This window comes from Eretmochelys imbricata, chromosome 1 (assembly GCF_965152235.1).
Source record: "Eretmochelys imbricata isolate rEreImb1 chromosome 1, rEreImb1.hap1, whole genome shotgun sequence".
In the NCBI taxonomy this organism is placed as follows: Eukaryota; Metazoa; Chordata; order Testudines; family Cheloniidae; genus Eretmochelys; species Eretmochelys imbricata.
The window spans coordinates 259,073,898-259,143,685 of record NC_135572.1 but is presented as its reverse complement, the minus strand read 5'-3'; the positions used below and the strand labels follow the sequence as shown (position 1 = coordinate 259,143,685).

General features: G+C 42.8%; 1 protein-coding gene across 1 annotated transcript; it reads left to right on the top strand.

The window, feature by feature from the left end:
* Nucleotides 1–9,398: 9,398 nt before the first annotated feature.
* Nucleotides 9,399–54,459, top strand: LOC144273964 (tyrosine 3-monooxygenase-like). Its single transcript, XM_077832719.1, has 12 exons — nt 9,399–9,656; nt 10,158–10,332; nt 11,328–11,416; nt 14,287–14,354; nt 15,541–15,591; nt 23,188–23,333; nt 27,831–27,966; nt 30,681–30,750; nt 35,836–35,892; nt 40,789–40,884; nt 50,524–50,657; nt 54,297–54,459. Exons 1-12 carry the CDS (start codon nt 9,399–9,401, stop codon nt 54,457–54,459), a joined length of 1,443 nt encoding a protein of 480 aa, XP_077688845.1.
* The last annotated feature ends 15,329 nt before the right edge of the window (nt 54,460–69,788 follow it).

Below are 69,788 nucleotides of genomic sequence, written 5' to 3'. Positions count from 1 at the left end.
TATCCCTCCTACACTCCCATCTGCCCCAGCCTGAAGCCATGCCAGGTTCCCCTGGAGAGCTAAGCTCTGTATCCCTAGCTAGTACAGAGGCTCTACATGTCCTCACAAACCCTGTCCCCTACATAGCAAATCTGCACCTCTTCCACTACACGCTGGGCACGCTGCACGGAGAAGAGGCCACAGTTTGCCACCTTAACATGGGGCTTAAGTAGTACCTTGTGTGGGTCCTCTGCACTGGGGTGAATTTTGCTGTAAATGTTTTTGTTCTGCAAAAGTGACTTCAAATTTAGTCAAAGAGTAGATGCTCTGATGTTACTAGTGGAGACTGTGTTTTCAGTACGTTTCTGACTCATTAGTGAAGATTTCTCCTTCAGTGTTAAAATATTGTGTTCACACCATGTGCAATGTGTTCCCACAGCTAATAGTCCAGGGACTAAATTTGCTAGGTCACAGATTGGACATTTGAACCACCCGGAGCTAAGCAGAGCAAATCGGTGTTTCTCATTAACAACTTTCCCAAACACAAGTTTCAACATGTGATGAGAGGTTCTAAAGCTACTGTGGGCTTTACATTTTATGGACTTTTAAATCAGTTTTGTGATATCTAGTCTTGAACCACTTTTATATTTACTTCTCAAAAAGCAATGGATCTTTCATTCAAACATTGCCCTTTAAGGACATCCAAACTACAACTGCCTCTATTATATTTATAGAGTATAATAACATTAATCTAATCTAAGGATACCAGCTGGGACCTTTTTGAACAGAAGTATTTTTATACAAAATGGCATCATTTTGGTGCTTTGAAGTATGCCTTTTTTATTAATGGGTCTTTTATTGTGTGGTAATGTCTGTGCAAACCTTTAATCCCTGGCACTTATTTCAAAAGTGAAAGTAGCCCATGTTCCTTCTCTTCTAGTATAGTGATACCGCTAAGGTGATTGTGTTCACAAAAGGATGATTCCACCACAAGTTTGAAGTCTTTCAAAATAATCTCCTGCTGGCTTTCAAATCTTCTTGTGACTGCTGCTATGAATAACAGTAGAGCAGCATCCATGGTGCTGTTGGGAACACAGGATACATGGTTTCCTTTATACTTAAGTGGAATTATTAAACAACTTTCACATTTAGGGTCTGATTCTGTCTCATTTACACAGGTGTAGTCTGGAATGACTCCAGTTAAGTCAATGGAATTACATTGGTGTCAAACTACTGTTAAGTGAAGTGAGAGCACTAGCCCCCTTGGGATTTTAGAAGTGGATGAAACAAAAAGCAACTAGATTTTCTTACTAAAAAAATAAGCTTATGCATTTATTTTTAAATATTTTAAGTTAGTTGCATTTAGAATACTATTTTTAGTGGATAGCTCAAGAAAGAAATTAAAATTTGTAAAAAATCTTTTAATTTCTCTTCTGTCTGGTAAACATATCATTCTGCTATGTAAACTAAATAAATGTAAATGTTTAGTAAGCCAGTATTAAAACAGATAGTTACATATATATATAGTACTTTTAAGTGGTGTGTTGGAAAGACTAAATTAAACAAAAATACTCAATATTATTTTACACTTCTGCAGCATCATTCATGCAAGAACATCAAAAAACAACAAGCTTTAAAAACATTAACTAAGAAGTCTCAAATCCATGAAGTAGTACCTGTATTTTACAATCAGGGAAACAGAGGCATAGAAGGTTACTTGGCATGTCCAGGATCTGCTATCGAGCCTGAGATAAACATTCCGGGCTCTGTCAATTTAGGCTTTTATAGTGTTCCCATCATAGTGCTATCCAAGTACTTAGGATGCTCAACTATGACTGGTTTCAGAGTAGCAGCCGTGTTAGTCTGTATTCGCAAAAAGAAAAGGAGGACTTGTGGCACCTTAGAGACTAACCAGTTTATTTGAACATAAGCTTTCGTGAGCTACAGCATCCGATGAAGTGAGCTGTAGCTCACGAAAGCTCATGCTCAAATAAATTGGTTAGTCTCTAAGGTGCCACAAGTACTCCTTTTCTTCTTTCAACTATGACTAAACTTCTGACCCCCAGTCCCATGCTATAACCTCTTCCTCCATGCTTCTTCCTTCAGTGCTTCTTGTAGAATAAGCTAAAATATCCATGGTGCCTTCATTCCTGACTAAGGTGATCAAAAAGTTGCGGTGAAACAGTTCTTGCAGTATCTAGTCGCCTCAGATCTCTTTGACCTTTTTCAGCTTGGGTACCAACCTGGTTACGAAACAGAGTCCACCTTAGTTGCATTGACAGAAGGTCAGCTGCCCATGCTGATACTATTAGTCTTGGTAGCTGCCTTTAATAGAGTTGATCATGAGGGTGTTTATTATTGTAAAAATGCAGAAATAGAGTGAGAGGGAGACTTGAGATTTTACCTTGCTTTCTGCTGATGGTTTAATCTTAAAGTATACTGCTGCACTTAGCATATACTGTATTTTTAAGTTATGTCAAAGGTGTATAGGTAGAAGACCTGGTTAGCATTTAAATGAATCTAAATGAATAATAGTAACACCATATAAATCCATTATTAACAAAGCCTCAACAATAAATACAATGTAAAAGCCACTGTATGAAAAGGATTTCTGCTGAAATTAGTTAGTTGGTTTAGGTTGATTTGTTTGTTTTCCCTAAAAGTGCCAATAGCTAATACAATTGGTGTGGCTTTTCATTCTTCCGCAAACCCAGATTCTTCTAAGCACATAGGCCATTATGGCTCCATAAAGTAACACTAATAATGAGTTACATGGGCACATCAAGTAGTGACAAGATGCCATATATAGTGCATTGTGATATTCTATATTTTGAAGCATTTACTTTTCATCTTCAGTATGGGGGGATGTAATTATACATCTTCGTTGAGTAGCATCTCTTTAGCAGGTTTTGCTGTCTGCACAAATGCACAGCTGAGCTAACACTTACTTTGGTGCCTCACTGCATGCAAACCATTTAACTTCCTTACCATTTACTTTCATTACATTGCATATATTCACTGTTACTATTTATGTCAACAGATTATCATGTTCTTGCAGAGCTAAATAAATATAGTGTGTAGTACATATTAAGTGTGTATTTCAGCAGTATTGGGCAATGTAGTGATTGAGACACTGATCCTTGTATATGTCTTAAAAGCAATAGGTAACAGTTTTGTTTTGTTGTATGCAAATAAAATTGCTAACAATAAAACCCATTAACCAGATGGGATTTGTGTAACCTGGTTTACTACTATGGAGACATGCTAGCCATTCCATAGCCAAGGCTATGCCACAACTTTCCATTAAACCAACAGGACCTTCCTGTTGGTTTAATATGTGCCCTTTAAAATATAAAGCATGGGCATAGCTCTTTTGTGACCTGACTTTCTTTTACTATGGAAACTAATTTAGGGCTCAGTCTTATAGTCTTTTATGCAGGCCAACTTTCGCTGACTTCCAAGGGAATTTTCCTGCAAAAGGACTATGGCCCAGGTCCTCAAAGGGATTTGAGTCGGAGTTAGGCACCTATCTGCCTTAGAGGATCTGAGCCTATATGTCTGAGACCTAAGTTTCCTTGTAAGTTGAAACTGAGGTATTCAAAGAAGGGGCTTATTAAAGACTCTGTCAGCACCACTAAAAGCTGAGTCCAATGGAAACCTTGACCTGTGTTTGAGTTAAAGCTGCCAAGCCTGGTTGACACAGAAACATAAGTCTTACTTATCATAGATTCTTCAGCAAGGGGCCCTCACAATGCTGTATAACTGCTGCTTCAGGAAATAAAGAAAATAACTAGCTTAGACCAAAAATTCATCTCCTCCAGCAAGAGCAATCCAGAGATTTGCTTGAACGCATACTGAGAATTAGTTAAAGAAAAGAAATTTGCAATCTGATATACTGGAGGGAGAGGGAAATGGGAGTGTCTACAATATCTCTGGCCAGCACTATAATGAAAGTAAACCAAATTGCTTTTGCAAGTAAAGTGAGATGATGGCGATTCAAAGTAGGAATCATATACTCCTACGCTGTTAGTTGGAGCAGGAAGAGGGGGGGATCCTCCTTAATTAATCCTCCTTATTAAATGTGGACACACACACACACACAGAGAGAGAGAGAGAGAGAGACGAGGGCCAATTCAGTCCTGTTGTAAGCAGACGCAGCTCCATTGATGTCAATGGAATTGCCTCCAGGGCTGAAATAGGTTCACATAGTTTGGCCCAGTTCTTGTTGCATTCAGTAGGGACCTAACCAATTAAATATACCCATTTAAAGGGAGAGTAATTGGAGGGCAGGGGAAATAGGTTTTCCAAAAATAACCTATGATTGACAAATTCTATATTCGGGGAAATATGAAACTTAATTCTTGGCACAGGATACTCGATCTTGGTCTCCTTGGCACCTAATTTCTACTTTCTGACTCTGGATATTGACCTTTATCTATGGCACCTGATGCATTACTACTGCTTCTTGACTCCTGATAGAGTGTCTGCGAGTGCCCTAAAATGGAGATAGCCAGACAGATTTCCTAGATGCACATAAACCGTTCATGTTCAAATGAGCAGTTGGATGCAGGTACAATCACATGTAATCACAAGCAGCCAACTGGTGACTGCATACACAAAATATGTATTCAAATGTGCAAGCTGGACCTGAGTCAAAGCCCAGCTTTGGTCAAGGGAACGGCGCCCATTGACTTCAGTGAGCAATGGATCACTCTACTATGTGCAGGTATGTGAGTGCCTAAGCATGTGAGACTCAGGGGGAGTCTAGGCGAGGGCTGCAGGACCAGACCTTTTAGAAAATGTAGCTTATTTGGGGAGTTATAGCTTCAAATATTGACCACTGAGGTTAGAAGTTATTTCCCTCTTAGCTGTAAGCGGCTGCAAGTCTGTCTGTATAATAATTTATTAAGATCTGGTACATTTTGTCCCGGTAAGGAGACCTGGAACTAGAATGTTTGTCACATGACTAGTCCAGTTGTGGTAGGCAGCTATAAATACAGTGTAAGACATACATCCTGCCATTAAGAGCTTACTGTCTAACCACCTGGAATTAATGTTACATACGACAGCATGGAATCAAGTCCATGGAATTATTTCTTGCCCAGTTCTTACACTGGTGCACCCCTAAAACACAGACATGTGTTACAAAAGTTCAGCCATTCTTCTCTGAAATGTCACAAACGTCACTTTTAATGCAGTGGCGCTTTCTTTTAATAATCCGCAGAGTGATTTTTGGGGAAGCTGGGTTCAGAGCATGGATGGCAATGTTCGCACTAGCCTTATAATCAGTAACTCTGTGCCCTTAAAATTATTTGATCAAATACTTAACTATATCTGTAGCTATATAGATAAAATGTATAAGGTCTGTATTTATGGTATAGAGACAATGTGGGTGAGGTAATGTCTTTTAATATCTGAAGAAGAGCTCTGGGAAGCTAGAAAGCTCGCCTTGCTCACCAACAGAAATTGGTCCAATAAAAGCTATTACCTCACCCACCTTGTCTCTCTAATATCCTGGGACCAACACATACAAAACCACTGCAGGCAATATTCATAGTATAGGCAGACTTAAATAATGTAATTCATCTTGGCACTGATTTCACGCCTAGCCTAGTCCAAAGCCCACTGAAATCAGTGTAAAGACTCTCACATAAGTCAGTGGGCTTTAGAACAGGACCGTAATGGTTACAATTAAACATATGGGCCATATTTTAAATATTCATTTACAGAGGGCAAATAATAGAAGTTTATGGTATAAAAAGAAGCATTTACCTGACCACATTTTTCATCAGCTATGTTTTAATGCTGGTGGTTTACGGCATTACAATTGCACCTGATGTACTTTTTGCAGTTATAACATTTGTATCAGACTTCCTTGCATAACTTTGCATTTAATAAGGCATTATAGGGTATTATTCCTGTGCTTAACGCGCTTCAAAATTGATGAGGCTGTCAGCCAGAAACCCACGGAAGCGGTGTGAATCTGTTCTTTTGCCCCTCAAGCAAATCAGAGGTGTCTTCACTCCAGTAAACACTTGGCTGGTTTTTCCTCTATGTGTCACTAACCCTTCTGTTGGTAGTTTCTATTGCTAGCTTTTAGCCTCGCCTGCTGGATCTCAAAAAGGGGAATGAGCTGGTGAACCGCGGCCTACAGGCTTTCTCATTCAGCTCAACAAAATGGCAGCAGAACGAACAAAAGGAGAAGTGGTTTGTCCCTGTTAGGGTGACTGATGCTGTTACTACTTTATAACTCTGAAGCTGGCTTTGAACACAACGCGCGAAGGAGATTGGCCTTGCTAATTTCAACCCTGCATTACCTGAGTCTGAAGCTGGAGGTCAAGTATCCATTCGCTTGCAACTTTGTATTTCTTAGCATGGTTTTATTTTATTTTATTTTGCAGAAGGAAAAAAAACATCAAGAAAATGGATGTTGCCGGACATTTTGATCCAATGATTTTGACTGGGAGTACAGGTGGTTGTATGGAAACTATTAATATTTACACCTTTTACTGTCCAGATTTAAAAGTAGCATATGAGGAGGTCGTTATCTTCAGAGAGAATCAAGCCCCAGGCTGTCTTGACTGGCTTTTCACTCTGGGAAGATTTTTATTGGGTTTACCCCTATAAACTTGTATTCTTTGGTATCTCATTGTGAACTTCTGCACTGTGTCACAGCAGATTTGGGTGTGATAGGTTCGTGTCTGAGGCGCTTTGCTGATTAGATTATATAGGTATAGCTATAGAGAGCTAGATAATAGATTACAGAGCGAAATAATACAGGTTTATACCGATGGCATTCTAGTTTATATTACCATCTAATCACACTTTCAGTTACCGGTTACAAAAGCTCACCAAGGAATGTCAGTTCCAGAAAATGTGGATTCTGGGAATCTTGTTCTTTATTAAATACCTGGTCTTAATTTCACTGTGGGTGTAAATAATGCCGAAGGAATGCGGATTCCTACTGTACTCCCACTGAAAGCAAATCAGCTGACAACCTCGGATCTCCTTCGCTAACACTTCGAACTGCAGAGAACTCGCTTTTCCCTCGTGGCTAGCTCAGAAACAATCCAAGCTCAGAAGACTCGTGTTAATTACAAATAGGTATCTCGGCGCTAAATTTCTGTCCTAGTTATTGCTTTTGCTGGAAGGCGTTTCACTCTGGATCCTTATTCCCAAGCGACCAGCCAAAATCAGAACCAAACTAACCGAGCCAGCCAACAAACTGGATTATCCTAGAAATCCAGGCACTAAGAGGATAGGACGTTACAAGGGATCCAGGAGCAGGGAAAGCAGCTGGGGTTGCTGCTTCTGGTCAAGGAGAGTTTCAGCACCTGGGACAGCGCCCATCCCTGCCCTCCTCTGACCCACAGGGAAGAAGGGGAATTCAGGGGGCTCACAGTAGATCATGTGTCGTTGTAGCGTTCTCCCTGGAATCAGGGGAGGATGATTTTATAAAGCTGTGGAGCATTTGGTGGTACATTTGTATGGAATAATTTCTATACAACCATGTTGAATTATTTACTCTTGTTATTAAGTGACAGTTTGGCCCAAAGGTTTGTCCAGTAAAATTGTATCGCTGAGACGTTAGCCTAGACTGCTAAAGAAAATGATAGTCCAGCTGGTCATGGGTGTGTCTGATTATGTTACATTTCTCTGTGCTAACACGTAGCAGCTTCACGTAACTCGGGCAATCGAAATACAGCTTTAAAAGCTGGGAAATGAACGGACAGCAACACAAAGGTCCCACACCGTGTCCCACACTGCAGAGTGCTGGGAGGAAGAAGACAAAACAAAAACAAAAAACCCAAAAAACCCACAACAACAACAACAACAACCCAAAGCATGAAAACAAAACATTAAACGCCACGGACTTGAAATTGGTTTAAAAATCACGAACTGTATTAGTGGAAATGCTGGCAGGATTTAATTCAGGATCCATAAACACAGACACACCAGGGGCAATGTTTTTCTAGAAACCCTAGCACTGTATATAAAATGCGCATACAGATTGTTGATAATCGTTCACCGAAATCAATAAAATGGAACAAGTGTCCTGCTCCTCTGAAGTTGCATGCGCTTTAGAGCCATTGGTCATCTAGTAAATGTCCATCATTAATCCGGAGCCATGTGTTCCCAAGAGATGGGGCTTGAATTATCTACCAGAGCTGAATTCGTTTGCTAGGTAGCATTAATCTGAGTGAAGTTCAAAATACTGTTACAACATACAACATTGCAACAGAAATCAGCCCCTTGGAACAACAGGATTTATCCCCAGAGGGAAGTATGCAAAGAGCCCCTGAGTGGCAGGTTGGGAGAAAAGGCTATTGAAAGTAAAATATGAATCTGAAGCAAAGTTTAAAGGGGACTGCGAGATTCCGGACACCTTGCAAAAATCACAGGGTGTTCTTGACTGGTATCTCCTCTACTTTATTGCTTTAAAAAAATCAGTCACCGGTTTATAACCTTCTTAAACTAACCGGTTAGAAATAATCATATTGCACGACATAGGTTTAGTCATAGCTAATAAAAATCTCTACGTGACAGTATTTAAAATAGCGCTTAACACTCACAGCTGGCTTTGCAGCGGGGTTTAAGCAGGGCTGGAAACCCATCGAGAGTTACCAGATTGAAGAGTTGTCCCTTTCCAGGTCATTCTAATTTTCTCCCATCTCCTCCCTGCTGCTGGCCGGAACTGTGGCTCCGGGAAATAAAATGTAGAGGTTTCTTTATGATCACCTGTTCCCCAGATCGAAGACTTCGAGAAGAGAAATTCTACTTCCACCTTCTGAATTACCTGTGTAATTGACCGCATTAGATAGAATACGGACCAGTCCAATAGAGGGAATTCAGCTATGGAAATAAGATCTGTCCAGTTAGACAATAAAAGCAAAGAAAGACATACACACACACACAGAGGGTGGGGGGAGGCTTTTTTTCACACACGAAGCACAGAAGCTCAGATTCAGAGATGTAAACTGAATCCAGATTTCAACGGGCCTCTTAACAAAAGACCCCTATTTCTAAAACGGTAAAAGATGCAACGCGGCGGAAAATAAAGACACTTTGAAATAGAGCAGGAGGGTCCTGCTTTGAAATTACCATGAGAAGGGGGGTTATTTTAGTCTCCTGCGCATATTGTAGGCAGCGCCCTTCCATTGATCTCCCTGAGGCGGGCACCATAAAGGGTCCCCACTCACTGCTGGTCTCCCGCACTGTCAGACCCACAGGGAAGCCTACATCCGCCCCAAGCCCATCTCGCACTGTAAGGACGCCGGGGAGGGTTTTGCCCCACAGCCCTGCATAGACCCCTTTCGCTGCCTATGACAGATCTCCGCCGGGGCTGGCTCTAAGCAAGGCGAGGACGAGGGCTGGCTCTCGGAAACTCGGCGCCTGCGGGCGGGGTGAGCTGCGCCCCCATGGGCACAGGTGTCGCCCCTGGCGGGGATCTGGATTTCCTGAGCCGGTTTGCGATGAAGACCGACGCTGCGGGCGCCCCAGGCAGGAGAGCAAGCCTCAGAGAAGATGCGGAGAAGGAAACTCCGGCCCCAGAGCCCGTGGACAAGGGAGAGGGCCTGGTCTGGGAGGAAGAGGAAGGAAGAGCCACCCTGAGCCTGACCTTCACCCTCCGGAATGCTGGAAAGGTCGGGCTGTCCAAGACAGCCAAAGTCTTCGAGGTACAAACCTCCCCATCCCAGCCTCTCGCCTAATCCTCGCCCTCCACAGCAGCCTCCTGCCCTACCTCTGGCCTCATCCCCTTCCGTGCTCCATTGCAGCCCCCTGCCTCTGTCCCCTAATCTTCCCCTCCCTTCTCGGACCCTGCTGGGCCTGACCCCCTCTAGCCTCTGCACCTGTCCCCACCTTATGGCCCAGCTGCTCCCCTCTATGTTAGCACCACCTCGCTGCTCAGGGGGGTTAGCTGGGGCTCTCCTGGCTGAAGGGGGATGCCAGGGGCACTTTGAAATGAGGATGGACGGTTACAGGGATGGGAACAGCTGTTCAGAGGAACCATCTTGCTGTATGGATAGTTCATTTTAGGCCTAAGAAAAATCGGGGTTGGCATTTCTTGTAAAGCTTTATCCAGTTATCTTTTAAAAGACATATAACAGCTGCAGTCAAAGCCAGCCGTCTTTCAGTGATTTTAGATTTTTCACCAGGTGGACATTTGTCTTTTGCAGGCTTCTGAAGCTGGAATCCAACACCTTGAAACCAGGAAAGCCAAAATATCCAAGAACACTACCGATGACCTCGAATTTTTTGTCAAATGTGAAGTTCATAATTCTGATGTCAGTGTCCTTATAAACTCCTTAAAGAAAGTGGCAGAAGATTTGAAAACTATCAGAGAAGAGAGAGGTATGCAATGTGTGGAACATGTATCCTAATGGCTAAGTCCCCTCCTCCCACAAATGAGCACTAGCTTGTGTCTAATTGTATTTAAATTATTCATCAGGTCCAGAGTTTCCATTTTGTGTATGCGACGTTAGGCCCCCTATCCTGCAATGTGATGTTCCTGAGCAGACCCCACATTCAAGCATAGCTCCAGTGACCTCACAGAGGTCAGCCTTCCTAAAGCACATTGCGGCATTGCGTTCCACATGTTTTTCATACATCTTCTGTTTCTAGATGATTCTGAAAATAATGCACATAAAATATGCAATTGATTTTATCAATATTTCATATTTTCCATAGTACTTCCATGCATTTTGTCTCTGTGTGTCAATATGTAGTAATTATATTTTCTATGCAATAGAAAATATTCTGGAAAACTGATGTTCTATAAATAAGAAGTGCTATTATTATTATTATTTATTAGAATACAGAGTGTTCTCTTCTTTTTAAATTTCTAAAGGACAGGATATTCCTCCTGTAATATTACTTGTTCCCTTAGAAGAAAAACAGCCTTCTCACCAGCCAGTCTGAAATTAACAGTGGTCTGAGATCTAAATATCCTTTGCCAGAGAACAGGGGCTCAGCCTATTCTGGTAATTCTTACGTTCATTGGCTGGTGAAGAGTGAATGATTTGTGATCAAAACTTGAGGAAATGATAGAGCATAATGGTATATGGGCTTCATGCATGTGCGTAACACTCATTTATGCTAATGCAAGCTACATTTTTTAGTTCAAGTATGAATAGGAATAGACTTAAACACATGTATAAGTGCATTACTGGATCAGTGACAGTAAGTTTGTCATTTTTCAGCTCATTTTTAATTCACCATTTGTAATGCGGAGGTGTAAAATATTCCTCCTATAAAGCAGAGGTTGTTATTCTCAGTGGCTTGTTTTTTTTCTGTCCCTTCCCAAGCCTATATCATTTAAATGTACCATTTTTTGCTATCTCCAACAGTCCCATGGTTTCCAAAGAAAATACGAGACCTTGACAAGTGCCACCATCTGATCTCCAAGTATGAACCTGATTTGGACCACGATCATCCTGTAAGTTTGAGGTCATCATTAGTTTACCTTTGAAACTATTTAAATACGTTGGCTATTTCTGCTGTCCAGATGAATTCTCTGTAAAACTAGCCTCCAAAACAATTCTGTGCCCAACGTTTGTCTTTTAAAGAGGAGATTTACAATGGACATCAGTGAACTAGGAATGAATGAAGGAACCTAATAATAAAAAATCATAGAGACCTGTTGTATTAATTTATATGGAATAAATGGGCCCAAAGAGCTAAGTGTTAACATGATCCTGTCGCTGTCCAACATTAAACAGTGTCAAACAAGGTCTGGTGTTTAGCATACAGAGATCCCACTCTGCTTACTACCATGGCAAACACACCATTAAAATCATTTTAACCCTTTAGTAAAGATCCAGAAAAAGAAGGAAAAACAGTTAAAACATTTGAAAGGTAAAGCATTAAGTAAGCCTTTCCTTTTAACAACATCCCTTGTTCCCTTTCCCTTTAGCTGTTGAGTGTCTTTAGAAGGAAAAGCCCCCTTGTCTGACAGTGTCTTAGATGGTAATAATTGTCCTTCTGCGGGGAAAGGGAAAAGGTTAGCTGAGCTGGGCTGGAGCTGTTGTTATTGCCATTGTTGTTGAACTCTGATGCTGTTTCCTAGAAGACACAAGAAGACAAGCACGCACAAAAGGGGCAAGTAGAGATTAGCAAAGCTAGAAAATGCAACGTTTGTCCCTGGTGTTGACTCTCACTTGCAGCACATGGTCTTATTGGGCCCTCTGAGGTGTGGCAAACCTGTACAGCATCAGGCTATTTAAGGCATTGCTTTTAGCTGCCTTTTTGATCACAGGCTTACAGTAGAGTGCACAATATACAGTACTGGCCAGCTATGTCAGACTCTTCTTAGACAGAAGGAAAAAGGAGAGGGAAAGGCAAGAGAAGACATAAAGTGGGGAAGGAAAAAGACAAAAGAAGAGGTAAGGGGGAGAACAGTCTCACATCCCAGGTGGGGTTTGGGATTCAGCCACTGTCAGTGGAGGTGGTGTTGTCATCTGGGTCCCTCTCTCTGGCCCAGTCTGGTAAGAACCATCTCTCAGGATCAGTACAAGGAAGGCCCAAAGATATTACAGGAGATCCAGGGTCCCAAGAGACAGTGGGGACGGCAGCCCTGATGATAAAGCTCACTCTTACGTGCATCCCTATTCAGAAAAGCCCTTTAGCACATGATCAGATCTCACTTTCTAGACAAGAAACCTCTTGTTCATTTGCCACCCCCAAATTACAACATATTAATCATGTGCTTGGCTGGTCTGACATAACAATGTGTTCCTGTTCCCCAACCTTCTGTATCTTGCCTTATCTTAGGTCTTGATCCTATGGTCTTTAAGCCTCTGGGTGACTTTACACATGTGAGCAGTCCCATTGAAGGAGATAATAATACTTCCCTGGCTCACAGAGATTATAACATACTCTCAGAGTCAAATTCTTCCCTCCGCTAAATGTGCACCACTCTCATGGACTACAGTAGTATTCATGATCATAACCCTAAAGGAAAAGTTTGACCCTTAACATGAAAAATGGTTCCAATAAATGTTGAATATTTTACAATAATAAATATTTGCACAGTGATACCGATCAGCTATGCTTTATTAGTTGTGTTAATATGGAGCCGGAATTCAGATATTATTCTTATTATATCAAAAGTGATGTAAACCTTAAAGGGATTTGATTCCACATGTTTTAATGTTTATTGAAGAATTGGAAAGACCTGACTGGAAGAGCTGAATTTCTAGTAAAACATAAGAAAAAAGAAACTCAAAATTTCAATTTGCTCCCTTTTGAGCAAAATATCATATGTCTAGCTCTAAATGTCTCATATTTTAAAATGGCTGTCATGACCTTTCCCTTCCTAGGTGCACACTTTGTTCAGCACTGGTGTTTGTGTGTTGTTACTACAGCCTTCCCCCCACCCGCATCCCTCAGCTTCCTGTCACGACCCTTGCCAGTGAAAAGCAGAAGATCCTGTCTGCTTTTTCCTAACTCTCACGACCCTTGCCAGTGAAAAGCAGAAGATCCTGTCTGCTTTTTCCTAACTCTCTTTTGTGGGCCTTGTAGATCTCTTCAAAACCCACCGACTAACGACACTGCTGACTTTTACGTGTGAAAAACTACTCAACTTTTATTTAACCAAATTAAAGATAACAGTAGTTTTCAGTAACCCTTCTACTAACTCCAGAGGGAAAGCCTGAGCTTATAAGATCCTGGTGGTGCTTCCCTTCCTGACCACAGTCCCGTTCCCCACCCCCCTCTGTGATCCTGCTCCTTCTCCCCATAGCAGCGAACCCCCCAAAGTTCCAAATGAGCAGGCTAACGACACTTCCATCCAGGAATCCTGTGTTTCAGGTCACCCAGTAGCATATGTTCTTTTGGTCTTTGTCCAGAGACACATCTCATCTTACAATTTCACTTAACAACTCTTATCCTATAGCAACGTCTCCTAGCATACAATTCCATATTAATATAGTCCCTTTTCACAATGGCTAAGCAGAAAATCAATGGAGTGAGCTTAGTTTCTAACTCTCCCACTTAAATTGTGACTTTCATTCTGTATAATGCTCACTACTCAAGCCTACTCTATCTTCATGCTTAGCTGTGACCTAAGTACAATTTACATTTCTTTGTAGGAACAGGTCCAAAGTCAGTGAGATTTCATGGGTGTAACTAAGTGCAGAATTTGGCTTACTCTGTAATATTCCCATGATGCCTTGCCACAGAGAGACTGCAATAGAAGAAACAACCAAATTCAGGCCTGTTAGTTTTGAATGTTTCTGTCAGCAAATCCATCCAAGCCCATCAATATGTCCTGATGTAAGAGTGATGCTAAATTATTTCCCAATTTAGGGCTACACTGACCCAGAGTACAGGAAACGGAGAGCCTTCTTTACAGACTTGGCCTTCAGCTACAGAGAGTAAGTGCATCACCACTGGAAAACTACTTGTTCTAAGTCAGGTTCACATTTTGTGTGCTCTCACAGTAAGTAGTCTGATTTTGTTCACCTGTAAGCAGCTTTATGGTTGATGTAACTTAATCCTAGGCCAATGGTCTGTGGTGCCATCTGTTGGAAAACTGAGTTAATCACAGAAACACACATCCCAGGCAAATCAGGAACATTTCAGAATACAATGAAAATTAATTTAATATTTAACTTTAGGGCTGCCTCACTGAGCTCTGCATAATTTCATGTAACTTTAGGGGGGAAATGGTCTCTATATGACTCTTTCGTTTAAATTATAGGATGAGGCTATCTTCCTTCTAGGATTTGGCATGTACCTCAATAAACCTGTCAGGTAGACAAGGACTTGTGCATGTCCTACAGAAAATGGAGAAAATAATAATAATAAAAAAAAGATGGACTTATCCTCAAATGAACAATTTACACTTTCTTGCCTTTCTGTGTAAAAACACATGGGAGTGGAAGAGAAGTCTGGGGGGTTGTCCTTGTGGACACTGAAATTCATTCTACCCACTTGTAGGTGGCATTAGCAAGATGCATAATGACCTTGAGCTGTGAGCCACATGGTGCCCAAGAACTCAGGAGAAACCCTGAACCTTGGGAGATTTCTGCTTAATGACAGCCTCCATACATGGTGGCTAGTCAGCCTGCTCCCTCACTAGTAGTGTGAAGGATCGCCTTCTCGGATGGTAGATACAACTACAGAGGGGAAGTTAATGCTGAAATATGCACAATATACCTATGCACCCACTTGCTGTATAATTTAGGGCTCTTTCCCCTGTGACTATGTCACGTGGAGCAGTTGTTCCTAGCTCCATCCCACCTTCTGGCTAGCCAGCTATGTTGTTGATGGTCTGCCAGCAGCTAAGCAATGGGAACGGGAGACAATACAGCACTGCTTCCTCTACATTCCATCAAGTGGTCCTTCCTTTACAGTATTTCACTGTTTGTACCACCCCTGGGGATTCGGTAGAGCCTAGGACACCTGGGTCATAAAACCCTTTAGAATCCTTCGGGATGATTATTTCTTATTTGTATTTATTTTAGTACGCCAAATAATCCTGACGCATATAAAGAAAATTATATTTGAAACTAGAACTCAAATCAGCTACATAATTTTTCTCTCTCTCTCTCCTTAAAGAGGAGACCCTTTGCCTAGAGTTGAGTACACTGCCCAGGAGACCTCTACTTGGTGAGTATATTTTTCATATCCTGCCCCATGACAGGTCATGGGGCAATTCTACTGAAACCCAGGGAAATTTTGGAGGCGCAAGAAGTGCACAATGGTGCCCTACATTTTCAAATAATATTGGACATCTCTAATTTTAATTGATGTCTTAATGATCCCTTCTTGTTGTTCATTTTGCAGAATTCTATTCTCCCCACGCAAGTGTAACTCCTGGTGTTGCTAAGAGGAGTTACATACCTGCACTGAGGGGTGAATAGACTTCTGAGTCTACTTCCAGGTTACATTAAGTGGTGAGAATACATCAGAAGGCTCAGGGTTGGTGCATCTAAGTGAGGGGAGGCTTTCTGCTACATTTGTGGCCCCTCTTTCTGCCCCCACCCAGTTTCCAAGATAGCAGAGGCAAATTTGATCCCTGGCAGGTTGGAACAACCTCGGGGCTGCTCTAAATTGCACTCGCTAAGGGGCTGTCACATGCCCTGTGATGTTGGTAGGAGGTGTGGAGCTTAGGACCAAAGCAGCATGAAGTAGACTTAGTAGGGCTGTGGATCTAGCCCTCAGAGTTCTGGTTCAGTTAAAAGACACTAAGAAGTCTGGCTACTTAACCATACTATCCAGAACTCTTGAAAATCTGCTAAATTTGTCTTGAAAACTCATAAGAACAAGTGCTTTATTAAGATTTCTTTTGCTTCTGTTTGGGCTGGAAATAAAATGAAACAGTTTCTTGCAAGATATTTTGGCAGCTCCTGGCTTGGCCAGAACCTGGAAGTGTGTAAGACTGAAAAATGATCAAATAAATATTAACTGAGCATTTCAGAATCTTTAAAAGAGATTGGTCCCACGCCAGAAAATTCAGATCTCTATCCAGATCTGGATTTGAGTCTGTGGTTTTTGTTTGGTCCTTATAAACACAGGGGCCTGGAATCATCTGTTACTGGTCTCTACCAGAGAAAGGATGCTGGACTATTTGAACCACTGGTCAGGCCAGCATGGCAATTCCTATGTTCTTAACTTGAAATTGAACATTATCTGGTTCATGTTCTACTTAGGGGATAGTGTGAAAAAGAAGCGAGAAGGGGAGAAAGAATAATCCAGTGGAAAAAAAGGGTGAAAATGGAGCAAAAAGAATGAAAAACTATGTGAAAGTGGGAGGGAAGAGAAAAAGCAGTGTAGTCAAATGTATATACACACACACAGAGTGTATTTTTCCATTTGAATTTTTCTCTTCTCCTCTTTCCTCCCCTTTATATGCTAGAACTGATGCAAAGGTGTGCTCTTAATATATACATGCTGAGACAGATAGTAGGTGCAAGGGAATGCATCTATCTAGCAATTTATGGGGTGCGGGATGTTTCTAACCCCAGTGCACAGCACAGGTTTCCCGTTACGTTAAAAATGTTCCTTTTTAAGTTGACTCACTCTCTGAATAAACATGGTCTCAACTTACAGTATAAAAGCTTCATGATCTCAGCTGAACCCAGGGCAAGCCACACTAGAGAAAGTCACTTTTCACAATGGTGCAGCACATTTTCCCCGGTGTTTTCCCCATTGTAGCTATCCCTGTGCAAAAACCCCAGTGGGGTTTGCAACAAAAAAATGATGCAAGAAATTCATTAAACCTAGAAGACATTTGCCAACTTCAGAAATGGGTGAAGGTTTTGGAGGAAAGGGGAATTCTTATTTCCTTGTCCACCTCCTTCCATCATCCCTAGCTGCCTTTCAAAAATCACAGTATATAGCAATAATTATTGCTATGGGTTACTTGTTTTACAAGAATGTAAAATTTTAAAGCATGTCCTACTTGAGATCAGGGCCCCACTGTGCTAAGTACTGCATGTACACATAGTTGAAGAGTGTACAGTCTAAATTGACAAGACGGACAAAAGGTGGGAGAAAGGAAAAATGATTATCCCCATTTTACAGATGGGAAAGTGAGAGATTAGATGATTAGCCCAAGGTCTTAAGGGGCACAGCCAGGAATTGAACCTAGATCTCCCAAGTCCCCACCCAGCACCTCAGCAACGAGGTCATCCTTCCTCTCTGAAGAAATGTTTTATTTTAAATAAAATCCATCAGGCCTTAGAATTTGCAAAATGAGCACCAGGTAATCACCAAGGAACATCATATCCCACTTATCCAGCTTCTATTATTTTCAGAAGCTCAAATGCTAGATTTTCAAATAACCTTTGAAAAGTAGTAACATGCCTGTTAAGTCCTTAGCGTCATGTTCATGACAGCTCCCACCAGCCAACAATATTGGCATGTTCTGGTGTGTGGGAATGTTGTATTTAAGAAAATTAAATTTTGTGTTCTTTCCTGTTTTTCCCCTTTTTCTGCCAACCTCCGTCACGGAAGCCATTCTCCACCTAGAACTATTCCCATAGTGGTAAATGGAACAGGCCTTTTGGGAGTATCTATTTGTCTCCTCAACACAGTTAGCCCCAGCAACCCAAGTCCCTGGTTGTGAACATCAAATTCCAAATTTAGATCTCACAGTTGTTACCGTAGCTCCCTCGGGCTGTGTGCTGAGGTCAGCTGCATTACAGCACAACTTCATATGGATACAGGGAAACCAAAGGGGAAATTTTTTAACATGCTGTAAATTCCCTTGATGTTAGCTCTGAAGAGCTGTTGGATTCCATTAGTTTGTAGCAACATGTGTATAAAAATGAAAACAAGAACAGAAATCTCAGCTTCCAAAAACAGGGCTTGGACAATCTGAGTCTACTTTGTCAGGCATAGTTATTGCAGAGCCATAAACTGAATAGTCCTGGAAAAGGGAGAACAGAGGACAAAGATATTGAGACATACGTCATGTGACAATACTAAAGGCTGACAGTCACCTTCTTCTAACAAAGAACAAGGAACTTGATTAGAATAAGGAAATAGTATTAGCCCTAAAGCTGTCCCAGCTCTTTCCCTCTGCTTCACTGTCAAGAGTCTGCCTAGAATCTTTCACAGCCCTCACCTGTCATTTTAAAGAAACAGCACACATATGCTCTCAGCATGTGTGCATTTTACAATGCGCTTAATTTACCACACTATTCAGATCAAGGTTCAGTTTTAGAAATCCAGATTTTTACTAGCTTTTAGTATTTACAATGAATATTCCCTTTTAAAATATTTATTACCTTCCTCCTTCCACACCAAATAGGGGTCTGATCCTACTCCTTGGAAGTCAATAAGAATAATTGCACTGCGTGTAATGGGAGTTGGATCAGATCCTAAATTTCTCAGGTGTATTATCCTCAGTGTTCTGAATAAATTTTATCTAGGGGCTATATGGGGGGAGGGATAGCTCAGTGGTTTGAGCATTGGCCTGCTAAACCCAGGGTTGTGAGCTCAATCCTTGAGGGGGGCCATTTAGGGATCTGGGGCAAAAATTAGGGATTAGTCCTGCTTTGAGCAGAGGGTTGGACTAGATGACCTCCTGAGGTCCCTTCCAACCCTGATATTCTATGATACTAGAGATGGTCAGGAAATAATTTTCTTCTCACAAAATGTTTTTGATGAAAATCAAATTTTCATTGATTTTTTAAAAAAATTAAGGTCAAAAGAATGGCCACATGAGGTCAGGCCACTGGTCTGTTTAGCCCAATATCCTGTCTTCTGATAGTGGCCAGTGCCAGATGCTTCAGAGGGAATGAACAGAACAGGGCAATTATCAAGTGATCCATCCCCTGTCACCCAGTTCCAGCTTCTGGCAGTCAGAGGTTTAGGGACACACAGAGCACGGGGTTCTGTCCCTGACCATCTCGGCTAATAGCCATTGAAGGACCTATCCTCCATGAACTTATCAAATTCTTTTTTGAATGCAGCTAGCATGAGAACATAAGAATGGCCATACTGGGTCAGACAAATGGTACATTTTTTAGGATTTTGTCTGTACTGAGTGTGTATAGATATATATTTCTCTTTCTCAGCAATTGAATTGTTCATCTTATAATTTAAAAAAGTAGGGTTTTTTTGTTTTATAAAAAATTGTTTTTCAGGTTTTTTAACAAAATCCCTTCAAATTTTGAGAAAAACAGATTTTTTTCAAACATTTTCATTGATTCAAAAAGCCATTTTCTGTGGAAAAAATGTTTTGAAGGAACATTTTCTACTTTCTCTAGCAACTACATCACTCTTCTGTGTCCCAGGTAATTTTAAAAACCAATCCCAGTCATCTAAGGATGGTGCATCTTTCCACAAACCATTGATCACACAGGGAAGTGACTGCAGCCTTGCTCAGGATGGACTGCCTCTGCTTTCCCCCTCATGGCCTGAGTACTTTGAAGGCAATCCAAAGAATGAGAAGAGGTTCAGTGCAGAAGGAAGGAGAGGAGCACATGTTCCTGAGCTCACCATCTGCTCCTCCTGAGAAGCTCTAAAACTCTCTGTGGAGAAGTTTGGCGTAAGGAGGTTCTGCCTTCAAAGCAGATTAACTTTTCCTCTGCTTCAGACAGCTTATTATGGAGCTGCCTTCCAAGGCTTTCATACCTAAAAAAGCTGTTCACTGAAGCAGTGGGCATTTTCTCTGTATAAGGACTGCAGAATTGAATCCTGTGTGTACACAGTTCTGTTTTCCTGTGACTGAATTGTAGCCACCTCTGGGCTGGAACACTGCAGCTGCTTAACAGTGCAGCTTAATAGTGCACAGCAGCTGAGAATACTAAATAAAGACCACTGTTTCTTCTATTTTCTAAGAATAAAATACATTTTTTTTAAATTTGCAGTGCTTATAATTTTCTAAAAAAAATAAACCGTTTGCAGTAAAAGCATATGTAATACTGAACTTTGTTTTAGAGCAACCTGTAAAATTAATTTTAAAGTTGTCTCTATTGTAAGTGTAAGCACAATTTTACATTTTCTAACAGGGAAGTATTGGTCTATTAAAAATATTTTAAAAGTTTTGTAAAGTATAAGTAAGTATATTTAAAAGTCTGTAATTTCTGTTTTCTAACTCAGCTCCTTTCTACTTGATTTGTAAACAGAATTCATAGGAACATAGGCCTGGAAGGAATCTGCTGGGTCAAGTCCAGTTCCGTGCTATCACAGGAAACCACAACATATAATTCCATTCATAAATTTATCAAGCTCCACCTTAAAACGCGTTACAGTGTTTGGCCCCACAACTGCCACTGGGAGGCTGTTCCAGAGCCTCACTCCTCTGACGGTTAAAAACTTTCATTTAATTTCCAGCCTGTTGTTCACGGTCAGTTCATACACAGTTGTTCTTGTGCCAACATTGTCCTTTAGCTTCAATAGCTGTTCTCCTTCCCTGGGGTTTACTCCCAATGCATTTATAGAGAGCAGTCAGATTCCCCCTCAGCCTTTGTTTTGCTAGGCTAAAGAAGCCAAGTTCTCCTTGTCTTCTCCTCTCAAAAGATAGGCTCTCCATTCCCCTGATCGTCCTAGCAGTTCTTCTCTGTACCAGTTCCAGTGTGAATTAATCTTTCTTGAACACGGGTGCCCAGAAGTCCCACCCCCTTGTGACAACTAGAGGTAAAGCAGCCTCAACACAGGGAATGTCCCTTTGCTGGCGATCATAGGCATCCCAAGCCCGATCACAAACTCTTCTGCGGGGATTCACCTAGTCTTCTCAGAGTGTGGACTGCAGTCTGAGGGGCTGCTATGGGATCAGGTTCCTCGGCTTAACTCCTCCACCCCACTCTGCCCTTTCCACCCTTCTTGTTAGTGTGGGGATGGCCAGCACTGGCCCTTCAGCGCCATTGGTCCCTACAGCTAGAGCAGGCTGAATACAGGGTTCGCAAATATTCATTTGAATTTCCAGCTGCTCAGTTCATTCTTATTCATGTGCTCTGTACAATGGTTTGGAGAATGCCTGTTCCTTGTACAAATAGGTGCATTCACATGTGAACTGAGGTATTTATGCCCACACAAGATATTCGGTGTTCATTATCCACTAGTCCCCATTCCTTTTATGTTAGTCCCCATTTCTGTCATCCAACCAGGGAGTCAGAACACCACCATGTGGAGGAGAAATGGGCCAAAAAATGGCTCCTCCAATGGCAGAGTATCCTGGCAACAACTTGTTTCTCTGTGGGGCTTCTGTCCTCCATGTCTCCTCCTCCAAGCCCTATAGTAGAAGGCCAGTATCTAGTGGCTTCTCCTCTTATATGCTGATGGTGATAATTATGCAGACAAATGGTGCTGAAAGAGACATGATTACAAAATACACTGTGGGCCAAAGCCTCATCCAGACAATTAGATAAAACTCATGGACTGTGTCTATTTACACTGCCTGAGGCTCTGGCCCCTGGACTTTAAAGTTTGTTTTGTTTTAAAACAAGATGACCAAGATTAGTTCCATAGAGATAAGGGACAGGGCATCCAGCTTCTTATCAGAATACAAACTTTCCCAAAGCTGAAGAAGAATATTTGGCCTGGAGTTTTGGGTCACACTCATTTCTAGTCTCCTAACCTGCCTAAGCTTTGGTACTAGTATTAACAGTAAAGTCACTCTTTGAAGTAAGTATGTCCAGATTCTTCACGCAAGTCTAGCTAAGACTGTCCAGAGAGCAATCTTGGACTCATGCCCTGCTTTATACCCTATACAATCCCATTAAAGTCAGGGGTAGTCTATGGGAATAAGTTAGGGCAAAATCTGGCCTCTCATTCTCCTGAACTTTTCCTAACTGCTCCATGGAGATGGTCCAGGCTCATGCAGCTTTTACAATACTGACAACAGCCACTGTCTAAGGCTGTTTCTTTTTTTCCCAATTACACCCACGCTAACATAAGAAGTTTATGTGATGGAATGACAAACCATTACAAGATACTGGCTATCACCTCCATAGCAACAATAGCAGCAAAAAAACTACAATACAAAAACAAGAGAAGGTCATTTTCTTTAGTCAGCATTTCCAAGAATGAGCTCAATTTTCATAAAACAATGTTTATACACTTGTTAGAACCCCAGAGCCGGGTGTGAATAAATATAACTCTTTCTATAAGCTTCCCTGCCATCACTTTAGTGCTTGTTTATTTTGCAACAGCTAAATATAGTTAAAAAGTGAAGCCTTTAAAATGAAATAATAAAATATAAGAGAAGGGCCCAAATCAAAGCCCTAGATTCCAAGTACTGCCAAATATTTTTATATAATAGTGTATAGCACCTTTCCTTACAATAAGCTAAACACCTCCAAAATTTGAGATGATGGAAATCTCCATCTTGCATTCGGATCTGCCTGGGTGGTATCTTGCACTTGCACAATGACCCTGATGCAAGAAAGCACTGAAGCATATGCTTCACTTTATGCACATACTTAGTGCTTTCCTGAATAGGGAAACTCTGGGTGCCTCTTCACAGTTGAACAGTTCACGGGGTTCCACACAGGCACCAAGATCTGCCTGAGCAGAGCCAAGTACAAGATAGAGGCCCATATCTGGTTCCTCATTTTGTGCCCATCTCCTGGAAAAATCCTACCCTGCAGCCTCCATCCAGGCTTCGGCTTCAGAGCATCATTTTTTCTGAGCTCAGCTCGGCTTTAGATATCCTCTCTGCGCTGCCTGTGTGAACCGCCGTGGTTCTGAAGCCAGGGAGAAGAGGTGCTGCTCCTAGTAAAGGAGACAAACTAAGGGTTGTTGTTCTTTCAGGAGAGAAGTCTACAGGAAGCTGAGCAGCCTCTATCCCACCCACGCCTGTAAGCAGTACCTGGATGCCTTTCAGCAGCTGGAGAAATGCTGTGGATACCAAGAGGATAGTATACCTCAGCTTCAGGATGTCTCCAGATTTTTAAAAGGCAAGACATTATAGCCCATTGTATTTTAGCACTCCCAAGGTGGAAATCTACAATGCTGTGTGCTGGAAAGAGGAGTTGATGGTAGACCCCCATTCTGAAGGAACTGTGACCGCACAGGCCGTGAAGATCTGTTTGCTAATAACAAGGAGAGGGGGTTAGGAATAGATACACTGTTGAGAGGCTGCAAGCTCAAGTTAGTCTGTCAGCAGACGTTTGAGTGACAGAGGACAGTGGAGATTGAGATCCTGTATTGCTAACCCCCAGGCCAGATTCAGTTCCAAGGCAGGGTGTGCCTTTTCGACAAATCGGCTTGCCAAAATCACTGTAATCTGGAGTAGCCAAGGAATGGCTGCAATAAAAGAAAACACCCTCCTTGCTGCTCTCCCAGCAATAGGAAGGGTGCCAGATGCAGGCCAAAGACAGTTGCTAAAGTAGGGCAAAATAAATAGATAAATTGTAGATTTAACTTCAAATAAAGTTTAAATTGGATGTTTATCCAGTCAAGTGATCCATTCCATCTACCAATAAACAAATGCAAGACAAATTGGCTTAACCTACTGCTGAAGAGATTTCCAGTACATTGTCATTTTAACTAGAGACTAACATATATTGGGCCAGGTCCTTGTGTTGATCCAGGAGCAAAAAGAGACTGGACAGCTGCATTACTAGGGCAGCCAGGGAGTCCCCAGATGTAGAGACATCCTTCAGTGGTGTAAATGGGAATGACCAGGAGTATGTCATCCATCCCCTCTCCCCCCGAACCTCAGGCATAAAATAGGCATTCCTGGATGGGTTGAGGGCATTGCCAGGGCTAGGAGGAGGTGGAACTGGAGAACAATACCCTCCAGTGATTCCATGATGGCAAAGCAGTCCTAGAGAGCTGCTGTTGCTGATATAATGTAGAGCTGCCTTTAGGCTGCTCTACGTTATGCTGGGAGCTCGTGGTTGTGTTAAGGATAAGGACAGTGGAAAGATGGCTGAGAGGCAACTTCCGACATCTCACACACCTGTGCATGAGCTGAACACTACTCAGCTTGGCCTACGGATCTGGCCCATTTTAGCTTGCTCACTAACAGAAAGTGAGAAATAACTAGGAATATTGTAGGTTTCCTTTGAGTTCCTCAGTCGATCATGGGGACAATGGCCTCATTCTGATATCACTAACACTGGTGATACACAAGTATAACTCCATTGACTTCAATGGGGGTTATTCCTGATTTACACTAGTGAACATGTGGTCAGAACTGGGCTCATAATACACATTGTTTTTCGTAACACACTGTTGTTGCTACTGTCGTGTCCTATGCCTGCCACTGCCTCTGCTCAGCTGGCTTCTTCCAGACCCCTACTGATCCCAGCCAGTGTCTGGAAGATGTCTTGGACCAGGTCACTTGTCTTTTTCCTATCATTTGCCTCTCACCAGCGGTCGGAGGCTGTTTCCCTTTGAGAACGTGCCAGAGTGAAATTTTCCTGAAAAAAAAGCGTAAGACTTGAAAGTGCCTTAGCTAAGGGAAGTTTATTTAATATAGGAAGAAAGAGAATCATTTAAAATAATAGTGGATCACAACACTCCTGAGCCCAACTAAGGGAACATCATACCTCACTGTGTAGGTAAAATGACATTTTGTTTTATTGATTACTGTTCATTTTGGAAAACCCTACACAGTGGATTCAACCATGTCTTTCCTCAACTCCCTGAGCCAAACCTCCAGGCTTCACCCATCACCCAGTTCCTTCTCTGCTCTCTCTTCCTTTTCTGCTCCACTGAGCCTCTCCTTGGTGTACATGGCAACCATATCTGCCCTGACCATTTGGGCAAGCTACTCTGACCAGTTTAGGGCTTGTTTTAGTATTCTCCCTCCCCCCTTCCTGTCTTTTCAACCCTGCCTCCTGCACTCACTAGGATATCGGGGCATCTCTGGATGGTGGCGAGGAATTGGGTATGTGTCTTCTCTGTGTGTTTTACTGCCAGCAGGGAGCTCTAGAAGTAATCTTTGTCAATAAGTCTTGGGATACTGCTCTGAATGTGACTGATATTGATATTTTTTATCAGTCCTAGCTAACGTCAGAAGGGATAACAGAAGCAGGGAGATTAGGGCAAAGTAAGGATCTACTGGTGTTCACTGTTTGTATGGGAACTGTCAGATTTTGTTTACTGATGTCTGTGGCTATCCACATCTGCTCTAGATTGTGTCCTACGTTATTTCCATGTGTCATCATGCAAGTTGTTCTGGGCAAACGTATGACAAAAAAAATCCGTTAGAAAACTCTGCAAATATCTACTGGGGGAGGGAAATTCAGAGTGTTCCACAAACCAGTGTTGTTTGTGGCTGGACTCATATAGTGGTGGATAAGATACTTGGGTCCAGTCTGAATCAATATTCATCGATACCTCCTTGTCACCAATAGTTCTAACATTAGATTCTCCTTATCACACAGCATTCCTCATAGGGCATTGTGAGAGTTGCAGTTACTGTCAGATCCCTTTGGCACAAACTCACTCTAAGTCAGAGTCTAATGGTGTCATTGCAAGATCTGCAGAAGCCGCAACAGCCAGTCCCATGTCAGTGAGCCACCTTGTGAGATTAGGGTGCATGAGGCATACCTCTTATTTACAAATATCTTGGGTGAAATCCAAACCATGTTGTGGGTGGTGAAGAGCTGCACTGTCCCAGAGGAACTCTGGGTGGCATTGTGTCTCCCAGATTTCCACAGCATGTGGTGGGGACATGCCAGCCACTATATCCCATAATGGGAGGCAGTGTGCAGTTCCTTCCATCGCTGGCCAGATGTAGGTGGAGCTGTGGTCATGTGCAATGCTAGTCCTGAGTGCTACAGCCAGGGCCTAAATGCCATGACAGGCCTCTGACTAGCCAGTGTAGGTTCTCCCAGTTCCTCCTGATACCCTTGCACAGGCATGTAGCCCAAGTACAATCTAAACTCTTAGATTCACATGTACTTACTACAGTGCAGCTTACATGCTGCCTCTTACACATCGTCTTTGGATTTGGCTCAATGAATCATAGAAATTCAAGATGGAAAGGACCTTTCCTCCAGGTCATCAGCCTGGCAGGGAAAGAGTGTTCCCTGCTTTGTCTAGTCTGACTTCAAATGTCTCTAGGTATGGGGCTTCTACCTCTTTCCCTGAAAGATCGTCTTTATATGAGAAAGAGAACTAGTGACCAAACAGACCGAAACCAAATGTGCTGGAAGAAACATAAAACATTTCATGTGAACAGCTTGGTTTCTGTGGGAAACATTTCTGTTTAAACAAATTAGGAACGCAAGCACAAAGCCATTTCTGTCCTTTTATTTTTTAGTTGTGCACAATAAAAGTAATTAAAATAAGAGATGAAACGGTATTTATGAAAGCAAGGAATGCAACACAGATTTGGAATACGGGACTTCAAATAGATTATCTACTCTTCTTAAAGCACGGCAGTTTTACATGATGCTTTCTGAATACATAGAAAACATGGGCCTTGCCAAAGGGGGCTAATAGTTTAAACTTAGACAAATAAAACACAAAGGTGCAAGAGCAGATGGAAAAATGGGAGTTGACAGCTCTGGAAAGAATGATCAAATAAAAATGTAGAAAGGCTAAGGGCCAAATTACCCATAAGGAGTAACCCTACCTATTACATACCTTGTAGGGATCCCATGTAAATTCAATTGCTGCTGCACCCCAATGATTTCAACAGACTGCAAAAAACAGAGACACCCTCTCCAAAAATGTATGGCAGTGTCCTGCCAGTGTAACTCCAGTTCCTGCTTTTGAATCATGCATACAAAGTAAATGAAACACAACATAACACCATATGGTAACTCGACTACTTGAAGTTGATTGTGTCATAAAAGGCCCATGCAGGACCATAGGTATTGCCAGGCTAGCTTAGACCTGAGGTCCATCTAGTTCAGTGCCCGGTCTCCGGCAGAAGCCTATGCCAGCTCCTTCAGAGGAAGGGGTAAGAATCTTGCAGTAGGAAGTTACAGGCTAATGTATAACCAGGGAATATACCTCCTGAGCTGCCAGTGGCTGGAGGTTACCTTGTGCCCTGAATCAAGAGGGTGTGCTTCCCATCCAAAACTCTTGTTTATTTCTGATATTTATGATTACAAGAGAAGAAGGCTGCCAGTGGCTAGGGCAGTAGGTGGGATTTGGGAGATCCAGCTTGAATTTCCTGCTGTGCCACAGTTCTGCTCTGTGGACAAGTCACTTAACCCCTCTGTGCTTCAGTTCCCATCCATAAAGTGTGGACTATACCCCTGCCCTTCTTCACAGAGGTGTTAGAGAGATAAATACACAAAGGATTGTGAGGCATTCAGATACCACAGTAATAGAGCCCATATTAGTACCTAAAATAGACAGACATTTTCCTTCTCCATCTGTACCAGAAAGTTCTGGGACTAAATGCAAAGGAAATTTCAAACTGCTTGGATGGTGTGGAGTTGTCATGTTCACAGTAGATTTTCCTGCTGGGCTGTTTTGTTTTGCAGAAAGAACAGGCTTTCAGCTGAGGCCAGCTGCAGGGCTGCTATCTCCTCGTGACTTCCTTGCCAGCCTGGCATTTCGTGTCTTTCAGAGCACACAGTATATAAGGCATTCCTCTTCCCCTATGCATTCCCCAGAACCGTAAGTAGGATGATATGGCATAATCCAGCGGTTCTCAGTCTGTGAGCCTTTCGTCGCGGTGGTTGTATTCATTTAGATGGAATACAGGGGCTCAAAGAGTCAAAGGTGTCAATGTAACCCAGTCATTGTCCAACATTCAGCAGTGTTAGACAAGGTCTTTGTTATACAGAGACCTCAGTCTGCTTATTACCATGGCAAAAACACCATTAAACATTCTTTAAACCTTTTATTAAAGATACAGAAAAGAAGGAAAAAGTTAAAGCATTTGAAATGTAAAGTATTAAGTAAGGCTTTCACTTTAACAACATCCCTCCCTCGTTCCCTTTCCCTCTGGCTGAAGAGAGTTTCTAGAAGGAAAAGTCCCTTTGTTTGACAGGTTTTGAGATGGTAATAACTGTTCTTTTGGGGAGAAGAGAAGTTAGTTGAGATGGGTTGGAGCTATTCTTGTAGCTGTTGTTAAAGTACAATCCCATTTCTTAGAAGACAAAACAAGATACACATGCACAAAAGGGGAAAGAAGAGAACAGCAAAGATGGAAAATAGCAGCTTCTGTCTCTGAGGTTGATTATCGCTTGCAACCTCATTGCTGGAAAAACACAGGCACAGCACACAGTCTTACCAGCAACTCTGAGACCTGACAAACTCATATAATCACCAGGCTGTTTAGAGCATTGTTTTTATCTCCCTGTCTGGTCACAGGCTTATAGCAGTGTTTTAAAAAAATGCAGTCTTGCCTGGCTAAGACAGATTCTTCTCAAACAAAAGGAAAAAGGAGAGAGATAGGAAAGAGAAGAAATAAGGTAGGGAAGGAAAAGAACAAAGGGGGTGTGCAGGGGAAACCAAGTCTCACATGGCAGGTGGTGTTTGGGATTCAGCCAGAGCTAGTGGAGGAGGGGATAAGGTATGCCCCCTTCTCTCTGGCCCAGTCTGGTCAGGACACCTCTTAGGATAAGGATGAAGGTGGCCCAAGGTTCCAGGAGCTGGTGGGGGTGGCAGCCATGATGACAAACCTTGTTCCTTCCTTTTCTCTCATCTTATATCAGCCAGTGTCGCAGTCCATTAGTTTTTCCCCCAGGGTCTGTCTCTCTGTCTTTTTAAGGAGCCCAAAAGGGAGTGATGGACAGAATGAGCCCACTCCCTCATTATTTGGTCTACAAATTAGGCCTAATTTCCAACACCAATTTTGATTCATGAATTTTCAGTCCCAGGCCTTTCTTGTTTACCAGGCGTGATTTTAACATAGTCCTTGAGTTCTGTCAGGATGCTCTTTTTGCTTGGACTAATTCAGTTCTGTTTTTTTCACTTGTGCTAATTTTTATAAACAAGCTTATGCAACAGTCTGAGTTGGACTTTGGTTACTTTTTGCCCATCAACATGTGTTATCTTCAGCTATTGTGACATTTTTAAGACCTTTCAGTCACTTTTTACAGTTGAGCTCGCAATTAGGATAAATTTGTAGACTCAATTACCACAACATGGGCCACAGAATGAAATAATTTGAGAAGCAAGCAGAGGTGGAAGTGATCCATGAGAGAGAGCCTGTTTCTTTTGCAAAGATGTCTGGAGAAGGAAAAGACTGGGGAGCAGCTGGTTTAATCTGTTCATACTTATTATGTTGACCATTTGTTGAATTCTGAGAAGATGCTTGGCTGCATCCACAACACAGGAAATGTGATCCCAGCCATGAGAAGCATACAATGTAAATTAGACACAGCCTCTTGGCTTGATTTTGAACACCCATCAATCCCACTGAAGTTACTGGGAACTGCATTGCTAAGCACCTTTGAAGATGAGTCCTCAAGGACCAAATTCAGAGTTGACATAACTGGGGAGGAAGATTAGGGGGTAAGTTACACATCGGTAAGAGTGGATGAAAGTGAGTATAACTTACACATTGAGTAAGTGGGACAGCAGGGCCTGCCCTGCCTTATCTTACATCCTCTTCTTGGTTGCTTTGCTTGCTATGAGTCCACACTTCTGCCTCTCCAAGTGCCACACCAGTTGCACATCCTCTTCCACACCAGCATTCGCACCACTTCTCAGTTGGGCTCATGGTGTACAGTTCGAAATCAAGTTCATACACAGATTATATGTACAAGAGGCACTGGATAAAAGGCTGGCCTTTGCTGTAGTTGTGGCCTGGTTTTTGGAGGAGCTGCTGAGCACCCACAGGTATGAATGAAGTCAATGGCAGCTGTGGCCATTTGAATTCTGTTTTCATGATGTGTGCTCAGAGCTTGGCAAGGTTATCAATGAAAGGCTGCATGGAAGAAGTAAATTTTGGGGAGAGATGTCCATGTAAAGAAGGAGGTATCTGAGCAAATTACTGGATCTGGGGAGTTCTAAGTCAAAGCATGGAAGAAGGCTTAAAGACAAGAGTAGGAAGATAACACAGAGCTGGACAGGTAGGAGGCTTGGAAAGAGCACAGACAGCTGGATAGGAGAAAATGAAGGCAGAGACCTAGAGCCAAATACTCAGCTGGTGTCTATCTGACTCCAGTGGTATTCTTATACATGTCCCCAATGGAGCTTCACTGGATTATGCCAGTTGAGAATCTAGCCCATGTGAAATTTCTGTGCAAAGATTTGGGAGGGAAAGAATAGCAGTGAAACAGCTGATATGCTCCGCTTAGAATTGTACTGCGGGGGAGGGGGTGTGTGGACTTTCACATAAAACAAGCTTTATTACATGAGAAAAGTGATTTGTTTTCCAGGGACTGCTGCCACGAATTGTTGGGCCATGTTCCCATGTTGGCAGACAAAAAATTTGCACAGTTCTCACAGGTAAGGAACCTTGTCTGTAATTCCAGTAGCAATGAATTCAAGGGACTAGATGTGATTTGCTATTTTAATTTTGAGGGTTTGATTCTCCCCCATTTATGCCTGTATAGGTGATGGTGTTACTTGTACTCTCCTGCACTGGGGGGTGCCAGCTACACCCTAGAGGAAATATACCTGAGGACAGGCAGGCTGTGTCACCTAGGGGAGATAAGAACCAAGGCAGAAATAAGAAGAGGGAAGCTTCAGTTTACAGCCATTACTGCAATGAGACCCCCCTAAGAACTGCCTGCCTGAGAATGAATAGGCTCTTCTTTTAGGTACCCATCATACTGCATGGGAACTCACATCTCTGGGTTTCACAGACAGGAGCCATCATAATTTAGGCTGATCCTGTCCCAGCATTTTGATTTCAATCTGACAGGGTACTTCTATTATGTCCTTCACTGTGGCATTCAGTAGAGTTTTATCTTGTTTATAAATGGCCATATTCTGACACCATTACTCATATTGATTAGAGCCTTACTTCATGAGCAGTCTCCTTAAAGTAAATGGTACTTACATGTGGAGTAAGCCGCTACTCCATGTAAGAGTATCAGAATCTGTCCCATAGTGGATTTAGCGCTTCTGAAAAACTGCGTTCTGTGGCTAATTAGGGAACTGCAATCTCTAGGGATTGCCAGTCTGTTCTCTAATTAAACACAGAACAAGTACAGCACAGGAAAAAGCAGCACAAACTTCCCCTACCCTGCATTGTTAACATGCCTCAAACTTCAGCTGGTGGGATCCTCTCAGGGATTAAAAGGTACCTCATGCACTAGCCCTATCAGTCTTTTTCCTCTACTGACACGGTCAACAAAAGTGCCAGTGTGTCTGTGATGTAGACACTTGTCCAGTAGTTCTGAAAAGAGACCACCGGTTGGTTTCATGACATGGAGCCTAGGGTCAGAGAACAGAGCCAAGGGTCAGAACCGGATTACCTGGAGTGAAGAAAGGCTTGGGCAAGTCTGGAGTCAAGGCAGGACCAGGGCTGGGAACACGCAGGAGCTATCACCGGGTCATGAGTTTTGGTCATTACCATATTCGAACCAGTGGATCATATAATATTCTAATGCCCTGTGACTGCCCTGCACTGTGGGGGTCGGGGGGGGGGGAGGGGAAACACTCCCTTTTGCTTGATACTAGAAATAAAAAACCATTAAAAGATGTAAAAATGGGGGCCTTTAGTAAGTTCAGAACCACCAGGTTTTGTTGTTGCTCACTAATTTAAGTGAATGACATCAAGTGTTTTTTATGGCTGAATTCCCGTCATGGAAATTCTTCTTGATTTCATCCACTATGTGAAAATTAATGGTAAAAATGCCCTTGTTTTGTTTCTGTTACTATGACACTGTATCCAGGGCTTGAATTGTAAGGAGGCTCCAGAGAATTAAAAATAATGCAATTAGCTTAATGGGGAGCATACAAGGGAGGAGACAGATTCTTGCTGTCAACCGCTGCTGCTGAAAAGTTCAGTAGTGCTCTTTTGAAGTGACAATAGGCCCAATCGAGGTCTCACTGAAGTTGATGGGAGTCTTTCCATTGTCTTTAATGGCAGTTTTAACAGGCTCAAATTTCCATTGGGCTGGTAAACCTATAAAGGACCTTGTGTCTCATGCAATTCTGGAGGTGTATTATGCTCCGATTACCAAGGTCTATTCAATTCTATTCACGTTTTTATACCCATGTTCACCACTATAGTATCTGAGAGTCTTCCAGCAAGCCATGTGACTACACATCTGTTATATGTTGTTTTTTCTCTCCTCCTCTCCCCACAGGGAGATGCAGGGGTAGTGGAGTGTCTTTTCTGGATAGCATATGTCTTTTAAAAATATATATATATATATATATACACCTGTTACTCGATGTTTGTTCGAGAAGACAGGACAAAGAAAGGCACCATGCCCTGGGATCGGAAAGTAGTGAGGTTTGTGATGGTCCTTTGCTCTTGAGGGAGTTCATTCCACAGATTGGGATTGCCCTGGAGAAAGATGTCTCCCGCACAGATGAGCTTGACACTGATTGTCCAGAATTCCACTGCACCAGGGGAGCCTAGTTGTTGCCCGCAGACTTTTAGATGGTCTCTTACATACCCTGGGCCCAGGCCACAGAGCACCTTGAAGATAAGGACTGAGACGATAAATTTGATTCAAAATTCTATGGGAACCTAATGTAAAGAGGGTGTCATGTGATAGGGACATAGCCAGTGGTCAAAGCAGGAGTCATGCCCAATGATCAGAGCAAGAGTCAGGTCTAGTAATTAGAACAGATGTCTGTTGGCAAGGATCAGAGTCCAGGGCCAGACCCAAGGGTCGCAGCCAGAGTCAGTAGCCAGAGCCTAGGGTCAGGGATCAGAGCCAAATGTCAGAGCCGGAGTCAGAGGTCAGGAATCGGAGTCAAGGGTCAGAACTGGATTACCTGGAGTGAGGAAAAGCATGGGCAAGGCTGGAGTCAAGGCAGAACCAGGGCTGGGGACAAGCAGGAGCTATCACAGCCGTGGGCAAATGCTTTGAGCAGCCATTGAACTGCTGCTGCAGCTGGGCTTAAGAGCCGGTCTGCTGACTCTGCAAACCAGTTGGGCAGTGTAGTCAGTCAGCCTACCACCGGCAAGCCGCACTCGTTAGGTTGCCCAGAGACTGGCTGTGCTGCAGGCCCTGCCTCCATACTGGCAATGCTGCTGTCCTGATTCCTGACAGAGGGAAGGAGAGGTGTAATGTGCTCGTGGTAGCCTGCGTTGCTGACGAGAGGCGCTGCTGCATTCTAAACTAGTTGGAGCTTCTTAAACATAGAAAGGCTTCATGGCCAGGTATATCGCAGTGCCGTAGTCCAGCTGAGAGGCGACGAAGGCATGAATAACTAAGAGCAGGTCTTCGCTCACTAGAATGGGATGGAGTTTCCTAACCAAGTGGAGCTGATAGAAAGCATTCCTCATGGATGCTGCTATACGAGAGCTCAGTGTCAGTGAGGCATCCAAGAGTAGTCCTAGACTACAACTGAATTGACCAATTATGGCTGTATATCTTCCCACCAACAGGGACTGCACCATAGCTATAAGCTCTTCAAAATACTTTCCTCTGCCCACAAACATCACCTTCATCTTGCTCAGGTTCAGCTTCAGCCAGCTATTCTCCATCCAAGAGATGAGCTCATCCAAGCCCTGGGATCTCTTGATGGCAGTAGTGTGGTCATATGTTGTCAAGGTTCCTTCCCCACTGTGAACTCGAGGGTACAGATGTGGGGACCTTCATGAAAGACCCCCTAAGCTTATTCTTACCAGCCTAAGTTAAACGCTGCCACCACCAAAGTGTCTACAAAAATAACAGGGGAAGTGCCCACTTGGAAACGTCTCCTCCCCCCAACCCCAAATATCCCCCCAAGCCCTACACCCTCTTTCCTGGGGAAGGCTTGATAAAAATCCTCACCAATTTGCATAGGTGAACACAGACCCAAACCCTTGGATCTTAAGAACAATGAAAAAAGCATTCAGTTTCTTAAAAGAAGAATTTTAATAGAAGAAAAAGTAAAAAAGAACCACCTCTGTAAAATCAGGATGGTAGATACCTTACAGGGTAATCAGATTCAGAACATAGGGAATCCCTCTAGACAAAACCTTAAGTTACAAAAAGACACAAAAACAGGAATATACATTTCATTCAGCACAACTTATTTTATCAGCCATTTAAACAAAACCGAATCTAACGCATATCTAACTAGATTGCTTACTAACTCTTTACAGGAGTTCTGACCTGCATTCCTGCTCTGGTCCCGGGAAAATCATCACACAGACAGACAGGACCCTTTGTTCCCCCCCACCACCACCTCCAGCTTTGAAAGTATCTTGTCTCCTCATTGGTCATTTGGGTCAGGTGCCAGCGAGGTTATCTTCACTTCTTAACCCTTTACAGGTGAAAGGGTTTTTCCTCTGGCCAGGAGGGACTTAAAGATGTTTACCCTTCCCTTTATGTTTATGACATATGTGGGGAAGGATAGGTAGAGCTGTGTCTCATTTGCATATTGCTGGATCTTGGGTCCACACCATCTGACCCATTTACCTAGGGGCTGCACGTAAATTTGACATGAAAGAAGCAGCAGAGGAGCTTCCTTGCCCATTGGAGTTCTGACTGTGCGGCATGCCTGGCGTGAGGCATGTTACTTCCTTACTCACACAGATTCTTTGTAGTGAGAGCCATTTCTGCCGCTCTCTCTCCTTCAAGTCAGAAAACACAGTTGAGTTTGCAGGGTCACGTCATCGATACAGGACAGAAGGAATGAACTTTTTCAATCTCAGATAAGGTTTGATTCAAGTTTCTGGTTATTTTTCTGGTGCTGAGGATGGTGGTTCTTGCTTTATCCAAACCACTTCACTCATTCTCACCTGTAACCTGCTTCTGAATTCTTTTCTGTACAGTCAGGGTTGAAGATGGAGAGTTCCAGGATGGGCATGATAGCAGAGGGGGAAAGAGGAACAGTTAGGAAGAGAGGAGAAGGAAAGAATAGGGGAGACAGTAAGGAGGCAGGAAGAGTACCAGAAAACATGAAAGTATGAGGGAATCCAGAAATGTAGATAGGGAGGCAGAGAGGGCAAGGGGGAAGCAATTGAAAAGACAAGGCTAGGTGGGTAGGCTGGCAGATAGGCATCAAGGACAGTGAGTGGAGCTGGCATAGGAGCTAGAAAGGGGTCTGGCAGGTGGGAAAGAGATTATTTGTATGTTGCCAGGCCATGTAATGGGAGAAGCCGGAGGTGTCATCCAGCCATATAAACCTTGGCCTCATAACAAGATTTCTTTGGGTCAAAACTAGGCTAAGAGCTGGTCAACATGAGGCCAAGAACTACCTGTGATTAAACAGTTTTAAGGATCAACAAATCTGGTTCCTTGTGCTGTGTAGATGGGGCCAGAGAGACAAAGGTATCCTGGAAACCCCTGTAGGACATGTCGGCTGACAAACAGCAATGACTATTTCATGTTAGAAATGAGATAGTACTCCTCTATCTCTGTCTTTCTCCTGTTGGCTAAACAATAACACAAGTATAACATTGTCTACTTGCTTTAGGCTATTGGACTGGCTTCTCTTGGCTCATCTGATGCTGAGATTGAAAAACTGGCAACAGTAAGTATAGATTATACTTTAACATCAGAGAGAAAATACAAGGGCCCTGATTTTGAGAAAAATGCTGAGCGTTCGCTTTCAGGTGCCTCAAGTTGGGTACCGAAAATGGAGGCATCACAAATGTTGCCTCTGAACTGATCAAGAAAGGGCAGAACAATCTCCAGATCAAGAAAGGGCAGAAGCATGTGCTCAAATACGTCCTTCTTCAGGAAAGCAGATAAACACATGCGGAACTTTAAGCAAGTGCTTAATTATTTTCCTGAACCTGAATGTCTTCCTGAATCAGAGTCCTCATTCAGTTTCAGTCACAAAAAAGTCACCAGTCACTTCCAGCTTCATGTCACACCAGCTACGAGGTCAGATTACCTGCATCCTACTATTAAACTAAACCAGCGTTGAAAAAGGGTTTATTTTTGTGTGAGCATAAACCAGCCACTAGCTGTGATGATCCACATAGTCACTACAGTTGCAAACACTAGAACTATCATAAGCAATCTCAGGGTAGCTATTACTCTGTAGACGGCCTGGCTTTGCAGATAGAACCCATACTAGGACTAAAAAAAACCTGGGTTCTAGTCTGACTCTGCCGCTGGGTGACCTCAGGCAAGTCACTTCACCTCCCTGAACTTCAGTTTCCCCTTCTGTGAAAAGGGGATAATGATACTGATGTACTACCTAAAGTGCTTTGCAATCCATGGATGAAAAGTGCGATATAAGAACTGGTGTTTTTATTTCATCACTGTTCATTTCAGACAGTGGAAGTTATCATCATTTACATGACCAGATCCTCAGCTGGAATAAGACAACATCACCACCACTGACGTCAATGGAGCTTTTCAGCAGCTGAGGATCTGCTCCACAAGGTCTTTCTTGTGGCTGCCCCCTAGCCAGCTGCCCCAGTCATTGGAGAATCAAGTTCCAAGGCTAAACCACAATACAAATTCATAGCTGGCCTCACTTTACCAGGCTGCCCAGTCCGAGCGGCTCACAACTGTCCTGCAATCTGAGTAGAGCAGGGCCCACAGAGCAGAAAGCGCAACGTGATCGCCTGGCTTCTTGCCATCCAAAAATAGTTACTGGCCCCCAAAGCCAACGGCCCTAAATGTCAGCCTGTGGAAGTTGTGTATGACCACTGTAAGGAAGACTGGACTATCATACACTACATCACTTAGCCCTGGGATGGACAATACTTTAAGAACAAAGAGAGCCCACAAAACGTATCCCCTGCTCTCCTGTGATCAAATCTGTGCACCAGGAGTGCAAGTTCCTGTGGAGAGAACAGGGGTGCTGGAACGATGTGTATAGTGGGGTGGCTGAGAGCCATTGAACCGAACTGTAAACCCTGGATATGATGGAAACCACTACAAGCCAGGGGGTGCTGCCGCAACCCCCAGGACCCCTAGTTCCAGCACCTCTGGGAGAGAATGGGTAGGGGACTGTGTGGGGACCCTATTAACTCGCTCTCCTATTTAATCACAAATAGTTTCCTCCTTTCTTGGTTATGAGAATCACCACTTAGTGAACACACATTTTAAATTACACTGGCCGGAGATGTTTGCAATTTGAGCCTGCAAACTCTGAGTATATTGATATGATAACATACTGTCACCTCACATTGACCTGTGTAATTTGAGGATAGTGAGGTGGTGTGAAGACCTGGAGCAAGCTGGTATAAATGGGGATAACTCCACTGACTTGAATGGAGTTCTGACCCCTAATGAAACACCCTGGGGGTACATCTTTATTGCAAAATAATACCCACGGCAAAGAGTCTCAGAGCCCGGGCCAAATAACTTGGGTTCACAGGGCTCATGCTACAGAATTAAAAATAGCAGTGTAGATGTCTGGGCTCGGGTTGAAGCTGGGGCTGTGAAACCCAGTGAGGAGGGAGGGTCTCAGAGCCTGGACTCCAGCCCCAGCCCAAACATCTTCACTGCTATTTTTGGCCCAGTCACACAAGCCCCCTGAGCCTGACTCAGCTGACCCAAGCTCTGAGACTTGCTTCTGTGGGTCTATTTTTGCAGTATAGCTGTACCCTGGGTCATTCTCCGGGTGAAAGGCTTTCGGGAACACCTACCATTTCATGCGACCTGGCCTATTCCAAAGGCACATGCTTGCTCATCAGGATGATTTTTGAGTGCCAGGAGTAAATCAGCTGTGGCGGGGTGAATTATCCATCTACGGAGAGCTCTGCCAGAGGCAAAGGAATCCTTCCAATGCCCCCCCACATACAAGCAGCTCCTGCAGCCCCTCCCTGATGAGCCCACATATATCTTTGCAAACCCTGCAGTTCTCAGTCTCTTTGTTGCAGGCCAGGAGGGGGTTGCCAGTAACAGCCCAGGGGTTGTGAGCCTGTCTAATGTTCCCTTTCTCCAGTCACCCATTGGAGAAGATTTGCTCAACCACGTGTGCCAGGACGCAGATTGAGCGCAAAGTTCCCCATGAACCTTTTAACACTTCTGTGGCACCTACTGTGAAAGGCAGGAGCCCAGGTATCCCATAAAATGCCATGGCAGGAGTCACACTCCCCCCCGTCCAAACTCCTCAGGAGTCTACGGCACACGTGAGAAAGACTCTTCATGGGTGAGCAAAAACAGGAGGAAAAGAGCTACGTTGTCCCTAGATCCCATCTGCGCCAGTACTTGGGAATTCAGCTCGGGGGGGAGGGGAACAAATGAATTATCTTTAGTTTTTTATGGTTGTCCAATGAAGTGATGCAAACTACGGGTCAGATTGCGAACCCCTGGTATGACTTATCCAAGTGGTCCCATTAACGTCAATGGGACAACTCCTGAGATTCCTGGCTCATCAGTGGAAGAATGGGGTCCACAAGCTGGCTCTAAATTACCAAATCACATTGAGACACATTCCGACTCCTCCTGCTGACCTTACTCCATGAGACGTTTCCTGAAGTCAGTGAGACCACTTATGGAATCAGACTCATGCTGAGGCATGAGTGCTGCTGTCACAATCTAGTTCTTAATGCCTCTCAAGTCTAGTGGCCAGAGCACAGGTCTTGGGAGCCAGGAATATCTGCATTCCCTCCCCCTCTCTCTCTCTCTCTCTTTCTCTCTCTCTCTCTCTGTGATCTTGGTTAACTCATTTAGTTGGCTGCTTCAGTCTCTCCACCTGTAATAGGGGTATTAATACCTATGTCATAGGACCATTGTGAGGACGAGCTAGTTAATGTAATTAAAGTGTGCTGCTAAGTGTTATGAGATTGATTTTACTAAATCTAACGCTGAACCACCATTGATTCCTTCGTCTATTCCGTTCTTAATATTTAGATTGAACATGTGTCCAGTTCTACACAACTGTGTGAGAGCAGGACAGATTGAAAGGTGTCAGCATTCATGTTTCAACTGACTGCCCAGGTGGCATCATAGCATGTATCACACTATAGCTGTGAGTGTCAAGATCCAAGATCCTCACTCACTTAGCATCACAGAAGTGACACATGGGGTACTTTCAGAAAGAATGGGGCACCCCATTCCACCTTCCTGTCCCTCAGGATCCAACCAAAGAGATCCTATACTAAAAAGATGAGGAATTGGAAAAGATCCCCATTAGAAAATAAAAAGGACCTAGATGATTAGAACATCACAAATGGAGTATTATCATTTGAAATGTGGGTAAAGTAGTTAGAAGAGAAAACCCCTAAGGAACAACAATCCTGGGTGTTTGTTTCTTTGTTTGACTGTTTGGCTTTTGGGTTGTTTTAATTGTAAATGTCCTTGCTAATAACAAGTCAGAGAACTATGATGCTATACATCAAAGAAACCAAGATATATAGGTAGAATAGTCTCATACTATTCTGTGCGGTATCACCAACTCTTTAAGTGGAGTGTTGTAAACAAATCACTTAGGGTTTGATTGAAACTTAGGGCTTGGCTCTGTGTAAGGAGCAGTGCATAGCTGAATGCCCCAGAAGGAGGCCTGAGATGAATTGTGACATGGAGCCACATTGGGAATATGATTCCTTCCTTCCCTATTGTTTCTCTCTTGTTCTTGGAGCAGGTATAGGTTCTACCCCTCCCTGTCCTTCTGCAGGGGAAAGGTACTGAGTGTATAGGCCCTGCTTCCTCCTTCCCCCAGCTTCCCTATGTCTGAAACTGCAATGTGGGAAGGGTTAACAGGGGTGCGGAGGGGGAAAGTGTCCTAATTCCCCTACTCTCCAGAGCCAGGTCTGTAGGGCTCTGTCACAATCCAGCACTTAATGTGGAACTACTTCAATTTGCAAGGGCAGCCAAAAGATATTTGTCCTTGTTGTCTGTTGTAATGCGATAAAAGATGGAATTGGCTTCATTTTAAAGTGGATGTTGAAGCTAAGGGATGGATCATTTCAAATTTCTGCTAATAGTGCCATACATAGAATGGAGGGGAGGGGACCTTTCCTATTTCACTTTGCTCAAGTAGTAGATAACTTGTGTTACAATCTCAGGCACGGATCCTACACAGCGGAACATACGGGTGCTTGCTGCACCTGTGTGGAGGCCCCACAGACATCTCTACATCTCCACTGACTAAAATGTAACTGACAGTTCCCAGGGCACAATACAATTTGTAGCATCTTTCAAATCAAACGATAATGGAGCAGGCAAAACTTTTTTGTTTCCTCCACGTGGTTAGCATTTTTTAAAATTGAGTTTCCTTTTTGGAGGGGCAGAATGGCAGTAGATTTGGATAATTTACTTTAAAATTTAAACATATAACTATGTAAGGATATTTTCTTAAAATATACAAACTCAATGCTTAAAGATAACAGAAATTAAGAAAAGCAATAGGGAGAAAAGAAACAAAAGAAAGAGAGGGAACAAGTCAAGGAAACAAAAAGGGAGGTGATTATGAGTTTAGTTTATGGTTCTCACAAACTGATTAGTTGTTCTTGGTTATCAGCTCTATTGGTTTACTATTGAGTTTGGTCTCTGCAAACAAAATGGATCCATCAAAGCTTATGGGGCAGGACTCCTTTCATCATACGGGGAGCTTGTGGTAAGTAAAATGTATTTATTATTGAGGGATTCCTATGATCCATTTTTTAACGTTTGTGGGGAAAGTTAATGAATGTTTTCTGACATAAAAATATTCTGAGGATCATTTTAAAAAACACTTGATCATCACATTTAGAACCTTACTCCTTCTACCCTAGAGACATTCAGATATTCCCTTCTCTCCTACAACAGACATTACAAATATGAATAGAAAAGTTATAGCTTTGTCTGTCTTTCAACTAAATAATCAACATAGCCTTGAAAACTAACCATACTTGTGAACTAATAGATTGTCTCCTCATGGTACCTTCACCAGTACAAGCTTGGTCTCTCTCAGCATATGCACAATGTACCCAGCTCTTTGATGGCATCAGCAGTAACCAGGTAGAGAGTCGGTATCCCGCTGTCAAAATAAGTCAGTGAGGACTTGTCAAGGATATGTGACAGTCTGAAGTTGACCGCAGCTGCATCGCAGGTCATTAGAAAAACACTATTTAAAAAGATTAGCAGCACAGTTGCCGTGTCCTGTTCAAAACTGGTTCAGGGATGACTAGGGCCCTACCAATTTCAGGGCCATGAAAAAGGCACCAGGGACCATGAAATAAGCCCTTCCCTGTGAAATCCGATGTCCCCTTGTTGCTAGGAGCGCCCCAGCAAAGGGGGCTCGTTGCTCCGGCTGGGCAGGGGAGGGACAGGACTTGTCCATCTCCTGCACAGCTGCTCTGTGGGGGGAGACCAGACCCACATCTGGGTGCCTCCCCCTGCTGCACAATGCTCTCTGGAACTGGGCAGCAGCCCCAGATGTTCCTGCAGCTGGACGAGACTTGTGGAGTTGTGTCTGATCTTCCCTGTGCTGCTGGGAGTGCCCCAGCAAAGGGAGCGCTGAGCTCCAACTGGGCAGGGGAGGGACAGGTCTTGTCTCCACCTCCACCTCCGGGAACCTCCTGCAGCTGCAGGAAGCTCTGTGGTTGCTGCACAGAAGTGAGGGTGGCAATCCCATGACCCCTCTTCAACAGGTTTGCAACCCCCACCCCCACAATCCCCTTTTGGGTTGGGACCCCCACGGTTACAACATCATGAAATTTTGGGTTTAGACATCTGAAAACATGAAATTTACCAATTTTCAAATCCTATGGCCGTGAAATTGACCATAATGGACCCTGAATTTGGTAGAGATGACCACTGATGCCTTGGCAGATCAAAACCTGGCAGACAAAAGCACGGTTGTCTGACATTAAGCTAGTGTAGCTGCTTGTTGTTCACTAGAGGGTGTTATACGGGGTTCTTTCAACCAGAAGCTCTTGGTAACTTTTACTCTGTACGAGGTAGTGTCAGGAAATAAATCAGGGGAGACACGGCCGTCTGACCAATAGATGGCTGGTACAAACAGGACAACACAGGAGTGCTTTCAATTAAAGCTAAACTTTACTTAGTCTCAAGCACTTACAGACGTCCGCAACAGGTTAGTAAAACACCCCCAACCCTTGATAATTACCGAAGCTGAGTGGCTCTCGAGTGACACAGCGGCAGGTTTCCGGTGGCCAAATCTTCCGTCTGCTGGTGGGGACTGCAAGATGTATCCAGAGGGAGAGGCCAAAAAGAGTCCAACTACCTCAAACTTTTCCCCCTTATTTATACATTAGTAATAGAATGACATGTCCCTTAAAGAAAACTTGTTAAATAAGCAGTTTCAATGGTCAAGCAAGAGGTTCCTTCTGATTATTGATTAACCAGGTGTGGGTTTTTCCAGAGTTTGGAGCCTTGAGGCCCCAGTAGGCCTTCCTGGGGAACATCCTGCTCTTTGAAAATGCATGTATCAGCAACTTCAACATAAATCTTATCAGGAAGGATGCGGAGTCAAGTTGCCCTTTCTGTGGCACCCAAAACCCCCTCCCCTCCTGCCTTGGTCAAGCTGCATGGCCACTTTACAGTCTGCTGACTTAGCTGCTTTTAGCAACAAGCCATAGTGGTTTCAGGCACTTTACTGGTTTGCCAAAATCTCCCCATACAGAGGGCAGTGAGTCTTCTGAGATTGGTGTGCTCCTAACTCCCGCAAACCAAACTGCAGGGTTCAGTTTCCAAACTGAATGGTGCACAGTTTGCAGAGCTTTCCTTTATGGTATGCAGGGAAAACTTCCTTCATTAACACCCGTATAGAAGTATGTGTGTCTTTGTTACAATGTGGTATTGCGATCTTGTGCATGACCATTTTTAAAACCTGTATTATAGAGGTACAGCACCTATATATATATATAATACTGGACTTTCTCACGTTGAACCAAAAAATCAGCGTCCATCTCCACAAATTATGCTCAATTACCATACAGTTGATTTAGACTTATACCTGTTCTAGGATAAAGTCTGCAGGCTACTGATATTTTCTTAAACGTCCCTCTGTCTTCACCATATGCACTGTCAACAAATATAAGGTTATAGCGGATTTTATTTATCTTTTAAAACCTGTCAGATCCATTATCCAAACTGAATATGAGGCAAGGATCAACATTTGTTTTATCCCCTTATCTATCTAGGTGACCAGACAGCAAAATCAGGGAAGGGGGTGGGAGGTAATAGGCTTCTATATAAGAAAAAGCCTCAAATATCAGGACTGTCCCTATAAAATCGGAACATCTGGTCACCCTAGATCTGTCTGAATACTTTATAGCTTTAAATCTAATTTATTTCAGCATTAAGCAGGGTAATAAAGGATACTGGTGCTCATGTCTCCAAATATATATGTTTTGAGGCACCTAGGTTAAAGTTCAGAAGCTCAGTAAAGGTTAACTAGTTGTTTTTCAGCATGGCCTCTAGAGATTTTGACAGAGCTTTAAATCTCCTTTAAGTGATTAATCACAATAGAGGAATCCAGTCAAGTCCTAAGGCTAGGTCTGTGGTGAGAGAAACTGAGTGAGTGTACGACCTTGGTTGTAAAGGCTAAAGTTACATCTGCCGTTTAACTGAATGTAGAAGGCAAGTGGTTTGTATTGCTCTTGGGGCTGCCTAATTTTCTCATTAAGAACTGTAGAATCAGTCGGAGACGTTTTAACTCTTCCCTGCTAACTGCTGCTACTTCATTTTAAAATCAACCACTCTATTCCATATTATCAAGGTTCCCATACTGTGCTCATCACAGCAGTCTGAATGCCTTCCAATACCTCATTAAGTAACTCGACTAACATCCCCATGTGTTCTCTCATTCTCTATCCCCGGGGGATATTTTTTAAAATATACACGTTGCTGTGTATTTATGTTACAGAAGGCAAGGTCAAAGGGATGCACTTTGCTCTTGGGGTAAAAGGTGGTGAGGTTTGTGATGGCCCTTAGTACCTGGTATGGAGGGATTCATTCCACAGTCTCAGACCAGCCCCAGCGAAAGTTCTAGCTCCAGCAATCTTTACCCTTATTGCAGGGGTGAAAGTAACTTAAAGGACTTACCAGTACGCCGGACTCCTGAGCTGGGGGCAGGGCCTCAACTGGAAGGGGCGTGGCCTCAACTGGAAGGCACTGGGCCTTTAGAGCCCCGGGCCCTTTAAATCAAGATTTAAAGGGCCCTGGGCTCCAGCTGCGGTAGTGGCGGCTGGGAGCCCCGGGCCCTTTAAATCACTGCCGGGGCTATCAGCTGCAGAGGTGGCTGGGAGCCCCGGGGCTCGGGGACCATTTAAAGGGGGCCTGGGGCTCCAGCCACCACTTCCGCAGCGGAGCCCTGGGCCCTTTAAATCACCACCAGAACCCCGCTGCCGGAGCCTTGGGGTAGCGGTGGCGGGGCTCCGGTGGTGATTTAAAGGGCCAGGAGCTCCCAGCCACTGCTACCGCAGCGGCGCCCCGGGCCCATTAAATCGCCACTGGAGCCCCAAGGGTCCTGGCCACCTCTGCTACCCGGGGGCAACGGGGCTCTGGCAGCAATTTAAAGGGCCAGGGGCTCCAGCTGCTGCTGGGAGCCCCAGGCCCTTTAAATTGCCACCTGGCGAAGCTGGTCCAGGATGGTGCACCGGCTCTTGCTGGTACGCCGCACCGGAGCGTACCGGCTTAATTTCACCTCTGCCTTATTGTAGAGAGTTCCGTTGTGTCAAAGAAGCGGAGTTATTGACCCTGATTTATATCTCAGAGTACTAGGTGGCATTTTAGGTATCCTGGGCCCAGGTTACAGAGCGCCATAAAGGTACAGACTGAGACCTTGTACCTGAATTGAAATTCTATTGGAAACTAGTGTGGAGAGCAGAAGCTAGATGTGATGTGCTCACAGTAGCCTATGTTGCAGGAGGAGAGGTGCTGTGCCATGCTGAACTAGTTAGGTCTTCCTGGGTGCTGAAGGCTTCATGTCCAGATACATCACAGTGCTGTAGTTTACATGAGGTGTGAATAAATGAGTCCAGGTCACTGTCCACCAGGATGGGACAGAGTCTCTCAGCCATCAGAGCTGATAGAAAGCATTATTCCTGGATACTGCTATATGAAAGCTTGGTGTCAGTGAAGAATCCAAGAGTCCTCCTAAACTATGGATTGAATTATTCAGTTATCAATGGATCTAATGGAGACTTCACTGTAGCAGTACACTCTTCCGAATGTTTTCTTCTGCCCACCAGCATCACCTCAACTTTGCTCAGGTTCAGCTTCAGCCAATTGTTCTTATTCCATGAGCTGATCTCATCCAAGCACTGGGCCATCTTGATGGTAGTGGTATGATCCTATGTGGTGAAGGATAGGTAGAGTTCTGTGTCATCTGCATGTTGTTGTATGTGAGTCCATGCTATCTGACTAGTTGACTTAGTGGCTGCATGTAGGTGTTGAACGGGACCAGAGAACCATGTCTGACTCTAAGCCTAGCAGTTGTGGTGAGTCTGCTAACCAAACTTGCCTTCCCCGAACTGTATGGATAATCACAAATCAGCTTTCAGTATTGTACTGTAAGTTCACTATACCATAACTGTCAGCCATTCAGCATTGTGTAAAACTAGTAGCTGACAGCCCATGCTGTGAGACAGCTGTAATTCATCAAGTCATGTGTGTAATATTGTGGTGATATTCTAAACAAAAAGAGCTTTCTGTCATGTTTGTAGCTGTTCTCATTGCTTCACATTGACTCTACAGATCATCTAGACTTCTGAGTGATGTTTGGGGTTATTGTATGTGCTGGTTGTGGTGTTATTTGCATGGTTGTGTTGATTTGGGCTAGGTTGTGTTGTGCTGGGAGAGATGTGACAATCTGCTTGGGTGACTAATGAAGGGTATGTACTGCCATGAGGATCTATGTGTGTTCAGGGTTATTGTGTATGTTGGTTGTGTAGGTGTCTGTGTTGATTTGTGGCAGGTTGTGCTGAGAGATTTGAGTTGATTTATGTGGTTGGTAGCTGGGTGCATGGGTGTGGCAACTGAACCAAGTAATCCACCATCTGTGTAGTCTCTCTCATACAACCAATGAAAATGTTGCATGCAAATTAGCAGTAGAGTATTGGTGCTGATTGGTTGAGTTACCTCTGATATCACAATGACCTAGGGCTCATCTCATCGCATAGATAAATGCCTTACTGTAACTGTATAACATGGGTGTAATTCATAAAGTTAAAATGGCTTAAAACTTAAAAATTGGATGGTAACAGACTGTGAAACTCAGTGACGACTCAGCCTGGTGATATTCTGAACAAAAAGAGCTCTCAGCCATGCTCGTAGCTGCTTCTGTTGCTTCACACAGACTCAGACTTTTTAGGCTTCAGAATGACGTTTATGGAATCTTATTATATAGGTGGTCCTCGTCCTTGTGTTCAAAAATTCATAGATTCCAAGGCCAAAATGGACCATTTTGATCATATAGTGAGTCTCACCTCCTGTATAACACGGGCCATAGAACTAATAATTCCAAGAGCATATCTTTTAGAAAAACATCCAGTTTTGATTTGAGTATCCACCAAGACCCTCGGTAAATTGTTCCAATGGTTAATTACTCTCACTATTAAAAGTTTATGCCCTATTTTAAGTCTGAATTTGTCTAGCTTCAACTTCCTGATATTGGATCATGTTATACCTTTCTCTTCTAAATTGAAGAGCCCATTATTAAATATTTGTTCCCCATATAGGTACTCACAGACTAATCAAATCACCCCTTAACCTTCTCTTCATTAAGCTAAGTAGAATGAGCTCCATGACTCTTATCACTATTTTCTAATCCTTTAATCATTCTTGTGGCTCTTCTCTGAACTTCTCCATTTTATCAACATCCTTCCTGAATTGTGGATACCAGAACTGGACACTGTATTCCAGCAGTGGTTAGACCAGTGCCAAATACAGAGGCAAAATAACCTCTTCTCCAACTCAATATTCCTTTATTTATGCATCCAAGAATTGCATTACCCCTTTTGGCCACAGAATCGCACTGGGAGCTCATGTTCTGCTGATTATGCACCACAACTCCCAAATCTTTTTCAGAGTCACTGCTTTCCAGGATAGAATCTCCTATCATGTAAGTATGCCCTACATTCTGTGTTCCTAGATATATACAGTTACATTTAGCCATATTAAAATGCATATTGTTTGCCTGTGTCCAGCTTACCAAGCAATCTTGATCACTCTGTAGCAGGGACATGTCTTCTTTCTTATATATCACTTCCTCGATTTTTGTGTCATCCGCAAACTTGATCAGTGATTTTATGTTTTCTTCCATATCATTAATAAAAATGTTACATAGCGAAGGACCAAGAACCAGTCCCTGCTGGACCCCACTATAAACATTTCTATTCAAAGATGATTCCCCACTTACAATTACAGACCGACAGACCTACAGTTGAGACCTATCAGCTAGCCAGCTTTTTTGTGTGCATTGTTAATATTATATCTTTCTAATTTTTAATCAAAATATTGTGCAATACCAAGGCAAATGCTTTACAGAAGTCTAAGTCTATTACATCAACACTATTCCCTTTATCAACAAAACTTGCAATCTCACCAGAAAAAAGATAAAAAATAAACATCCAGGCTGGGCTCTGTCCCTACATACAGTAAACTGTAAAGGCCCAGACACTGGTTCGGCAGAATTCAATACTGTACACGCTTCATTTGTAGCACAGTGAGCCCTTACCTCCTATGAGTTATATCAGCCCATCTGGGTTAAGCAGAACTTCCCACTAAAATCAGTGGGGAGTTCTGTGTAAACACTGATGGCACAGTGTGTTCCCACTGTTTTTGAATTTCTAAAATCTGTCCTCATGGTTTCACAAAGCTAGCAATATCTATATGCAGCCTTTTGATTGCCCATTACTAACACACGTATCTCAGGCCATGTCTACATTACAAGTGCTACAGTAACACAGTTATGGTGCCATAACTATGCTGCTGTAGCGCAGATGCTTCTTATCGCACTGGAAGGGTATTTTCCGTCACTGTAGGAACTTCACCTCCCCAAGCAACAGTACCTCAGTCGATGGAGGTATTCATCTGTCTACCTAGCTGCATCTACATGGGGGTTAAGTCTGCATAACTAACCCTGAGCTCCATAGCTATGTCTGCATTTTATTTTTATTTCTTTTGGCCACACAATTAGGCAAGTTCTGCACCATTCCCCCCAGCAAGCTACATTACTGAACAAATTAGGGTGAACCTCAAAATATTCAGAGTTCTGGTTTGGTTCAGATAAGATTCTAAAAAATTACTTAATGAACTTGTTTGACTTTCTCAAGTCAGCACATTGGGCTGGAAATCTCACACAGTATCACTACCTCTTGAAAATTTATCACTAGTGTCATGATATTTGGTGGTGTTCTTCAAGCCACAGCATATGAATTAACGAGACTCTCAGCTGCTTTTTTTTAAATGAAAGTTTCTAGATGCTTCTAGTCATAGTCAGCAACAGAGCACACAGAACCTTTCTCATGGGATTTGGGTACTTCCTATAGCAATACTGGCTGAAATCAGCAGTGTAAAACACACCTCCAAACATTTCTGAACCTTTATAAAATGGCTATGTAAGTGGGTAGGCATGTGTGGCTGTCCCTCACTGTCAATCTCAGAGGGTGGCTACACCTCTTTGCTGTCACGCACCTGGAACGACAGTCATACAAAGGAGAATTTAGCTGCCTCTAGATCTCAAACCCTCACGCAGGGCAGAGCTGTGAATAGTCTATGAGCCCAGGCCCTCAAGCAGGGTGGAGCACCACACAGTCTAGGGCTCAGGAGGGGGGTGAGCCCCACACAGTCTAGCATCCTAGCTCAGTGGATGGTAGAGCAACACAGGCCTCCTGGCCTATGATGGGAAGGCTGCCACCCCAGGGGTGAGATGGTGGGAGTAGGGGGACGCAGGCCCACCTGACTCCACCACGTCCCAGCCCAGGGCCCTAACAGTGGCAGGGTGATCCAGCCACAACATGCTGACCTAGAGTCAGCCAGCAACATAGCCAGATAGTAGTCGACTGCTCCTGGGCTGCTACCTGAACCCTGGGGTCATCCTCCGTCTCCCCAGGGTACACTGCCAGTGGCAAGCCCAGCAGCTTCTCAGTATCAGCTGGGGGTATCTCGGGAGAGTCCTCAAAGCAAAAGAAGTCTTCTGCGGTCTCCTGCATCAGCAGTGGGGAGAACATGTTAATCTCCCTTTGTGGCTGCAACCCAACTGAGCTACAGGGTCCACCTTTTATACTTCCTGTTCCTCTCCCACCCCTCTGCTTCTGGTGTGGTGAGTGTGGCTTTCCTGGTTCTGCCCACTAGGGGGCATCTGGCTGTCCCTTGCTGTCAATCTCCAAGGATGGCCACACCTCTTTGCTACAGGTTGGTTGTGCAACAGGGTAAGTGGAACTGGAGAAAGAGGATAAGATGTCAGGAGGACCATACACTGGTGTGAGACTAGAGGCTCAGGAATGCAGGCATGAGGATTGTTCCTGGGCGTGGCTTGAAGACAAACAAGTCATGCCTCAGAACGTAAAGATGGCCTCTCAATATGTTTAATAGAGCTTTGTTTCTTTCATCTCCATGAGCTTGTTGCATAATTTATTGCTAATTAAATAAGTTGATGGGACTTTTAAAATAAAACTAAAGAGGATTGTGGGGTGAAGGGACAGCTGTGTTACTGAAACCAGGAGCTTCACCTACAGCTCATTTGCTTGGGAGAGACCTGCATAGTCAAAGCCTTCATACAACTCTCGTATTTAGAAATAAATTTCAAATCATTATCTGATAAGAGGCAAGTGACTCAAAACTAGATGGTTAGCTCAAAATCAGAGATAATACCATCAATCTCTGAATGCTAGAGAGCCAGATCCTGCCATCCTTACCCACCTTGGTAAAAGGGATTATTGTTATGACATTTTTTCTGTCAACTCCCTACCTGGTATTTATATCTCTAAATTGCATTTGCCTTCTTTATTAACCTTTCAGAATAAATGTTTAATTAGCGTCACACCCTGAATTTGATTCTAGAAAAGGGCTATGATATGCCCACCCTGGATTGTTGCAATGGATGAAACATCTTCTTTTCCATGTGTGTTGTGTTAGTGAAAAGTTATGAAAATAAACTTTAAACTGTAAATGTAGACTCCTAATCGTAATTTATCTTGCCCTGTCCCAAATGCACCTTAGAATCTTAATCAGTACAATGGATGTTTATTTTGTTACGTCTTTATGCACAAATTCTAACCTTTTGTGTTGTTATTTGTTTTTAAAGTATGCGTTATCAAATAAGCCTGAGCACAAACCGTTTGATCCCGAACTGACTGCAGTTCATCCATATCAGGATCAGACCTTCCAACCTGTCTATTTTGTAGCAGAAAATTTTGAAGATGCCAAGGCCAAACTCCAGTGAGTACGTCACCAATGCCCATTCTTTTCATTGAGCCAAATACCTTGGGCCAAATGCTAATCTCCAAGTCACAGGAGGCATTACTACACCCCTGCCCAATCTGGCAGCTAAGCTAAGGTTAGAAGCTGGGCTCCCTTCACAGTGTCAAGATAGATCCAGCCTCGTTCCATAAAACATGATGGCTGACTCAGAACACACACAATCTGCACATTTTTTTAATAAATAAAAGTAAATACTGCTTTTGAAAAGCAATAGTTGCAAAGAAGACACCATCTACATACCTATCCAGCCCCCAAACCCAACATCCAAAAGATGCCTTACTCACGTTTGTCCTCGCAACATCTCTCTGAGGTAGGTTCTGTTTCTGAAAGGTAGAGAGATTAAATGACTTTCCCAAAGTCACACAGAAAGTTTGTGGCAATCAGGAATTAAAGTTAGATCTCTTGTAGCCCCGTCAAGGGGCTTTACCATAAGGCCATCCTTCTCTCCCAAATATGTAAGCACAAGGGAACAGAATTAAAGTCCACAGTCAACATAGGTTCTGGCATAACATCAGAGTGCAACCTAGGTAACAGGTTTCAGAGTAGCAGCCGTGTTAGTCTGTATTCTCAAAAAGAAAAGGAGTACTTGTGGCACCTTAGAGACTAACCAGTTTATTTGAGCATCAGCTTTCGTGAGCTACAGCTCACTTCATCGGATGCATTCAGTGGAAAATACAGTGGGGAGATTTATATACACAGAGAACATGAAACAATGGGTGTTACCATACACACTGTAACAAGAGAGTGATCACTTAAGGTGAGCTATTACCAGCAGGAGAGCGGGGGCTGGGGGAGGAAGAAAACCTTTTGTAGTGATAATCAAGGTGGGCCATTGCCAGCAAAAAGAAAAGGAGTACTTGTGGCACCTTAGAGACTAACCAATTTATTTGAGCATATGCTTTCGTGAGTGAGCTGTAGCTCACAAAAGCTTATGCTAAAATAAATTGGTTAGTCTCTAAGGTGCCACAAGTACTCCTTTTCTTTTTGCGAATACAGACTAACACGGCTGCTACTCTGAAACATTGCCAGCAGTTAACAGGAATGTCTGAGGAGCAGTGGGGGGGGGGGAATAAACATGGGGAAATAGTTTTATTTTGTGTAATGACACATCCACTGCCAGTCTCTATTCAAGCCTAAGTTAATTGTATCCAGTTTGCAAATTAATTCCAATTCAGCAGTCTCTCATTGGAGTCTGTTTTTGAAGTCTTTTTGTTGTAATATTACGACCTTTAGGTCTGTAATCGAGTGACCAGAGAGATTGAAGTGTTCTCCGACTGGTTTTTGAATGTTACAATTCTTGACATCTGATTTGTGTCCATTTATTCTTTTACGTAGAGACTGTCCAGTTTCACCAATGTATATGGCAGAGGGGCATTGCTGGCACATGATGGCATATATCACATTGGTGGATGTGCACGTGAACGAGCCTCTGATAGTGTGGCTGATGTGATTAGGCCCTATGATGGTGTCCCCTGAATAGATATGTGGAGACAGTTGGCAACGGGCTTTGTTGCAAGGATAGGTTCCTGGGTTAGTGGTTCTGTTGTGTGGTGTGTGGTTGCTGGTGAGTATTTGCTTCAGGTTGGGGGGCTGTCTGTAGGCAAGGACTGGCCTGTCTCCCAAGATTTGTGAGAGTGATGGGTCGTCCTTCAGGATAGGTTGTAGATCCTTGATGATGCGTTGGAGAGGTTTTAGTTGGGGGCTGAAGGTGATGGCTAGTGGCCTTCTGTTATTATCTTTGTTGGGCCTGTCCTATAGTAGGTGACTTCTGGGTACTCTTCTGGCTCTGTCAATTTGTTTCGTCACTTCAGCAGGTGGGTACTGTAGTTGTAAGAATGCTTGATACAGATCTTGTAGGTGTTTGTCTCTGTCTGAGGGGTTGGAGCAAATGCAGCTGTAACATAGAGCTTGGCTGTAGATGATGGATCATGTGGTGTGGTCAGGGTGAAAGCTGGAGGCATGTAGGTAGGAATAGCAGTCAGTAGGTTTCCGGTATAGGGTGGTGTTTATGTGCTTATTAGCTTATTAGCACTGTAGTGTCCAGGAAGTGGATCTCTTGTGTGGACTGGTCCAGGCTGAGGTTGATGGTGGGATGGAAATTGTTGAAATCATGGTGGAATTCCTCAAGGGCTTCTTTTCCATGGGTCCAGATGATGAAGATGTCATCAATATAGCACAAGTAGAGTAGGGGCATTAGGGGAGGAGAGCTGAGGAAGTGTTGTTCTAAGTCAGCCATAAAAATGTTGGCATACTGTGGGGCCATGCGGGTACCCATAGCAGTGCTGCTGATTTGAAGGTATACATTGTCCCCAAATGTGAAATAGTTATGCGTGAGGACAAAGTCACAAAGTTCAGCCACCAGGTTAGCCGTGATATTATCGGGGATAGTGTTCTTGACGGCTTGTAGTCCATCTTTGTGTGGAATGTTGGTGTAGAGGGCTTCTACATCCATAGTGGCCAGGATGGTGTTTTCAGGAAGATCACCAACGGATTGTAGTTTCCTCAGGAAGTCAGTGGTATCTCGAAGATAGCTGGGAGTGCTGGTAGCTCTTTTAAAACAAGAAGAAAAGGAGGACTTGTGGCACCTTAGAGACTAACAAATTTATTTGAGCATAAGCTTTCATGAGCTACAGCTCACTTCATCAGAGTGTGTGCGGGGGAGATAATTTCCTAGATATTTTAAAAAAGGTAATAAAAAAATCCTATTGTGTAACAATGCCCTCCCCTGCTCCCAGCAGTGTTTGAACACTGAACCATCAGCACATAAGTGGCAGGAGGAGAAGGCAGCTATTGGTTGTAGTGGTGGGGAAGAGGCTGCTGGGGCCATGTGCTGGGTCAGGGTGGGGAATTTATAAAGGTGAGCCCAATCCAAATCTCTTTCCCCCCACCTCCTGGATAGGCTGCCTTTTCCCAGGGCTCCCAGTGTACAGTCTGCTATTGCGGAGTAGCAGCAATGTAGGCCTCGCCTTAGGTTACAGTGTTCATTTATTTTCGCACTCTGCCAAAATGTTGCTGACAACTCACCCGACTGAAGAAAAATGGTGATTTTTCAAAAGTGTAAATCTCAGTTAAACCTGAAGAGAATGTCATGGAACAATGAAAAGGCAATTTTTCGGCTTCAGGGCTTTATCCATGCCAAATTTCAAAAGCCGACTGCAATGGAGGTTTTGCAGCTTCTCAATAAAAAGAAAAGCTTCACAAGAATCCTTCATGGTGGAAAGTGTTAGGTAACCTAAATGTAGGGATTGCTTCCAGCTCCCTGTACAATTATATAAATTCCAAATGGAAACATTGACATAAATGACTGCTACTGATAGTCCCTTCATTCAAAGATAAGGGAAGAGGGCCCATAACATGTGTCTCTGTGAGTATTTTACTTCTGTGTCAAAATGGTTACCTCTTATTCTAAATAGAAATAAATGAAAATTGAAAGGGTGTGCTACACTTCTGCCTTGCTCCAGCTCATTGATGGTGTAAAACAGGAGTAACATAGTGGTAAATAAGGCCTTATAGGTTTTATATTTAGAATTTTGTCTGCAGATTCAAATGTCATTTACCTATCTCTTATATTTTCCCCCACCCCCACCCCCCCAATAGAAAATATGCTCTGAAGATCAAGAAGCCTTTTTATCTTCACTATGATCCATTCACCTGCAGCATAGAGGTTCTGAATACACCTCAGAAAGTCAAGAACACGCTCAGTCAAATGAAAGAGGAGCTGAAAAACCTCTGCTTTGCCCTTGAACAAAACCCTTCTTAAAAACCTGTCTTAGCTGGTGCTGAAATGTGTACAAATAACTCTAGAACGTACTGATTTCTAGTGGTGAAACTGTGTGTCTGAAAAGCCTAACTCATGAGTAGCTGAGTCAGTCTCATCACCTCAATGAGTCAAGCTACACAATCTTAGCCACATTCATGACTTGTTATAGTATGTGTCAGTGACAAACAACAAAATCTTCTACTTTTGATAGGCAATGTAAGCTAGCATTGAGTGGAATATATTTATCTACTGTTGTACCCTTTATTGCATTATACTGATATACAGAAACCCATGCCACTTTTCTAGGACTATCTCATTGAATGACACCACCTTTCAGACACGCGACTTTTGTTTGTCAATTAAATGACCCCAAACTATCTGGGCTGATAACTGCTTGAAAACATCATCTATAAATTTTTGGAGCTCAGTTCTGCAAACAGTTACTAAGACGTCTAATACGAGTTACCATGCATAGTCTCCTCAATATGCCCTGTAGAAAACGTTTGTAGGATCAGGCCTTGAACTTGCACATGGTATTTATTTGAGACTGCCACTTCATTTAACAGCCTTCATATACTGGTAGATAATTTAGTGCCAGTCACTGGGGCCCAAAGTTTGATATGGATTTACTTTCCTGTATTTCTCTCTCACACACACAATTTTTCTTTAGAGCCATTTTTTTCATTGCATCTTGTAGTAATATATCTGTCTGCTTCTTGCCAATTGGGGCAAAGGCAAAAATGTTTGATGACTAATAATAAATCATTTTTGAATAAATCAAGTTTTTTTTAAAAAACAAATATTATGTTCATCAAGCTGCTTATTTTGCTTTGTAGGCTGAACCATGTGCTCAAGAAAAAATAGGTGGAGAATAATGCCAGAGAGGAAGAGCTATCAAAATATTTTCTATAGATGGACTCTGCAGGCCATAGGGTCTCGTTCGTGAATTCCCTCTGAGAGACTGAATTTGGATTTTAGTCTTGAGTTTGGCTGGAGCTCAGAGTAGACCTATATTTGGAAGAAATGGCTTTGTTTTGTCCAAGGCCTCACACTTGCCTTGGAGGGACTCCAAGGCCGCCCACACACCCTTGTCTTTTCCAGTTCCTGGAGCAGTGAGAGAAAAAGAAATAACTTAGGGCCAGCTTCTCCTGCCCTTACACATGCTTATTAGTGCCTTACTTCTCGAATAAGGCCATTCATTGCAGTGGAATAACAGTGGCAGAATCTAGTCCTGAGCTGCTTTTGGTGTTTTTAACAACACACTATTTCGACAAACTGCAGACTTAATGGCAATTGGCCAGATTCATCCCTGGTGTAACTTCATCAACTCCTATGGAGTTACAACAGTGATTAATGTGACTCATGATTTCAGGGGTAAATTGCTCTTTCCATAAGAGGCAAAACCTGCAGTCCTTACTCAAGCTCTAGGTCAGGGTCTCATATGATCCAGCAAAGGCTGTTCCAAAAGCAGCAGTCATCACACTTCCTTAAGGACTAAATTCTTTAACCCTTATTTGGTGTAAGGACAGAGCAAGAACTGCAGGGTTTGACCCAAAATGACGTGGACCAATTGCGTTGCTCTTACAATAGCTGTTGTTTCATCATCATAAAATAACCATGAAAAGACTAGCATATGGTGCCAGATGGGGGTGATAGAGGCTAGCAGCAGACAAAATCAAACAGAAAAAAACTATATATAGTTCACATTTGAGTTGTTTCATGTTAATCTCTCATAGAGTGACTTGAAAGCCAAGTAAAACATGTCTTGTGACTTGAAACTGAACTACTGATGAACTCCCTGCGGTGGATATTTTGCTTATCGTGATAAACTTATTTTTCCTAGATTGGTTGCATGTAAAACAAAACAGTGTATTTTATTAAATCTGTATTGTGTTTTATTAAATCTGTATTGTGATATGTGGGAGAATTCTTGGGAACGCGTTACTTTTTTTTCTCTTAGCCAACTCCGTCCCTTACCTATTTTGACCCCTCTGAAGTCTCCAGGTGCCTGATTGCTGCGTTGTGGACTTACAAGGAGTTCCCAGCATGGTCACTTCTTAGGATTCTGTGGACTTGACAAGGCAGGGAGACGAGTCCTAAGTATCCTCAAGTCTTCATGAAACTGGGCCATGTTTCTCCCCATTTCTCACCTCACCCTCCTCTTTCCTCCATTGAGGATCGGTATTTCATTGCAAGGCAAAGCTCTCACAGTCCAGTGGGACACCACTATTTCTCAACCACTTCCCTCTGAGACGTCTTCATTCTTTACACTGGGGCGAAGATGTGTTACGGACTGAACCTCCATCCTGACATGACCAATAAAATCAAACAAGGTGCAGGACAAAATTATGACCCTTTCCCCATGAGTAGAAAGTATCACATCCTCAACAGTCCCACTCCCTACTGACCCAGGAGGAAAGAAGCAAACTCACATGATAAATTCCCAAAGGATCCTAAAACCGGTAATGAACGGATGTCTATACACATACAAAGGGGTCACTTAACCCACCACTGAAATGCAGCCACCTCCAAGATTCCCCTCAAGAGTGAATCTTTTTAACTGTTTAATAGCTAACTGAAGCACTACACAGCAAGTTAAGACAGGAAGCAAAGATAAAGGGCCAGATTCTCAGCCCTCAGTCCAGTAGCCTTGCACTACCCAGGATATACAAAGGGAGTGAAAACTTCACGTAAGTCCCCTTCTGGGGATTCATGGGGGAGTCCCCAGCAGGCATAGAGGCAAGCTATACACCTCCCTCACCACATTACCAGCACAAGGGGCGTGTCACAGGTAAGGGGGTGGGGCAGGGGATGACTGGAGCACAATGTGCATTAGCAGTCCCCAGCTGGTGTCTGTGGGTGTTTTCTGATCAATATTGCTATTAAATTTATATTACTCTTGGATAAAAGAGGAGGAAACACTTTCACAATATACATTTAACTAACTGGTCGGAAGTGCTCCTTTAAGTAGCAAAACAAGCTCCTCCCTCCCTTCCATTGCTGCAGCCCACTTCTACAGCACTGTTCATTGGGATGTTATTGTAGAAGCACGCATCACATGTAACATACCACAAAGGACTGCAAAGACCAGGCAAGGTAAAGTGAGGAAAAAGCTCTTCCAGTTTAGAAGCTAAAACTGAAGCTGAACTAGCTGGTTTAAATCAGTTTGGGATACCACTGGAAATTAAAGGACCTGAGCCTGCTACCACTGAAGTCATGAGGCCAGCACTTCAGCTGACATAAAGCAGTGGGGACCTTTGACTTTAGTAACGTTACACTGATTTATAGCACACGTGGTGCTGCGTCAATAGAAAAATTCCCATTGACTGCAGTGGTGCATAATCAGGATCAGAATTCCATAAAGAAGTCATTTACAGTAACGTCAAATCACAACATTTAGTGACATGTTCCTTTATTTATTAATAGATAATAACTCAGTTGCATGGATTTAATTGAGGTTCATCAAGCGCTATGGATAGACCCACTTTAAATACACTGAAATAGACAGCGAACGAACTCATAGAGAGTAAGTATCGGTTAAGGTGGCAATTAAACAGTGTTGTGTTTCAAGAATGTCTTGAGATGACACAGTTAAGCAACTTTCTCTTTTGCACAACAAGAGTATTAAAAACTTTCTCAACCATATTTTGTAAACTATGTTGTTTTTAAGTGTCAGCCTCTACCCTAAACCCCGCTTTGCCACCAGAATTTATAATGTTGTTAAATATATAAAAAGTGTTTTTAATTTATAAGGGGGTCGCACTCAAAGGCTTGCTATGTGAAAGGCGTCACCAGTACAAAAGTTTGAGGATCACTGACTTTGGGGGTGGCCTGGAACAGCTTTTACAGTCCATAGGCTACACCAGAGTTTGGCCACACTGGTAGTCTGTATTGTCTTAGTTAGAGGAGAGGATTCAGTCTCTGATATACGTCCAGTTAGGTCACTCATATGCAGCCATTTTTTCCCTGGGTGGTGTGACTTCCACCCTTACTGCAGTATACCTGTGTACAGTAGTTCAGTGTTATTTATATTTTGCCCACAAGGTGGTAGCATAACATTAATATTTAATGTAAAGACAGTACGTTTCTTAATTCCAGTCCAGCACCCCCCCAGAAGCTTTGTGGGATTGTGTCAGACTTTAATAATCAAATAACGTAAGGGGAAAAAGTGAAGTTCAAACAAGAGTATCCCAAAGCAAGTAAATATTTCTAAACAAACAGGCATACTAAATCCCACTCCAAGCCTAAGAAGAAGGCTACGTGAGAAGCATGAACAACATGGACTAAAAATGAATCAGCTTGGGTTTGCTATTTTGATTTGGTTTGAGAAGTAAGGGGGCAAATATTACTAACTGTTGCTCGTGACGGTTGAAATCAGCTGAGGGGCAGTAGCTGATCATGCTTAGAATCAAACTCCAGAAGACTGGAGGGAGGAAGATGTTGGTAGAGGGTCCTGAGTTGTGGAACTTGTTCCTGCTGTCCTCCACCAGAGCCTAAATTCACCGACTTTCAAGACAGTATGCAAGATCCATTCCTTTAGCTAAGCAGTCGCTTGACTAAGGCTCGCTTGGTTTCCCTAAGGTCGGTTGGATTGCTTACCAGGGATCATGGCTATTTCTGCAGTCTTCTGTGGTAGTACAGATTAAAGTGTTCTTTTAAAATGTGCAATGCATCCAGATAGTATGGAGATCATGGCATCATAAGTCATCAGATAATTAAGTATGGACATTAGTACTTTAACACCATTAATCTGCTATGTAATATAGTGAGCATAGTGAACATCTCATGATGACCCATGGTTTCCCATAGTTCACTTAACTTTCTTGGTTCACAAGGTTAGAGCCAATTGATTTGGAAGAGTCAATCTTCTAATCCACCCGAAATAAGAGTTTACTGTTCACTGAAATCACCTAGCTTGTCCCTCTTACCCAACTGATAGTCTTCTACACTGGGATTTATATACTGTTGATATCACTATGTTTGAATACGTGAAAACTAATCAAGTTTTTTCACAGACCACTACAGCATCTGAGAGATTCTGGTGCTGTCCCAGTTAACTAGAGCATTAACATTTCCTCTCCCATAGCAGCTGGAGATTTACTTTCTTTAACAGTTATCAAAACCAGAAAGCCTAATCTTGAACTTCTTGGCGTTACTGGAACTACCTGCATGTGTAATGGTTATGTACATGAATAAGGGTTTGCAGGATACGGCCCATAATGAGGGTGAGCATGCTGCAGATTATAAATACTGAATAAAACCATGTAATTTCTTAGCTTCCCAATGGCATCTCTATATTCTGTAGGTGCTATTTCTGTGTGACCATAATTCTTCATCCATGGCTAGTGTACTGAGTTTGGAGATAAAAACATATAGCTTGGAACCCCTTAAAAAGCTTTTATTTGTAGAAGCAATGACATAAAAGAAAATCATTTAAAAGGAGGTCTTAATTATATTTCTGTTTCCAAACCACACAGCATAATGAGGGTGGAATGTGATACAATAAACTGTTGTTTAGCAAATCATCATTAATGAAGTTAAGAGCAAAAATCTGGGTGTGATCAAATAGTGTGAGCCCATTTTTTATTGCACATTTGGAGTAAACATAAATCTTTCTGTAGATCAGTTGAGGAAACCGGACATATCATATATCATCTTTCTTGTAGGGCCAAATCTTGATCATATGGAAATCAATAGGAGTTTTGTTATAAACTGTAATAAGATCAGAATTTCATCTTTAAAACATTATAATGGAAAAGGGGGAAAAAATCCGTAAGCCTAAAATTTCTAAAGTGACTATTGATTCTAGATGCCTTAATTTTGGGGTGCCAAATTTATAGATACGTAGAGTCCAAGGTAAATTGTTCTAATGGTTAATTACTCACAATGTTAAAAAATTACACCTTATTTGTAGTCTGACTTTGTCTAGCTTTAACTTCCAGACATTGGATCATGCTATACTTTTCTTTGCTATGCTGAAGAGCCCATTATGAAATATTTGTTCCCCACATATGTAATGATAGCCTGTAATCAAGTCACACTTTAACCTTCTCTTTGTTAAGCTAGATAGATTGAGCTTCTCAAGTGTATCATTATAAGGCATGTTTTCTAATCTTTTAATCATTCTCATAGCTCCTCTCTGAACCCTCTCCAATTTATTAACATCTTTCTTGCTTCTGGCAGTGGTCACATCAGTGCCAAATACAGAGGTAAAACACCTTCTCTACTTCTACTCAAGATTCCCCTGTTTATCCATCCAAGCATCACATCAGCACCTCACACTTTTGGCCACATCACACTGGGAACTCATGTTCAGCTAATTATCCACCATGACCCTCCAATCTTTTCTACATTTCATCTAATAAATCAGTTTTAAAGAGATCTGGGTTTCAAAAACTACAGAGCACCCACACTCAAAGTCAGGCCCCTTTCATTTTGATTTTCCTCAGTTTTATTGATTCATAGAGTTTAAGGCCAAAAGCGATCATTAGATCATCTAGTCTGATCTCCTGTATATCATAGGCCCTTAAATTTCACCCAGTTACCCCTGTACTGAGCCCCATAACTTGTGTTTGATTCCCTTAAATTGTCTCAAGTTGGGCACCTAAGAACTGAGGAATCAAAATTGCTAGTCACTTTTGGAAATGTAGGCCTCCAGATTTTTAATTACCCCGTTCCTGGAGATACTCATGACCTCTGCAAGGTGTTCAGAAGTACTTCCACTGACTTTAGTGGATTTTGGATTAGGCCTATAAAATCAGCATAAGCTGCCTTTTTAGGACGGCCAGGACTACTTGGATCCCATCCTCAAACCATTTCTTTTCTTCACCTTCACCCTTTATATTCAGGTGCGGGTAATGAATCACCTGCTTGCTTCAGTGAATCAATACAATCCATTTAACCCTTCCCCAGCAGGATCAACATCTGCTAACACAATGCAGTGTTTCAAACAAACTCCTCCTGCCTATTACAGAGAGTGATCAATCTTTACAGGAGAGTATCAGCATCAGAAGTGGGCAGTGCAAAAGTGTCCTCTGCCCCAGTATAGTAGGCTGCCCTATGCCAGGGTGAGAGTATTCTTTAAAACCAACACAAAATTAAAAAATGCTATAAAAATACACTAACTCAAACAAAATGACAGTATGTGGATTCTCTCACCATGCACCAACACATGTCACAAAACAGATTTCCTGTACCAGGCATCTTAGTGAAAACAGTCACCATAGGCACAATTTCCAAATGTGAAAACCTGAACACTTAAGGCTAGGGGAAATCTAACTCTGCAAAGATTTTCACCTTCCCAAACTAGGCTGAGCACTGACAGTAGCTAATGTGCTCACAGCACATACTCTTGTTTAGGCTTGTCACATTCACGCTCATTTCTGCCTGGACATTAATTGTGGAACCTTTGCACCTGTAGAGCTCTAGCCTGCCAGCACCCTCACTGTGGACATTACTGCCAGATTCTCCATTCTTCAGTCTAATACCTGCTTTGCACTCTCCTAGACTGGGGCAACCCTACGTCCCGTTTTGGCCGGGACAGTCCCTTTTTTAAGCCCTGTCCTGGCCATCCCGACTTTTTTTCCGAAAGGAGGCATTTGTCCTGTTTGCTCTTGCTGACTTGCTCAATTGGCAAGAGCAAACAGGACAAATGCCAATTTTTTGAAAAAAAAAAAAGTGGGGTGGGGTGCAGAGGGGGTGAGTGAAGATGCCAGCCCCCCGCAGGAGAGAGGCAGGGCTGGTGGCAGGGGAAGAAGCAGAGTTGCAGCATGCGAGGCCCCCCGCAGGCTTCCAGCAACCAGGCGACATATTTGGTCTCATATTTATCTGCTCCTTTTTGTGTTGTGTATTGTTTGTTTTACTGTATTATTGTGGGTGGTTTTTCAATTAAGCTTTCACTATGTTTTGACTGGTTTCAGAGTAGCAGCCGTGTTAGTCTGTATTCGCAAAAAGAAAAGGAGTACTTGTGGCACCTTAGAGACTAACCAATTTATTTGAGCATGAGCTTTCGTGAGCTACAGCTCACTTCATCGGATGCATCCAATGAAGTGAGCTGTAGCTCACGATAGCTTATGCTCAAATAAATTGGTTAGTCTCTAAGGTGCCACTAGTACTCCTTTTCTTTTTATGTTTTGACTGTGTATTTATCATGTGGTACAGCAGCCTGAGAACATTATAAATACATGAATTATTAGTGTAAAGTGGAATTTTCAAAAGGGCTCAGAGTTGGACTGACTCTGTTCCCTTTGAACTCACTGGAGCTTTACCAAAGACTTTAATGGGAGCAGAGTTAGGCCAACAATGAGCACTCTTGAAAAGGCCACCTGGAGATCTTTACAATGTATGTTCTCAGTTTACTTCAGTTTTTCCTAAGGTCGGAGAACCCAGGAGCCATCCTTGAGCCTCCAGGGAGTCTGGATCTGGACATTTAAAGGGTTTATTGAGTTTTCATAGTAATGGCATTCTGTGTATTGAGATTCAGGCATAACTACGACATCATATGGGCAGCTTACCAGAATTTCCATACTTTATTTTCTTGGCCTCACCTCCAGGTTAGCAAAGTTTGATGTTTCAGTATTTATTAAATTTTAAAAAACTAGGATCAACTTGAAGCCAACTCTGCCATAGTCCATTCAAGGATCCCTAATGTCCCCCAGGTCACTGAAAGGCACTGAGGGGGAGCCTAGTGGAGGAAATTTCTGAGACTTCAGGGAGGCACTAAAGGGGAAGAGAGGCCCTGTGCAGCTTGTAAAGTCCAGAGGAACAATAGCAAAGTTGACAGGCTCTGCAAGAATTCCTGTGGCGAACACAAGATGAACAAGTAGAGTGCTTCCCAGTCACATGACACATGACAGCAGCTATTTAGGCACCTGGTAGCCTTTGGCTACATTATTCCTAAAAAGTGCATGCTGTTGATACATTGCTTAAGGAGCACATAACTGGCTGATAGCAATTTCCAAACAAAGTACAAAGCCAACATGCTATATATAGAATATCTCTGTGTTCCAAATGTACATAGACATTGATGTTACTAATATTTGAATGATAACCATGAAACCTTCCAAGACTAGTCCATGGCACCAGTCCTTGCCAGACACAACAAAATAACCAAATTTGGAGTTTCCAGGTCAAGGCAGTTTTTAGTTATGACACTCCTTTAACAAAACACACACATTAGGAAAAAGTAAAAAAAGTGAGATCACTCCCATTTTTAAATATCTCCAAAATGCCTTGCCTTATTTTTCTCAAACTTTCCAAGACAATTCTAGCCAGCTGTAGGAACATGCCTGTGAAATTTCAGGTGGATTGATTTCATCCTGACAAAATTAGTGAGGAATTCAAAGTCAGGCTTATAATGGAAGGCTTTGCATCGGTCTTAACTATGGAAGAAACAAGCATCACTCCATCTTGTAATATACTCTCGGCCAGAACTAACAATAGCTTTGCCTCTGCTACTACAGAATTGAGCCAAAAAAGCAGAAAGACACAAGGCCAAAGACAAACCAAAAGACACGACGCAGAGACAGAGAAGACAGACAGAATAAAAACCCACCCCACATGAAAACATAGATCACACATAAGAAAAGCTGCCTCTGAGAAAGCCTGTTCAGACATTAGGAGATAACTGAAGCTCCAGGGGATGGCAAAACTACCTAACCTGACCTGCAGCAGAGAAAAATTAATGAAAACAAGGAGGAGAAATTGGCAGGAAAAAAAGTGAAGTTTGTCACTTAAAAAAAATCATTGTTAATTATGACAGTAAGCAAAGCAATAAAATACAAAATGTTGGAGCAGGCCAATACCAAAGGAATTCATTCTATAATTACATGCTAATAAAAAAATGTCAAAACACAATAAGATATTGCAGAGTTATTTGTTTTTTGTGCAGCATGCACATCTACGCCACCATAAAAGGGAAAAAAATTATATGCTAGCTGAGTGTGGGGATGACAAGAAAGGGATCATAAAGGAAAGGAAGAGGGAGGAAAGGAAAGAAGGGAAAAGGAATGAAAAATGGTGAAGAGAGAGGGCTACAATCAGAGGAGGAGACACCCAGCAAGAAGTTGTGATAAAGAGGCATCCTCATTGTCCTTTGGGATAAAGATAAGAATAACTTGCAGGAATTTCCACCCCAGAGGGCTAGACTCGCAGCTGGCTTTGATGAAGCTATGCTGATTTTTATCAGCTGATAAATCAGCTGAGGATCTGGCCACCAGAGTGCATAATCCCTAATTTCCTTGACAGTAACATGCTCTCAGAAGTGCTCATTGTTGGTCTATGGGAAGTTTTACCATTTTTACCATCTCAATATCCCACCTTGCATGTAAACCTCAATTTATTTTTTTTTTTCCTGGAGAAGAACCCCAGGCTCCCTCTTCTTCACTCTCACTTAGATCTGAGATTCAAAATGTCCAGCAAATTCATCCTGTTACTTTTTCCTCCCTCTTTCTTCCCACCATGTCAGCAGCACAGCAAATGCCTTTCCATTGCTCCCTGCCAGGGATTAGACATGGGTATGTACTGGAGATTTAAGGAACTTCCATGTCCTCTGATCTTTTCCCTACAGCTAAATCAATAGCTACCTTTTCTCATGCTCCTTTTCTACCCCGAGAGAACAGCTGCACTGTAAACAGACCATTTAAATGTCTATATACAGGTTCTTTCTAACATCCATGATAGAGTATGGTGCACCTAGGTATCATCCTAGGTATGATCCTCCACCCACTGAAAAGACCCTGAATCTAATTTATCAGTGACCTCTCTTCCTTGTTCTCCCTGCCCCTGCCCCTGTCCTTCCACATTTTTCTTTGCCAGAAACTTGAGTGTAAGTCCCATGACCCAAGTCTGGGAAAATGGAGAATAAAATGAGGAGAAGCTAAAAGGACTGCAGCTATCACTAACAGCTTTATCCTAACCCACTGCAAACAAAATGAACAAAAGACAACAAAACCAGAGTCTTCAGGAAGCGCACACCAGCCTCGGCAACAGTCATCCCCCTTTCTCCAATACCCTCCTTCGTTTCCCTTGTTATCACTCATAATCTAATATCAAAATATAAGGAACAACCTTACATTTTTGCATGACTCACTGAAGGCAATGGAAGCTTGAGTGTTTGAGGAATGCAGGACAGGACCCAGATCTGAGGCCAGGACTATGCCTTTTACTTGTTTGAAAAGTGCTGTGCACCTTTAGGTTGATCCGTCCCACATGAAGAATAATATATAACTAATAAAAACAACATAGCCAAATAAATAAAATAAAATAATGATATGGGTAAAACCAGCCAATACTCTGCTCTCAAATGAACTCACACAGAAAAATTAAAAAAGACAAAACCACCCTAGCAGCCAGGAGCGAACACTTCTCACAAAACGATCACTCCAGACTTGATCTTTTAATACTCGTCCTCGTGGGAGATCTACACAATCCCTTCAAAAGGTGAGGCTGGGAACTTAAATTCATAACTCTGCTATGAATAACCATGGACTTAATAGGGACACTGGTCTTACGCTCTTTAAAACAATTTTAACAAACCTTACCACTGGCTAACCTTTAATTGGCCATTTCAAACTCTTTATGCATTATCATCTAACCCCCAATTGCCCACGTCAAGGGACTACCTCACCCTTTCTGCTCAAACAATCAGTCCCAGCTTGTATTTAGTTCAAACACTCTGCTTCCTTCCCCAGATCTGAAGAAGAGAGCTGTGTAGCTCACAAGTCTGTACCTTCCACAAACAGAAGTTGGGCCAATAAAATATATTACCTCACCTGCCTTGTCTCAAAAATAGTTGTAGTAGTTTTACATTGCACTAAGTCTTGTTCCGACTTTTCAATTTTTCTCCAGATAGGAACAGAAGTATTGTAAATTATTATTATTACTTATTTTGCTCATAGAAGCCCGAGTCATTGGCCACAGCCCCATTGTTCGCAGCGCTGTACAAACACAGAACACAAAGACAATCCCTGCTGTATAGAGCTTATATGTGAGAATGGGATGAGCTGAACTTATATGTGCTACATCCTAATTTTCCCCTATTCTGATAGACCCTCACTAGTTTCCCTATCACTGATTGGTTTCAGCAGCACAGGTGAACTGAATTTGATGCCACTGGAATTCTGCAACTGAGTTGATTCTGCTCCTGCCTCTTGGGCAGACAGCCAATCAGAAAGTGCAGCCAGATCAGTTCCAGGCTTGCAGCAGCACCGAATTCAGTGCACTGGTGCTGCTGCGAGTAATCAGTGGTAACAAAGGGAGCAAGAGTACTGCTGCTGGAAATGGGACAAAGCACCAGCGTTATCTCTCCTTTTCACAGAAACATACCTCGCTTTATACAGAATTGCTTGGCAAATATTTTAATACAAACAACCTCAACACAGCTGCCAATGCAGGCTCCAAATAGACAGACTTGTTTATCATCTGGACCTGTGCCTTAAAACTTGCCCTGCTTATTCGACAGAAAGTTAACCCCAGAACATGTATCATCACTGCTGCAGGGAAAATCTCCAGAAAGATAACACCCTAACCTAACTCTCCAACTGAACCCAGGACATTGACCATGTTTTATCACATCAAGTGCCCTTGTAGTCACTCAGAGTAAATAAGCAAACAAAGACGTGCAGGTTGAATCACGTAACAACTGGGGTTACTGGGGCCTGCATATACATTTGGCTCTGCACCAACCCCTTGCCTTAACTTGAAAACTCCTGGAAATCTAACTTTGCGCATAATTTTAAGATATGAAATGGATCTTTTCAAATATTTCGGCCATCCCAGCTCAGAAGTTATCTTCTCCTTTCCCTTTCTTAAAAAAAGTATGAAGGTGAATGCTGAAGAAAGAAAATTCTGCCAGCAACAGAGTGTTGAACTCTCCTCCAGAGCAGAGCTGCCAAAGACCATCTTTTAGGTCTGCTAAGAGGACATGAGTAGCTATCATGAAAATGTGGAACTGCATGGATTTGTTCTCGGTAGCAATGCTATCAGCACAGAAACTTTCATGCTGGTGAGGGGGAAGGGGTGGTTGTCTGAGTTACTGCACAGCATGACTGAAAACTTTGCAGGGAATGGTCATTGATGAAGAAAAGTCATTCTAGCAGAGGTACCATAATAACCTTCAGATAGCAGGTTTCTTGGAAGATGGAGAGCACCGCTGGTCCATGGAATGTTTATCTTGTATTCCTGGACTGACCAATAGAGAGCTAGGTTAGCCTTTTGTTGAGACGCTCAGCTGATTTTGAGTTGTACCATAAATAGCCGTGTGGGGGAACTAGAGTGTTACTTGTTTGCTAAGCAGATTATAAGTATAGCATAATACAGCAAAACCACTCCAGAAACAGGGGTCCCTGTTAGTCTACAAGTCCCCCCCACACACACACATAAATCCTAGAGCTCAATGCTGTAATTATTTATGTGTAAGCTTCTAAGTGGAATAAAGATGGTGTCCTCTTTTACAGCACCTTAAATGGCATGTCAAACTGAATTTCCTTAGACGGACTTCTCTGCCCATCTTTAAATCACATGGAAACTAAATTAGCTGGGGTTTCTAGTGAAACTTTTGTGGGTCATGAACCTAGAAGTGAAGCATTGACTATATCTGTATAGGCAATTGCCACCAATATCCCCAGCTACAATGAGTCTCACAGGTATCAATATTAAAAGAGTTGAGCCAAGGGTGTGACCTAGAGGAAAAGGGGTGAGTAAAAGGGATATGTTGCTTGGGTAGGCAAAATAGTAGCTGGGGTCTTGACAGCCATTGTAGGGAGTGGACCTAAGCTCTGACATATCCTTGTGCAACTCTTACTTAGGCTGGTGAGCACTCACTCATGAAAGTAGTCCTACTGAAGAAGCAGTAACGGGGTGTCACTGCTGTCAGTGCAGGTTATGACCAGAGGAAGAGCTACTTCTTCAGCTGAATCCATCAGAGCAATGGCTGTTGTTAAGAAGGCCGAGCAAAAGCAGTCCCAAAACCATCATCCCTCAATAAGGTCAGGAATCAAGTGAATGACTCACCTGATTTTTGGTGAGACCCTCAAATACAGCCCTAACTGTGCTGAAAATACCCAATGGTCCTTCCCTTATAGGAAAGTTGTATAGAAGGTAATAGAAAATGAAAAGTGTACTGTAGGTTTTTTGAACAATCCAATAGAATTTATTGAAAAATTATATCCCTGTTACAGAATTCTATAAAATTGTTTTTTAAAAAACTAGAGAAAGAATATCACTCTATTAAATTCTATATAGTTTTAAAGTAATTTCTCTGGAAATCTATTGGATTCATCCCATTAAATTCTTCAGGACTTTCCCTTGTGGGTTTTTTCAATGCCAAAGCAAGTGAATTCCTGGAAGTTATGTGTTGTCCTTTTCATTTATACAAGGTGAGAATCCCCCTGGGAACTGAGGCCATGGGCAGCCCCCAGATGGTAAGAATCAAGCAGGATGTATTTCTCCTCAAGAACAGTTTTACAGCTGTTCTAAATGCTGCTGGATACAGGGATCTCTTCTTTGGAGAAATCTAAAGGCAAGAAAATCCTCCTGACAAACCGACCTATAAAGTATAGAATGAGAGCATCCACTTGGTCTGCTTAGGTGGTGAATAGAAAAAAGGGCTTGTTTGTGTGCTGGCTGGTGGCGGAAGCAGCAGCCACATGTATGCACAATTTTGAGATATGGCACGCTGTGCAAAACAAAGGACGTGCATAACTTAATGAATTCTCTCCTCCCCTGTATTCATGGCATCCAACAGCAGTTCCAGTGTGGTGTGAGCTGTGCATGAAGGTGGGGTTGTCTGTGACCTTGGCTTTGCACACTGCCTGCATTTAATGATGTGGGAGATGTTGAAACAGAATGGGAATACTCAAGATGGCCCAGAAAACCTTGGAATATCAAAACTTGGTGCAGAATGTTCTCACCTTCCACCATCTGAAGCCAGAGAGGGGGAAGTGGTGGAAATCCATGCTGCATATTGTGAAAAGGTTCTATGAGTAAAGCAAGCATTCTACACAAAGTCCAAGATACATATCAGGCAGCACCTTCACCTACGGTGTGAACCTTAAATGGAGATGACCTAATAAATTGAGTGGTGTTAACACTGTATCAGTCAAGTTATCCTTCCAAAATTCCTGCTGGAGACATTGTTTTTTCCATGTTGTCTCACTGTCAGCAAACAGTCCCTTTTACCTGGGTGTTGAGCATGCAGCACACGCAGCAGAGAGATCCAGGAATCAGAACTGCACAGTGCACTGCAACAAACTCTCGTTACAATCTTAGATCCAAGTGTCAAGCGTACAAAATGCCTCATATTTCATGAGGAGAGCACTCCTGGGTGGCAG

Bases quoted from the DNA above. Each gene is read 5' to 3' on its own strand.
- LOC144273964 (XM_077832719.1), top strand. From the start codon at position 9,399: ATGGGCACAGGTGTCGCCCCTGGCGGGGATCTGGATTTCCTGAGCCGG. The intron at 23,334-27,830 runs GCAAGACATTAT...TTTGTTTTGCAG, and splicing joins TGTCTCCAGATTTTTAAAAG to AAAGAACAGGCTTTCAGCTG. The intron at 50,658-54,296 runs GTGAGTACGTCA...CCCCCCCAATAG, and splicing joins GATGCCAAGGCCAAACTCCA to AAAATATGCTCTGAAGATCA.